General features: G+C 40.0%; 1 protein-coding gene across 1 annotated transcript; it reads left to right on the forward strand.

The window, feature by feature from the left end:
- Positions 1-30,791: 30,791 nt before the first annotated feature.
- Positions 30,792-47,423, forward strand: LOC100487362 (SLAM family member 9). Its single transcript, XM_018096687.2, has 7 exons — positions 30,792-30,952; positions 36,731-37,045; positions 40,404-40,676; positions 43,331-43,440; positions 43,553-43,609; positions 45,063-45,144; positions 46,650-47,423. The coding sequence occupies exons 1-6, from the start codon at positions 30,901-30,903 to the stop codon at positions 45,138-45,140; spliced, it is 885 nt and encodes a 294-aa protein (XP_017952176.2). The 5' UTR covers positions 30,792-30,900; the 3' UTR covers positions 45,141-45,144; positions 46,650-47,423.
- The last annotated feature ends 13,525 nt before the right edge of the window (positions 47,424-60,948 follow it).

A 60,948-nucleotide genomic window follows, 5' to 3' on the forward strand; every position in this document is an offset into this window, starting at 1 on the left:
GAAGATATGCCTTGGGCACCAATACTACTTGGCCCAGCTTGAAGATGACATTTGCTAGAAGATGCCATGCTCAAAAAATAAGTCATATATGAATCCTCAGAATTATTTATCGTTTTAACTTTTAATAATTAGAACCGGTCATTACAAGTACCTAACATTTATTAATTGTCCTGTAAGACTACAGCATCACTGTAAACCAATTCAAGATATTTGTGTTTGCAAACATGGAATCATGTTTGGTTCTGTAGTGAATCGTTTATATATATAGAACTATAATAAAAGTCATAAATAATTACATATGGAGGCTGTATGTCAGGATCAGCCAGGTTTCAAACACCACTTGTGGTGTTCCTGGCGGCATGCATTAGCCTCTGTAGCCACTGGAGGCATTTCGGTCTGTCTGTTTGTTCTCTTGTCTCCTACTTTCTGTTTGCTCTCTTTCCTCCGCCCACCTCATTAACCTCATGTGTTTCCCATCTCCTAATCTTCACCCTTTATAAGCCTTTCCCTGACCATTGCCCCTTGCTTGGTCATTAATTGTCTTTTGTGACCCTGCCGTCCTGTTCCTGTGTCTGTGTCCTTGTTCTCGCTGGTTCCAAGCTCCTGTTCCGTGTCCTGATCCTGCCTTCTGCCTTGTTCCGAGCCCTTCCTAGTTCTACCTTGATTTCCCGGTTTTGACCTTGGCCTGCCCTGACTACGTTTGACTGCCGCTTGCCCTGACCTTTTGCCTGCTTTTGGATTCTGCCTCTGCCTGCCGTTTTACATTCAGTTTGTATGTTCATTGTATGTTCGGTTACATCACTAGTTTATTAAAGTTCTTCACCTTCAACATGGCCTCTGGCACCAGTTCTGTGACTTATGGTTACACTCCGGGTTACCCAGTCTTCAGGCTCCCACCTTCCTGGTACTCCACAGCGTCTCCACAGGGAGACCGTGACACTGTATATGGAAATGGCTATATTGAGATCCAGAAAAAATTTATCTTCCTGCTCTGTATCTCATTTAATTGATTTCTTTTCTTTACGTTGTCTGGATTCACACAGAGCTGGGACTTGTGTCTTTTATTTTCAAACTACAGTACAGAAACCAATGGGCTGATATTCTTCTCTTCTAACACAGAACCTGTTCCTGAGCCAAATCTACATACAGAAGTGGAGAAAGTCAAAACAACGTGGTGTAACATTACTCTGCATTGCTCTGTGCCAACTAATGTGTCCCTGGGGTTCTTCAGCTGGATGTACAGGAATGGGAGCTCTGGGTACCAGCAATATGCCAATGGTACCACTATCCATCTATCACTAATGGATATTCCCCAAAATATGGAATTCCTCTGTTTGGTACAGAATCCTGCAGAGCAAAAAAATGTATCTGCTCGGGTACAAGAAATGTGTAAATATGAGCAAAATTCGGGTAAGCACTGCTGAACTGGATTTACTATATATAATGCAGATATAAAATGTGTATAAAAATGCAATTGACACTGAAGGATGTCCGTGTAGGTGCAGAGGCAGGTTGCACCCTCTACAACAGGGTTCCCCAAGCTTTTCTACCCGTCAGCCATCTTCAAATGTAAAAAGAGTTAGGGAGCAATTCAGGGATGAAAATGTACCTGGGTGTACCAAATAAGGGTGTGATTGGCTATTTGGTAGCCCCTATGGGGACTGGCAGCCTACAGGAGGCTCTGGTTGGCACAACACCTGTCTTTTATGCAACCAAAACTTGCCTCCAAGTTAGAAATTCAAAAGGCCACTGGAAGCAACATCCAAAAGGGTAGATGAGCAACATGTTGCTCCTGAGTCACTGGTTGGGGATCACTGCTCTACAACATGTCAACAATATCAGTAAATTAGATGCACCTACTGCTGCAGATCAAGACAGGAGAGGGAGGTGACAGCATCATCAAACAAACGAAAAAATAATACTGTGGCCAATACCGTCTTTTATGTTGACATATTTTGTACATTTAAGGAGCATGTAATACATTACGGAACTCAATAGGTAACACAAGTCACAAAGTCTAGTTTGGCTTGGGGTATAGACAAGTAAATGTCAGTTAGTGGTGTTAAAGGAGAAGGAAAGGCTAGTAAAGAGTTAATCTCAAGCAGGCATACCTTCTGTTCTCTCAATAGTGCCCTTAAGTCTCCCCATATTTCTCCCATTCAGATGATCAGAAGCCTCATAGAAAAAAACGCTGAGCTCTGTAAAGAAAGTTCCCATAATGCCTCACTCCTGCACTGAGACTGAGACCAAGACCAGTGTACATGCTCAGTTTGTAAGACTATGAGGAAGCTTCCTTCTGATTGGCTCAGATCACACATTCCTAAGGGGGGGGGAGGGAGTTCTTAGCATTCTTGAGGGAGGGGGGAGCAGGAGAGAGGAGAGAGCTGCGTGTCTCTGGCACAGGAAAACAAAGAGACAACAAATCCTGTTTCTTTTGACAAAGAAGTCAGTGCAGCATTTCTGTGCTTATGGCTGTATTTACATAGACCTTTCTGATAAAGCTTACTGAGTTTTTGCCTTTCCTTCTCCTTTACTACTCCTAGTACAGGTATAGGACCAATTATCCAGAATGCCCGGGACCAAGGGTATTCCGGATAAGGGGTCTTTCCATAATTTGGATCTTCATACCTTAAGTCTATTAAAAAATCAATAAAACATTAATTAACTCAATAAGATTATTTTGCATCCAGTAAGTATTAATTATATCTTTGTTTGGATCAAATACAAAGCACTGTTTTATTTTTACAGAGAAAAAAGGAAATCAATTTTTAAAATCTGAATTATTTGCTTATAATGGAGTCTATGGGAGACAGGCTTTCTGTAATTCGGAGCTTTCTGGATATCGGGTTTCCGGATAAGGGATCCCATACCTGTATAGCTGATCAATTGACATATTGATGCACATACAGTATAAAGCATGAAGAAATTCTTAGAAATGTTTGAGAAACATGGATAAAACTTTTTCCTTTCTCGCAGTCAATGTTATTGGTCAAATGTTAAAAAGCGGTGGAAGTGTGTCTTATTTTCATCCTTACCTATCAGATGTAATACTCAAATATCAGTATAAGTTCATCCTAATACTTATGTTCATTCTTAAGTTAGGGTGAAGGCACCCACAGGACTAACACTAATTCCTGTTTTCCTTTTCTTCTGTTACAGACGGAACTTGTTGGATTAAGCTTTATATCTTTCTTCCAGTCCTTGCCATGCTCTCTGCTATTCTACTAATTGTTTCAAAGTAGAAAGACACAAGAAATGGCCATGGCCCCTAATTGCCAGGCTATGATGCTCTGCTACACTAAACCAAACCCCATACAATCACTATGATATCCAACCCTTCCTTGAACTGTTACTGTCCCATCTAAATAAGGACACTGGGGAGGTAGCAACTTACAAGGACAGCTGGAATTTATCTTATATGTGACTTCTTTAAGAATAAGAGCCACATATCCCTGGGTTGTGAGTTAGCAGAACATTCATTTGAGGTTTCAAGGTACGTCGATGATATCACAACAGGCAAAAGAGAACTTGCTCTGTGAAATAACGATGGCAGAATGTGGGACTGGTGTAAAGGATCTCAGGGAGTAATGGCCCCAGAAGTTTGATGCACCAAAGGTCTCTGCTTCCCTGCCCAAATGTGAATATCAGAGGCTGAATAGCAAGGCCGGCAGAACATTTAATGTCAGCAAGATCTCCAATTAGGGAGATAAAGCTATTAGGAATATATTGAATATATTGCATAAAAGTACTGGATAATGTATTTTTACTAAATGTATATATAATTAAATATTGCATATATTCTATAGCTTGTAAGCTCTAATGGACTGTGCCTCCAGTATTAGTCAGTATTGGTATATTTGATGTCTATTGTACAGCACCGCAGAATAGGGTGATACTTAATAAATACGTCTTAATATATAATAAAGTTGTGGCTTAATTGTGGTTAATTCCATTTCCAACAATATTATCAGAGGTGGAGTCATGAATGGACAAAGGCAAATGGTGGGATTTATTCCTTAAAGCCAATCAACCAAACTCAGTATAGACATGCAAAAACAATTACATCATTTCCCATCTGGTCCCCCTCAAACCCACCCTAAAACACCAGCTTATATGTGGTGGGCCAAGGCCTGAGCACGCCAACCTCAAAAATTTTTTGCAGGATGATCTTCAACCAACTACAACCACAGGCGATACTCTTATGACATATAAGGGAGTGTGTGTGAGAGATCACCAGTTCTATTGTGTGTAGGGGTCCTTCTGGTTTTTTCTAAGAACCCCATGTCAAGTGGAAGCCACCACTTCTAATAAAGGTGACCAAGAAGGACAGAAGACTGAAATCCCGACGTGCTACACTGTAATCAAATTTTAATCCTGCCCTAAAGCCAAGAAAGGTGCATTTTCTGTACCAATTATGGGCAAAGGATTCTAGGTTATTTATGGTATCACCATTGCAGATGGACTTTTTGAATGAAACCAAAGTGCAAATCATTGTTTTTACAGCACCAATGCTGTAGTAAAATCTGCACTATCCTTTATTAAAAAAAAGTGCAAACCCAGGTCTGATACCCCTTGCTCAGCTCTGAACCCTGTGATATATTTCATTTATATTTGCCATAGAGCAAGAGATACCACAGCAAGTAGATCTGTACCCAAAGTGGCCAGAGTGGGAAAGGGGGAAATGATCCTCAAGCTTACAGCAACCCTATTGCAAATGAGCACCAATAAACCAGCATTGCTTCAGAAATACCGATATTTTTTTCCCTCCCAATGATTAGGCAGAAAGAAAAGAATTTGGAGTTTATCAAATGTTTTCTCAACATGGACACAGTCCCGGACTGAGACTCAAAAAAGGCCCTGACAGCATTTCCCGGATCTATGGATTATTAGTCCAGGCCTGATGGATGGGACTTACTGTACATGGTCTTTATGTTTTAGTAATGCTCTGAGATATGATCCTACTTACAGATGTAGTTCTTAAAATGTACAGTAGGTGTGGGCATGATATGGCATAATGTGCATTTATCAGACTTTTTAAAGTTGACTGATATACTCAACATTATAAAGGGCTCCACTGGGGTTCTGTTACGTGTGATTTCTATATATCTTTGAGAAACAGGAAAACAATGAATGTTCGAGCCCTATCATCCTGAGCACTGCAAGGCACTGGACAGATCTCTTCTCATCCATACTACAAATACAGGGCTCATGGTGTTCCGACTGTACAAATACAGAGCTCACAGTGTTCCGACTGTACAAATACAGGGCTCACAGTGTTCCGACTGTACAAATGCGAGGCTCACAGAGTTCCGACTGTACAAATATGGGGCTCACAGGGTTCCGACTGCACAAATGCGGGGCTCACAGGGTTTCGACTGTACAAATACGGGGCTTACAGTGTTCCCACTGTACAAATGCAGGGCTCACAGTGTTCCAACTGTACAAATGCAGGGCCCACAGGATTCTGACTGTACAAATGCAGGGACCCCAGGGTTCAAACTGTACAAATGCAGGGCTCACAGGGTTACGACTGAACCAATGCAGGGCTCACAGGGTTACGACTGTACAAATACAGGGCTAACAGTGTCCGACTGTACAAATGCAGGGCTAACAGGGTTCTGACTGTACAAATGCAGGGCCAACGGGGTTCTGACTGTACAAATGCAGGGCTAAAAGGGTTCTGACTGTACAAATGTAGGGATAACAGGGTTCTGACTGTACAAATGCAGGGCTCACTGTGTTCCAACTGTACAAATACAGGGCTCACAGTGTTCCGACTGTACAAATACGGGGCTTACAGTGTTCCCACTGTACAAATGCGGGGCTCACAGTGTTCCGACTGTATAAATACAGGGCTCACAGTGTTCCGACTGTACAAATACAGGGCTCACAGTGTTCCGACTGTACAAATACAGGGCTCACAGTGTTCTGAATGTACAAATGCAGAGCTCACAGTGTTCCGACTGTACAAATACAGGGCTCACAGTGTTCCGACTGTGCAAATGCAGGGCTCGCAGTGTTTTCCGACTGTACAAATACAGGGCTCAGTGTTCCGACTGTATAAATACAGGGCTCACAGTGTCCGACTGTACAAATGCAGGGCTCACGGAGTTCCGACTGTACAAATGCAGGGCTCACAGTGTTCCGACTGTATAAATACAGGGCTCACAGTGTTCCGACTGTACAAATACAGGGCTCAGTGTTCCGACTGTACAAATGCAGGGCTTACAGGGTTACGACTGTACAAATACAGGGCTCACGGTGTTCCGACTGTACAAATACAGGGCTCACGGTGTTCCGACTGTATAAATACAGGGCTCACAGTGTCCGACTGTACAAATGCAGGGCTCACGGAGTTCCGACTGTACAAATGCAGGGCTTACAGGGTTACGACTGAACCAATGCAGGGCTCACAGTGTTCCGACTGTACAAATACAGGGCTAACAGTGTCCGACTGTACAAATGCAGGGCTAACAGGGTTCTGACTGTACAAATGCAGGGCCAACAGGGTTCTGACTGTACAAATGCAAGGCTAACAGGGTTCTGACTGTACAAATGCAGGGCTCTCCGTGTTCTGACTGTACAAATGGGGGGCTCACAGTGTTCCAACTGTACAAATACAGGGCTAACAGTGTTCCGAGTGTGCAAATGCAGGGCTCAGTGTTTTCCGACTGTACAAAATGCAGGGCTCACAGTGTTCTGACTGTACAAATACGAGGCTCACAGAGTTCCGACTGTACAAATATGGGGCTCAGTGTTCCGACTGTACAAATGCAGGGCCCACAGGGTTCCGACTGTACAAATGCAGGGCTCACTGTGTTCCGACTGTACAAATGCAGGGCTCAGTGTTCCGACTGTACAAATGGGGGGCTCACAGTGTTCCAACTGTACGAATACAGGGCTCACAGTGTTCCGACTGTACAAATGCAGGGCTAACAGGGTTCCGACTGTACAAATGCAGGGCTAACAGGGTTCCGACTGTACAAATGCAGGGCTAACAGGGTTCCGACTGTACAAATGCAGGGCTAACAGGGTTCTGACTTTACAAATGCAGGGCTCACAGTGTTCCAACTGTACGAATACAGGGATCGCAGTGTTCCGACTGTACAAATACAGGGCTCACAGTGATCCGACTGTACAAATACAGGGCTCACAGTGTTCTGAATGTACAAATGCAGAGCTCAGTGTTCCGACTGTACAAATACAGGGCTCACAGTGTTCCGACTGTGCAAATGCAGGGCTCACAGTGTTTTCCGACTGTACAAATACAGGGCTCACAGTGTTCCGACTGTACAAATACAGGGCTCAGTGTTCCGACTGTACAAATGCAGGGCTTACAGGGTTACAACTGTATAAATACAGGGCTCATGGTTTTCCGACTGTATAAATACAGGGCTCACAGTGTCCGACTGTACAAATGCAGGGCTCACGGAGTTCCGACTGTACAAATGCAGGGCTCACAGTGTTTTCCGACTGTAAAACTACAGGGCTCACAGGGTTCCGACTGTACAAATGCAGGGCTCACAGGGTTCCGACTGAACCAATGCAGGACTCACAGTGTTCCGACTGTACAAATACAGGGCTAACAGTGTCCGACTGTACAAATGCAGGGCTAACAGGGTTCTGACTGTACAAATGCAGGGCCAACAGGGTTCTGACTGTACAAATGTAGGAATAACAGGGTTCTGACTGTACAAATGTAGGGATAACAGGGTTCTGACTGTACAAATGCAGGGCTCACTGTGTTCCAACTGTACAAATACAGGGCTCACAGTGTTCCGACTGTACAAATACGAGGCTCACAGAGTTCCGACTGTACAAATATGGGGCTCACAGGGTTCCGACTGCACAAATGCGGGGCTCACAGGGTTCCGACTGTACAAATACGGGGCTTACAGTGTTCCCACTGTACAAATGCAGGGCTCACAGTGTTCAAACTGTACAAACGCAGGGCCCACAGGATTCTGACTGTACAAATGCAGGGACCCCAGGGTTCCAACTGTACAAATGCAGGGCTCACAGGGTTACGACTGAACCAATGCAGGGCTCACAGTGTTCCGACTGTACAAATACAGGGCTAACAGTGTCCGACTGTACAAATGCAGGGCTAACAGGGTTCTGACTGTACAAATGCAGGGCCAACGGGGTTCTGACTGTACAAATGCAGGGCTAACAGGGTTCTGACTGTACAAATGTAGGGATAACAGGGTTCTGACTGTACAAATGCAGGGCTCACTGTGTTCCAACTGTACAAATACAGGGCTCACAGTGTTTCGACTGTACAAATACAGGGCTTACAGTGTTCCCACTGTACAAATGCGGGGCTCACAGTGTTCCGACTGTACAAATACAGGGCTCACAGTGTTCCGACTGTACAAATACAGGGCTCACAGTGTTCCGACTGTACAAATACAGGGCTCACAGTGTTCTGAATGTACAAATGCAGAGCTCACAGTGTTCCGACTGTACAAATACAGGGCTCACAGTGTTCCGACTGTGCAAATGCAGGGCTCACAGTGTTTTCCGACTGTACAAATACAGGGCTCAGTGTTCCGACTGTATAAATACAGGGCTCACAGTGTCCGACTGTACAAATGCAGGGCTCACGGAGTTCCGACTGTACAAATACAGGGCTCACAGTGTTCCGACTGTATAAATACAGGGCTCACAGTGTTCCGACTGTACAAATACAGGGCTCAGTGTTCCGACTGTACAAATGCAGGGCTTACAGGGTTACGACTGTACAAATACAGGGCTCACGGTGTTCCGACTGTACAAATACAGGGCTCACGGTGTTCCGACTGTATAAATACAGGGCTCACAGTGTCCGACTGTACAAATGCAGGGCTCACGGAGTTCCGACTGTACAAATGCAGGGCTTACAGGGTTACGACTGAACCAATGCAGGGCTCACAGTGTTCCGACTGTACAAATACAGGGCTAACAGTGTCCGACTGTACAAATGCAGGGCTAACAGGGATCTGACTGTACAAATGCAGGGCCAACAGGGTTCTGACTGTACAAATGCAAGGCTAACAGGGTTCTGACTGTACAAATGCAGGGCTCTCCGTGTTCTGACTGTACAAATGGGGGGCTCACAGTGTTCCAACTGTACAAATACAGGGCTAACAGTGTTCCGAGTGTGCAAATGCAGGGCTCAGTGTTTTCCGACTGTACAAATGCAGGGCTCACAGTGTTCTGACTGTACAAATACGAGGCTCACAGAGTTCCGACTGTACAAATATGGGGCTCAGTGTTCCGACTGTACAAATGCAGGGCCCACAGGGTTCCGACTGTACAAATGCAGGGCTCACTGTGTTCCGACTGTACAAATGCAGGGCTCAGTGTTCCGACTGTACAAATGGGGGGCTCACAGTGTTCCAACTGTACGAATACAGGGCTCACAGTGTTCCGACTGTACAAATGCAGGGCTAACAGGGTTCCGACTGTACAAATGCAGGGCTAACAGGGTTCCGACTGTACAAATGCAGGGCTAACAGGGTTCCGACTGTACAAATGCAGGGCTAACAGGGTTCCGACTGTACAAATGCAGGGCTCACAGTGTTCCAACTGTACGAATACAGGGATCGCAGTGTTCCGACTGTACAAATACAGGGCTCACAGTGATCCGACTGTACAAATACAGGGCTCACAGTGTTCTGAATGTACAAATGCAGAGCTCACAGTGTTCCGACTGTACAAATACAGGGCTCACAGTGTTCCGACTGTGCAAATGCAGGGCTCACAGTGTTTTCCGACTGTACAAATACAGGGCTCACAGTGTTCCGACTGTATAAATACAGGGCTCACAGTGTTCCGACTGTACAAATGCAGGGCTCACGGAGTTCCGACTGTACAAATGCAGGGCTCACAGTGTTCCGACTGTACAAATACAGGACTAACAGTGTCCGACTGTACAAATGCAGGGCTAACAGGGTTCTGACTGTACAAATGCAGGGCCAACAGGGTTCTGACTGTACAAATGCAGGGCTAACAGGGTTTTGACTGTACAAATGTAGGAATAACAGGGTTCTGACTGTACAAATGTAGGGATAACAGGGTTCTGACTGTACAAATGCAGGGCTCACTGTGTTCCAACTGTACAAATACAGGGCTCACAGTGTTCCGACTGTACAAATACGTGGCTTACAGTGTTCCCACTGTACAAATGCGGGGCTCACAGTGTTCCGACTGTACAAATACAGGGCTCAAAGTGTTCCGACTGTACAAATACAGGGCTCAAAGTGTTCTGAATGTACAAATGCAGAGCTCACAGTGTTCCGACTGTACAAATACAGGGCTCACAGTGTTCCCACTGTGCAAATGCAGGGCTCACAGTGTTTTCCGACTGTACAAATACAGGGCTCAGTGTTCCGACTGTACAAATGCAGGGCTTACAGGGTTACGACTGTACAAATACAGGGCTCACGGTGTTCCGACTGTATAAATACAGGGCTCACAGTGTCCGACTGTACAAATGCAGGGCTCACGGAGTTCCGACTGTACAAATACAGGGCTCACAGTGTTCCGACTGTACAAATGCAGGGCCAACAGGATTCTGACTGTACAAATGCAGGGCTAACAGGGTTCTGATTGTTCAAATGCAGGGCGAACAGGGTTCTGACTGTACAAATGCAGGGCTCACAGTGTTCCCACTGTAGAAATGCAGGGCTCACAGTGTTCTGACTGTACAAATGCAGGGCTCACTGTGTTCCGACTGTAGAAATGCAGGGCTAACAGGGTTCTGACAGTACAAATGCAGGGCTCACAGTGTTCCGACTGTACAAATACAGGGCTCACAGAGTTCTGACTGTACAAATGCAGGGCTCACTGTGTTCCGACTGTAGAAATGCAGGGCCCACAGGATTCTGACTGTACAAATGCAGGGCTCACAGTGTTCCGACTGTACAAATGCGGGGCTCACAGTGTTCCGACTGTAAAAATGAGGGGCTCACAGTGTTCCGACTGTACAAATGCGGGGCTAACAGTGTTCCGACTGTACAAATACGGGGCTCACAGAGTTCCGACTGTACAAATGCAGGGCTCAGTGTTCCGACTGTGCAAATGCAGGGCTCACAGTGTTTTCCGACTGTACAAATGCAGGGCCCACAGGGTTCCGACTGTACAAATAAAGAGCTCACAGTGTTCCGACTGTACAAATGCGGGGCTCACATTGTTCCGACTGTACAAAAACAGGGCTAACAGTGTTCCGATTATACAAATACAGGGCTCACAGTGTTCCAACTGTAGAAATGCAGGGCCCACAGGGTTCTGACTGTACAAATGCAGGGCCAACAGGGTTCTGACTGTACAAATGCAGGGCTAACAGGATTCTGACTGTACAAATGCAGGGCCAACAGGGTTCTGACTGTGCAAATGCAGGGCCAACAGGGTTCTGACTGTACAAATGCAGGGCTCACAGTGTTCGGACTGTAGAAATGCAGGGCTCACTGTGTTCCGACTGTAGAAATGCAGGGCCAACAGGATTCTGACTGTACAAATGCAGGGCCCACAAGGTTCTGACTGTACAAATGCAGGGCTCACAGTATTCCGACTGTAGAAATGCAGGCCTCACAGTGTTCCAACTGTACAAATGCAGGGCTCACAATGTTCAACTGTAAAAATGCAGGGCCAACAGGGTTCCGACTGTACAAATGCAGGGCTCACAGGGTTACTTCCTTTTCTTGTTGGGCTGGATATTGCTCAGAAATTGGAGTCCTGTGAGCATGACCGGTGAGTTAATTGGCAGTAAGTCCAGGCAATTACATGGAGTGTATGAGTAAGCTAGTACTTGTGGAACAGCAAAATGCTGGTAGACTCCCCACATTTCCTTGCACTGCCTGGGTTTAGCTGGAGCAAGTTTGGCTACAAACATAGGGTGCCCATACAGGCACAGACCTAGCCAGGCTGCCGGATCTTAGTAAGCAGCTGTTACAACTGTGCAGAAGCACAAGTATAATAGCGAGCTGACCCCCCACTGTCTGTGAAAATGGGAAAGGGACCTTAGCGTTTAAGCTCCAGTGGGACAGGGATTTAAAAACAATCTCAACCTATATATATATCAAGGGCCCCTAACCTTTCTTATTCGTGAGCCACAGTCAAATGTAAAAAGACTTGGGGAGCAACACAAGCACCATAAAAGTTCATGGAGGTGCCAAATAAGGGCTGTGATTGGCTATTAGGCAGCCTCTATGCACCCTATCAGCTTACAGGGGCTTTATTTGGTAGGAAATCTTGTTTTTATTCAACCAAAACTTGCCTCCAAGTCAGGAATTCAAAAATAACTCCCTGGTTTGGGGGCACTGAGAGCAACATCCAAGGGGTTGGGGAGCAACATGTTGCCCTGAGCCACTGGTTGGGGATCACTGTTGTATATAAGCAAAGGCTAATTCTTGGATTTGTTAAGTGACATACAACTTCTGTCAGACTTAATACAGATTTGGATACCATGTTTTGACATACTTTAGAAAACCATGCCAGAAAGAGGAACTCCACCCAAAAACTAATTTTTGCCTGATAAAAAAATGCAATTCAAATATTCATTCATTCAAAAAAAAAAACAAAAGAAAACATTTTTTAATGTTATTTGTAAATGTAACTTCTATTGAAAGCAGTATATGTCTGGTTGTTTCTATTTACTGCATTGCTGGTTGTGACTGCTGAAACAATGTAGTAGAAGCCAGCTGATTACCAGGCCTGGAGGAGAACTGACTAGAGGACTAGAAATGGACAGACACTGGTATCAATAGCAATTACATTTACCCATAACTTTAACACCAATGGAAAATGCAAAAGTTTTGAATGCAGCCTCCCTTTAAATATAATAAAAAAACAGGAAACTTTAGCACTAGCAAGGAATTCAGCAGCTTAGTTCCCATCAAGTTTTAATCACTAATATATATAATTAATATATAATAATTAATATACAGAAAAAACTAACCATAAGAAATGAAGAACTGCTTGTTTAAATACTACAATGGCTATCTGGATAAGAGGTCCCTAACCGTATTTATCTGTAGCACTACTATCATAAATACAATAGCATAGTATTTTTTTGAAGAGTATTTTTTTTGCTAGAGTAATTAACACTGTGTTTGGGTGCTGCGTACTGAATATGTTTGGCATAGTTGTTTTTGGTGCGGAATGTAATAACACCATTAATCTAATAAGTCAGATTTTGCCTTTCCTTATTGTGAGTTCACTGGACCAGTGGAGGCCAATTGCTGCAATGGCACCTTTTACAAGATTCTTTCTATATATGTGAGGAAGCAGCAACAACATATAGGAAGATTTCCCCTTTGTTCCCCTATACCCAGATCATAGGTCAATTAGTGTGAGATTTGTGGTGAACAATTATCTGCTCCCCTAGATATCCTTGGAACTATGGCTGAATGGCTGCTTTACCAATATTTTTCTATATCTGTTACCCTGATATTAACTAAGTGGGGGCCTGACCAAAGGTTGGACCTTTGAGAAGGGCTTGAATATTGTCTTACAATTACTGCTGTTGACATAGAATGTAACTGCATTATTGCTTTAGAGTCAATATGAAATAAGATGCCTAATGTAATTATTTAGGCCAGATCTGACTCATCAGATGTAGTCACTGCTGGAATGGAGCAGCCCATTATTCATGTTGGAAAACAGCATTCAGCCCCTTTTGAGCTTTGCAAGTATGTGAAACAGAAAATCTAATCTCCAAGTACCGCCCAGTATGTGCATTAATAGACACTGGCAGAGACAGTTGCATCTCCTTCCCCCAGTCCATACATATACAGAATTTGGCCCTTATTAGGAAAATCATTGTTACATGGTCACACATATATATCGCTAATCAGATTGTAAGCTCTTCTTTTAGATTATAAAATCTTTTGGACAGGGCCCTCTTTACTTCTTGTATTGATTGATTTTTGTATGTTATCAGTGTGTCCAATGTATTCACCCATATAATGAACAGCATTGGGGAATATGTTGGTGCTTTATAAATACATGTTAAAAAATAATCAGATAACAGATTCAATTATTCAGATGTGAGCCAGTCAGTCTTGCATAACGCTCATATGTCATTTAATGGGACATTGCCAGATGAGGTGTAAGCTGCATGGTGGAGCATTCTGGGTGGTTAAGAGCTGGCATGGATAAATCAGTAGCCAAGCTGATGATATTATAGGGACTCATTAATAAGGCTCAGTATGTGAAATACAGTGTATTGGTGAATATTTGTCATTGAGCTATTTTCTATTTGTCTCTTAAGCTTGGCAATGAAACTGGTAACTCTGCACTAGTCTAGTACCAAAGAATATTGCTGGGAAATCCAACCTATTCATGAGAAGACATTCATCACGCACGAATGCCACCTATCTGGCCCCAAATCAGAAATTAGTGGAGACCTGGACAGAAACCAAACTCCTTTTCATTATATTACTTACTAGTGAATGCCATGTCCAAGTAGGAATTACATCTTAATAATTCCAGAAGGCACAGAATAAAGAAATGAACAAGACACCCCCTTATCTTGTTCAGTATTCAAAATATTCAAATGTTGACAGTATCATGTTGAGACATTCACCTTTTTTGTTCTTGAGAAACAACAACTGTTTCTTTGGCCTTGTGTTTCAGATTTTTGTCCTAATAACAATTTCCCAAGCTTTAGTTTATTAGCAACTTGAAACAGGTCGGCTTGCAGCATTTTCCCCCAATCTGTATTCCCTTTATTATAAGAGGCCCATTCCCTGTCAATGAAAACTGCATAACAATTGCTTTTAAGCTTTAGTGACATTTGTTGTGGTGATTAAATATAAACAACATCTACCATACGTTTGTTTAGCTATATAGTACCCTACTAAAATAAACTATATATACTCAGTTTCTATGGAAAGTTATGCTACTCTGGTCGAGCTGAATGGTCTCTTAAATCATTCTATCCACATGTCAAACTATTTGAAAGAGCTGGATCCAGTTGAAGACGTTGTCTGGCATCATGAATTCAATGGAAGAAGATTCAAGATTGCAAGTTTTGAGCACTCAAAGATAGAAGATAGTGGAACCTACCATGCAACTATTACTTTCAGAAACCAAGAGTCCATTAAAATCTAATTTCATCTCACTGTCTATCTAAGGCATTATTAACCTTTATGGCTTAAGTGAGGATCCAGGGACTGGTCCGATTGCCATCTTGGAGTCAGGAAGGATTTTTTCCCCTCTGCGGCAAATTAGAGAGGCTTCAAATGGATCAACTAGCAGCTAGGCAGGTTATACATAGACATTATGGTTGAACTTGATGGACGTATGTCTTTTTTCAACCTAACTTACTCTGTGACTATGTCTGAAGTGGTGTAGTAGAGTGGTATCAGATATGTCTCACTGAGGGTGTCCCCGAAATGTAACTGTGTGATGTAGTAAATGTGCAGGGGGCACCCCCACTTCACTCGCCTTTCCATGCAGGTTTGATCCTTGCATTCATTTGCATTAATAATTAAACTAATTACAAGGCATGTCTTTGTAGGGAGAATGGGGAACAAGTTTTTGGACTCTATTTAAGCCACACCGATTATTGCTGAATGATACGTTATACAATTATATACCATGCATTCTACATTGCGGCAACAGATGGGGAAAACCCTTTGCTGTTTAAGCACCATAATGTACCTATGTACAAATGAGGTCCATAGAATTGCTTTTCTGTTATAGAATATGTCTGATCTACACAGAGTTCTTATCTCAACCCAGCTGAACACTTGTGAAATTAATTCGAGACAGGTCTGACCACCCAACATCAAGTGCCAACCTCCTATATATAAATGAAAGCAAATCTCATTCCATATGTTCTAGTGAAAAACCTTCTGAGAAGAGTAGAGGCTGGTTTAGAAGCAAAGATAAGACCAACTTTATATTAATTCTCTTGGTTTTGGAATTAGATATTGGACAGCCAGATGTCCACAGACTTTTGGCAATACAGTGTAATGTAAAAGGTTATTCTGGTTCCATGATACATATACCTAGGATAACATTCAGCAGATAAACATTGTCTACTGACAATTCCCACCTTTAATCTGAAGGTAAAGCTATAGTAGGTAGTATTGTTCCATACGTGTAAAACTGAACATTTTAAATATCTGTCTTCTACAGTAAATGTTTTGTCTCCTAACAGAGCCCGTCCCAGTGCCGAGCATATTAAAGTCTATAAAGGGAACCTCATCTGAATGGTGCAATCTAACCCTGTGGTGCTTTGTTCCAATAAACTCTTCACTGCATGTTGAATAAAGATCTTGGATTCATTGTCTCTAAAAGTGGGAGCACAATCAAACTCGCTCTACAACCTGAATGGTGGGATACAGAGTATCTGTATGTTTGGTGAGGAACACGGTGCCTCATAGCAATGCCTCATTAGTAATACAGGAATGTGTGACTTTGGGTGAGTTGCCAGTGTCTCTAAGAGTGTTGTAATATAATCACAAGAGCTGTATTAGAATATGGTAAAGAAAATTGTCCTTAGTGGTAGAATCCAGATTTTTCTTTTTTTTTTAGGATATATTACAGTATTTTTATCTGCTAGATATCCATCTTAGAGAACTAGTAACCCATAGCCACAACTCCCCTGCCTCTATCCACTGAAGCTAATAAGGTTCTATTTATTGCCTTTCATTTCAAAATCAAGGGAAACTTGACAAAGAATGACCCTTGGATGTTTTGGGCTTTTCTTACTCTATTCATTTATTGATGTTTTTTGTGTCTTTCCTTGGCATAGGAAATCAACATTCCATTGCATGATGGTCTGGAATGAATTAACTATTTTGATCCCTAGTTAATTAATGAGAAGTATTATGTATGTGCAGCATTAGGAACCCCAGTTTTCTTCTGATGTATGATGAGATAGAATTGCTTGGTAAAATCTGAGCTGTATTGGGATATTTACTACAAACAATTTAGTTAACAGTTTCTTAATCAAATTAGTAATACAGCTTAGAAAATGCACAGAATATGTAGCCATACTCACAAAAGGGGCATGTAGTAATGCTTGATTTTTTTGATTCAGGTTTTTTTACATCAAAATACGATTTTGTTGTGGGGGGGGGGGGGGGAAACAAGATTTTTACAAGATTTAACAAATTCGCATTTACTAATGCTTGATTTTTTTCAATTTAGGTTTTTTGGCACCAACATGATTTTGTTGCTGAAAACATTTTTTTTCATGCAACTTATTATGTGACAAAACTGCAACAAATCCCAAAGAAAAAATACACCACCTAAAAACTGCCAAGAGCATGTAGAAGTCAATGGCAGATGTCCCCTTGACAACTGGCAGATCTTTCTTTGCTCGTGGTTTTAGAGGCTTTTATTGGCATATCATTTGTGCTTTTTCAATATGTATCTTATGATAGAGGCCTGGCATTTGTGTAAATGAGTTTAGTTGCAGTTTCAAAAAAAAAAAAACTCAAACCACGAAAACCAGAATGTTAATAAATGCCCCGCAAAGATCCACTCACTAAAGAAGTGCTCCCTGCCCAGAATGGCCACCCATATGGTGAGCTCAGTGGATTACAATAGTGGCCTACTGTACCCAAATGTATTAGGAGAGTCTATGTCAGGCCATAGGATTATCAAACCAGAACAGAATCGATTTAAATAAAAAATACAAAGCCTAAATTGCAACACACTAAAATGTGTGTTTGTATAAATTATGACCTTTTGCAATTTTTAGAATATGGTGCTCATCGAACACTTCTATATTTTGCTGTTGGCAGCTGTTGTCATGATCTCACTCGCAGTATTAACTGCAGGTATAATAATTATCAGAAGGAAGAAAATGATAAAAGGTAATCAGTTATTATTATCCTATGTTCTCTACAGCTATTAAATAATTACTGCACCCCTTGCAGATAATCTGCTTATGTTTGCTTATTATTAGTTTTATGGTATCTCTCTGTACAGGTTATGAGCAAACTTAGGGGGCTGTTCCTGCTGAATTGTGCTTAGTACAGGGGAATCCCTATGTGCCATAGTTTTATGGTATCTCTCTGTACAGGCTATGAGCAAACTTAGGGGGCTGTTCCTGCTGAATTGTGCTTAGTACAAGGGAATCCCTATGCTGCAATAGTTTTATGGTATCTCTCTGTACAGGCTATGAGCAAACTTAGGGGGCTGTTCCTGCTGAATTGTGCTTAGTACAGGGAAATCCCTATGCTGCCATAGTTTTATGGTATCTCTCTGTACAGGCTATGAGCAAACTTAGGGGGCTGTTCCTGCTGAATTGTGCTTAGTACAGGGGAATCCCTATGCTGCCATAGTTTTATGATATCTCTTTGTACAGCACATGAGCAAACTTAGGGGGCTGTTCCTGCTGAATTGTGCTTAGTACAGGGGAATCTCTATGCTGCCATAGTTTTATGGTATCTCTCTGTACAAGCTATGAGCAAACTTAGAGGGCTGTTCCTGCTGAATTGTGCTTAGTACAGGGGAATCCCTATGTGCCATAGTTTTATGGTATCTCTCTGTACAGGCTATGAGCAAACTTAGGGGGCTGTTTCTGCTGAATTGTGCTTAGTACAGGGAAATCCTATGCTGCCATAGTTTTATAGCTACCATGGGATAAACCTGAATGTCTCTCAGCTGTCTCTAGTACAAAATAAAAAGCAATCCTAGAAATTGTAGACTGGAATTGGTTTAGGAAATGGATGGGGACAGAAAGTTTTAAATTAGAGATCCTGGGAATGAGGGCATCAATCTTACTTATGACCACATAAGTCGGTGACAGATGAAGAACAGTTAATGGGGGGAGAGGGGTGATTACTGTTAAGAACAAGGGAGCACATAGCATATTGTCCACTTTCCGCCACCTACGTTTTGTACAAAGGTGGATCTGCGTTTATACTCACATCCCCATAGCACTATTAACAGGCCCAAGTGTGTGAACGTTGTGTGAAAGTTGGCACTGGAGACGCCTGCAAGAATGGAACCCAAATTTCCCTCATAAAGGTCCTGAGGTAAAGAACAGGATATTTTCTTAAGAGACATATTGGATAAAAGGAATAAACCCCTAATTTTGTAGGCAATTATGAATAATATCCGGTGCTGGTTTCACTTTGGGCTAAACATTAATCCTATCTGTAACAATGGCCCCTTTATTGGAGCTCCCTATAGATCCTATCAGTTCTCAGTCCTTGTTTCAAATGAGGGGTGGGCGTGTCCCTATCAGGTCAGCCTAGCTGCTGATTGGTTCCTCTCCTACAGTGCCGTGTACTGAGTGCCGCCGGCCCCCCTGCACATCCAGAGAATTCAGCCAGCAGGAAGTGGAACAGATGGACGGGGCTTTTTTTTTTGGTGGAATTTCTCAATAAATCAGTAGGAAACAACTTTTTTAAGTACAATCCTTCTATATTTAAGAGTACAATTCACTGGTACATTCTTAATTTTTATATGCCTCCTTTGATAGTGGGAGCATGGTTTTAACTACACGTGGTCTGGGTAAATCTGGGCTGCAGTCTACATTATCCTGATTTTCTACTGACAAGTCGGAATGCTTGTTGCTGGTACTATGTATCTTTAGTCACCCACATGATATAATAATGATTTTAATACTTTAAAATTTAACTTGTGTAGGGACCCATAGGGTTAAGCTCCCTATGGTGTTATCCCTTATCTAATCTTATCTGTGCTGTTACAGGGCAGAGCCCTCTACACTCAGGATACAGTTATTAGGCTGCCCCCTATAGGTTTAGCCCAGGTTGACCACTCCCCTTGTGCAGACTATATAGTGTCTTGCACAAGGAAGTGTCTTCCTCTCTGGCTGCTGTTGTCTCAAGGCTTCACGTCATTGAGCCTGAGGCAATTAGGCCCCAGTAAAGAGAACCAGCCATTTTGTAAGTCGGGGACAGGGCCCCGTGAATAAGAACAAGCCAGCACAGTCAGATTTATATAATAGCACCCTCTAGAAGTGGTGAGAACAGTCAGCTTATCTAGAAAGGGCAGTTAATAGGAGTTGTAAAAGGGTTTAGCCTACCCCGGCTCTGTAGTCGTTCTTTAGGGACCGGTTTTATTAGACGCCAGGTACCAGTGTTAGGAGCTCTCCCCTGGACCACAGTCGGCCGGAACACTCCCTTCTGAAAGGACTTCACCTCGGGTAGTAACTAATCCTCTGTGCATCCTCCAAGTGGGGTATTCTGTGCCTAAACTGTCACATCTGCATTCTCCATTGTGACCAAGTCATAATCCTATACTGCTGTGTCTGTGAGTATAATCCCTGCTGCACTATTAAGTTGTGCCTTGTCCAAATAAACTGTACTATAGTTCATGAGCAAGAACCTTTCTGGCGTCCATTATTCTATCTGCACCACACAAGCTCTATATAGTTGTAGTTTAACTACACCCTCAGCTCTATTATTACCTCCCATTTAGCGGAGGCCCACTCCTGTGCATTAAGGTCGCATGTAACACATGCTCTATACCAATCACTAGTCTGGGTTTTGCCATATCTAAGCCAAACAAGCATTACACTTGGGATACTGATTTCCTTGTTTTCTGCAAAATAAGTCCCACTAAAGTCGAATAACGCCAATTAATATACATTCACCAGGGCTCAATACCCTAATCTCTATAGTGAACGTCTTTAATATAACTTTTAATTAGGGTAAAGGAGATATATCGGCCAAACGAAAAAGCTCTAATGCTTAGGCAATTATGAATATAATGTGCTGTTTACACTTTTGTACAAAAATTAATATGTTAAAATGGCCCCTTAATTGGAACTCGCTATAGATCCTCTCAGGTCTTTTGTATTTAGATAGCTATATATAATTGGGACAATATTGTTTTTCCATACGTCCCCTTTAAAGTAAAATAACGATTAGGCGCACACTTCAAACCAATGAGGGTTGCTACCCCTTTAATACCTAAGCACTGTCTACCCTATTGTGTAGATATCAGCTTGTTTTGCAATTGGTTAGTACTAAGTGGGCATTTGATTCACTTACTATAAAATGGTTTCTCCATGAGCAGATTGGTATTTATCAGTCACACTGAGCAGGATTACCCGTGAGCAGCTCAGGCCCTAGCCCCAATTCGCTGCCCTACAGCTTTCTAACCCACCCCCCAGCTGCAGTCACCAAGCTCCGCTCAGTGTAGTCTGATATCAGTTCATTGACTCTTTAAAACGATGTTTAAAGCGCATCAAGCTCAAAAATACATGTGGAGGTATGTGCGCACTAGCGCTGCAACACACTCCTCTCCACACACAGTGCAGCGCGAATGAGACAGACAGAGCCCGGGAAGGCAGCGTACGTCTGTACCTAGCTCCACCCTACGTACTACGTCACGGGGCTCAGGAGGCGGGCCCCACTCGCAACGCCTTCTCATGTGGGACGTAGCGGTTGTCATAGTTACGCCAGCGTTCACTCAACTTCGCGCGTCTTTTTTATTCTGTTGTTGTTATTCAACATATCACTAACCAGCAATATATAGTGTAACTCACTACACAAAGTTATTAAAAATACGCTTACTGCTATGGGGAAAATGTTACAACGGGCATACAAAAATAGGAGCTGATACTGCGTGAATGTGACGTATTTTAATAGGGAAATAATAGTCCTCATATCAATAGAAGTAAGCGGATGGAGCTTCGTTGTATTTTTATGAAGGAACTTATATCCCTCCGCCTTGAACACATATTAATATAATAGTGCCAGGTTATACTAATTTGAGAACTTTAAATAATAGTTCTGTATAAATCCGCAGGTTGAGCATAAGGCACATTATAACATTAGTTCAGTATAGAGGGACAGAAACCTAGGGGACTTTTTGGTACAAAGGGACCTTGTACCTAGCAAGAAAATACATTAAAGACAGGCTTTTTAAATCATTTAAAAAAAATATGGGCTTTCCTTGTAATATTTAACACTTGTAATAGGGGTTCGACCTCGTACTCTGGCAATCAATTCCTTTTTCATTCACTATAAACTGACCTTGGATTGTGTGATCTGCTTAGCTTGGGGCCTGTGTTGATCAACTGACACTGGCAAAACTACAACCATTTTAATAAGTTGACATTTGCCTAGAGCCCACAATCAGGCATTAAATCTGCTGTCATTCTTGCATCCCCCAGAAATGGCAAACCCCTCATTTTAACCCACTGCGATAGAGGGTTGTTTTTGCCTTAACTTTCTATTGGAACAAATGTTCTGAGCCTCCTTTATTGCCTTCCTTATTGTATTCGAGATCACCTGCCTGAGGGTATAAGGCTACATGAAAGGATCTGCAACCCCACCATTAGGAAATCCCTCAATACAAGAAGTTCAGAGTTATCTATTCCAAAATATTTCATAGCATTTAATCTGCTGTATGATTATTGACAATGTACCTGACCAAGAGGAAGCAACTGAGACCTAATCTTGAGACCAAATAGATATATAGGACTGTATCTGGCCCCAAGGGGCATACCTGGTCTTTATTTCTAGCCATAATGCTCTTACGGATTAACCTGTGGTTTAACTATCTATTGATTTCACTGGGAGCCTAGTGGGCATAAATGAGTGAACCTTTCCTGTGGCCCTCCCTAGCCCATATTGCCTATGCTTTCACCAATTAAGTTTAGAGCACCATATCACAATTACACCACTTCCAGACGCACTTGACCTTAAAGGAGAAGGAAAGGCTAGTAAAAAGTTAATCTCAAGCTGCAGGCATAACTTCAGTTGTCTCAATAGTGCCCTTAAGTCTCCCCATATTTCACCTGTTCAGAAGATCTGAAGCCAAACAGGAATAAAAAACGCTGAGCTGGATAGAGGATTCCCATAATGCATCACTCCTGCACTGACTATGTGACCAGGACACTGTAGGTGGCGCATGCGCATTGCTCGATTTTAGTGAGAGAAGGTGGCGCGCTCCTCTCCCCTCCCCTCTGCGACACATAGCGAAGCAGACAAGGAGCAGGCAAGCGGAGAGCGGGTGTTGCAGGGGGGGTTCCTCGCCACGTGGGGGGGGTGCAAGCGTCGGAATCCAGGAATCCAAGATGGCGGCCGTGACAGGCTGCAAATACACTTAAGTTACAAGCAAATTTTTGGGAGATGAGACCATTATTTTAAAAAACAAATTTGGTGATTTACTTTGGGAAAGGGAGCTCTACACTATATTAAGGGCTACAGAAGTAGCCTTTCCTTGCTCTTTAAGGTTTGACTATAGGGATCACATCCTCAGTCTCTCACACCCTGCATGCAGGTTAGACTTAGCATCACAGCACCCCAAAGAGCAACCAACACCACAAAACGCACACAAAACTCCTATTTGTGTCTGTAAGTTACCCTCCCATCTAGATTGTAAGCTCTACGGGGCAGGGACCTCCACCCTCTTGTGTCTTTGACTCTTAACTTATTGCAACTGTACCTTGTATTTATTTGTATTTTTTGTTATACTTTGTATTTATCTATTACATGTATGGGACCTGTTATCCAGAATGCTCGGGACCTGGGGTTTTTTCCGGGTAAGGGATCTTTCCATAATTTAGATCTCCATAACTTAACTCTACTAAAAATCATTTAAATATTGAATAAACCCAAATTGTTTTGGTTGCAATAAGGGGTAATTATAGCTTAGTTGGGATCAAGTACAGGTACTGTTTTATTATTACAGAGAAAAGGGAATCATTTAACCATTAAATAAACCCAATAGGGCTGTTCTGCCCCAATATGGGGTAATTATATCTTAGTTGGGATCAAGTACAGGTACTGTTTTATTATTACAGAGAAAAGGGAATCATTTAAACATGAAATAAACCCAATAGGACTGTTCTGCCCCCAATAAGGGGTAATTATATCTTAGTTTGGATCAAGTACAGGCACTGTTTTATTATTACAGAGAAAAGGGAATCATTTAACCATGAAATAAACCCAATAGGACTGTTCTGCCCCCAATAAGGGGTAATTATATCTTAGTTGGGATCAAGTACAAGGTACTGTTTTATAATTACAGAGAATAAATTAGAACTATTTGCTTATAATGGAGTCTACGGGAGATCGCCTTTACGTAATTCAGATCCCATACCAGTATTATCTTAATAACCCCCTTTTTGTATTAATCTATTCTGCTGAACAGCGCTGTGTACATAAGTAGCGCTTTATAAATAAAGATATACATACATACATACAAAACTTGCTGCCACCACTCTGATACTTCACTCTGGCGATGAGAGATGCCAAGCACTATAGTAGTGAAGGGGTTAATGTAATGACACACACTTACACACTTCCTACCAGCAGTCAAATGATTAATCAGCATACAGCATGCAGAGGGCTAAGGCACACAGTTACACACTAGGGCTGAGGTTCTCTTAGACTAGAGCATCAAAGACAAAACTTCTTACGTATTTCTTGAGTGTGAGAGGGCGACCATTGGGCTTTGTGGGTAACACCTCTGTACCGAGCTGTAGGGCAGCACGTATTGGAGGAAACAAGCAGATGGCCAAATACATACAGCAGGCTGTGTATCAGCTCATCTCTAAAGGAAATGGTCAGACCACACACTAGTTTTCCATGTGGTAGGGGTTCTGACATATCCAAAGATCTACTGAATGCCTATGAGGTCAGAATGATTGGCAGATCATTTAAATTCAATATATTTTAGATAAAAAAAAGTATATATATTTTTTTTACTTACAATGTGGAATGATTGTATTTTTTTTACAATTATATACACATTGATTCATGTTAATTGTTGCAACAAGCACTGCAGTGTGGTTGTTATTTAGAGGGGTATGTTAGGCACTGTGCTTTAAATGATATATTTTCTAACAAAAAAAACCCAGGCCTCGAGCATAATAAAAATGTATTCCATACATGTATATTTATTATTATGCCAGGAAAAACTTTTCTATATGTTAAAAAATATAGTTCCTACCAAATGCAGAACTGTTCCTGCTGGTAATGTATGGGCACTCTACCCCTATCCTTACACTGACTCATTAACTACCATACCATCTTGATAACAGCCAGATCATCCATCCGTAATATCTTTATATCCGTATAAAACTATAAGTTCCATGCAGGATGTTGCCACTTTGCAGAGCGATATGACTAAACTGGAAAATGAGGTTCAATGTGGTAAAAATAATATAAACGCTATAAACTATCTACTGAATGGTAGTGTGTTGGGGGGATCCTTAATGGAGAAGGATCTGGGGTTTTTTGTAGATAAGTTGTCTAATTCCAGGCAGTGTCATTCTGTGGCTATTAAAGCAAATAAAGTGCTGTCTTGTATAAAAAGGGCATTGACTCAAGGGATGAAACATCATTTTGCCTCCTCATAGGTCCCTGGTAAGGCCTCACCTTGAGTATGGGGGGCAGTTTTGGGCTCCAGTCCTTCAGAAGGGTATTAATGAGCTGGAGAGAGTGCAGAGCCTGCAACTAAACTGGTAAAGGGGATGGAAGGGTTAAACTATGAGGTTAGACTGTCAGGGTTGGGGTTGTTTTCTCTGGAAAAGAGGCGCTTGCGAGGGGACATGATTACTCTTTATAAGTACATTAGAGGGGATTATAGGCAGTTGGGGGGTGTTCTTTTTTCCCATAAAAACGATCAACGCACCAGAGGCCCCCCTTTAGATTAGAGGAAAGGAGCTTCCATTTGAAGCAGCGTAGGGGGTTCCTCACAGTGAGGGCAGTGAGGTTGGGGAATGCCCTGCCGGGGGATGTTGGGTAGGGGGTTCCTCACGGTGAGGGCAGTGAGGGGGTTGGGGAATGCCCTGCCGGGGGATGTTGGGTAGGGGGTTCCTCACGGTGAGGGCAGTGAGGGGGTTGGGGAATGCCCTGCCGGGGGATGTTGGGTAGGGGGTTCCTCACGGTGAGGGCAGTGAGGAGGTTGGGGAATGCCCTGCCGGGGGATGTTGGGTAGGGGGTTCCTCACGGTGAGGGCAGTGAGGGGGTTGGGGAATGCCCTGCCGGGGGATGTTGGGTAGGGGGTTCCTCACGGTGAGGGCAGTGAGGGGGTTGGGGAATGCCCTGCCGGGGGATGTTGGGTATGGGGTTCCTCACGGTGAGGGCAGTGAGGTTGAGGAATGCCCTGCCGGGGGATGTTGGGTAGGGGGTTCCTCACGGTGAGGGCAGTGAGGTTGGGGAATGCCCTGCCGGGGGATGTTGGGTAGGGGGTTCCTCACGGTGAGGGCAGTGAGGCTGTGGAATGCCCTTCCTAGTGATGGGGTAATGGCAGATTCTGTTAGTGCCTATAAGAGGGGCCTGGATGAGTTCTTGAACAAGCATAGTATCCAAGGCTATTGTGATACTAATATCTATAGTTAGTATTAGTGGTTGTATATATAGTTTATGTATGTGAGTGTATAGATTGGTAGGTGTGGGTTGTGTGCTGGGTTTACTTGGAAGGTTTGAACTTGATGGACTCTGGTCTTTTTTCAACCCTATGTAACTATCTGCTCATCCCTAACAGAGACAGCTATAAATCTTACTAGCACACCTGGGCCATAGAATCTAGAATCTAGCTGGGCCCCATAGGAACAAACAAATTGAATGTTCACCTCAGAAGAAAAATAAAATGTATTCTAATGGAGTATATTCACATTCTCTAATTAATGGCTAATGGATATGGATTGATAGAAGTGATGTCTTCAGTTCTGCTTGACACTGAAATGCTAATAATGTTCAAATAAAACACAATCAGGCTGGAACTTTTGTGAATATCTGGTGTTTGGTTAACACTGCTATACTGGACTGTATTGTGAAACTTTCCACTAAGGGGGAGTAATACCAAACCTCACATGTTGGTATTGGATCCCCAACCTGTAACGGATATGGTCAGGCCCTGAGTGTCATTTCTTATGAATAGGTCAGAATGTTCTTTTTGCAATGTCACCTACGTGTGTGGGAGTACTTACTCTAATCAAACAAACATACAGAAAAATACTTAATAAGTTTCACTTTTTTCTTCTAACAATATTTATTATTTGCATTTTTAAATTATTTAGCTTTCTGTTCAGCAGCTCTAAACTATTAGGAAGTTGGTAAGAATAAGCCATTTTATAACATTCTAAAAGTTAACGTTAAGGTTTTTTTTACTGTTCTAGCACTTTACCCCCATACCTCTGCGTGTTTTGCCAGTACAAAAATATATATTTTTTTCTATGCTGAACACTGCTGTAAATTACACAACTGGTATAGGTATAGGACCCATTATCCGGAATGTTGGGGACCAAGGGTATTCCGGATAAGGGGTCTTTCCATAATTTGGATCTCCATACCTTAAGTCTACTAAACAATCAATAAACCATTAATTAAACCAAATAGGATTGTTTTGCATCCAATAAGGATTATTTATATCTTAGTTGGGATCAAGTACAGGTACTGTTTTATTATTACAGAGAAAAGGGAATCATTTAACCATTAAATAAACCCAATAGGGCTGTTCTGCCCCCAATAAGGGGTAATTATATCTTAGTTGGGATCAAGTACAGGTACTGTTTTATTATTACAGAGAAAAGGGAATCATTTAACCATGAAATAAACCCAATAGGGCTGTTCTGCCCCCCAATAAGGGGTAATTATATCTTAGTTGGGATCAAGTACAGGTACTGTTTTATTATTACAGAGAAAATGGAATCATTTAACCATTAAATAAACCCAATAGGACTGTTCTGCCCCCAATAAGGGGTAATTATATCTTAGTTGGGATCAAGTACAAGGTACTGTTTTATTATTACAGAGAAAAAGGAAATCAGTTTTAAAATTCTGAATTATTTGATTAAAATGCAGTCTATGGGAGATAGGCTTTCCGTAATTCGGAGCTTTCTGGATAATGGGTTTCCGGATAAGGGATCCCATACCTGTACTAAGCAGAAACCTCCGGCTATGTACAGTACATGTCAGCAAACAGTTATGCTAACACCCCCAAAACTGCTCACAAACTGGAATATCTACATTTCAAGTTATTGCCCCTATGTGTTTATGAAGCTGATACAGAAAGAGCAGGATTATATATTATAACTCCTTTGAAAGGTTTCTGCCTTATTACAGTCTAAGCTGTGGCACCCTGAAGGATTCTGACCTGGCCAAAGTTCATATTTATTATAACACTTACTAGGCAGTCTAGAAGGCGAGCTTAAATGGAATGGTATATTTCTCAAAGCCATTTGGCATTTTTAATGTGCCAGTTCATCAGAATTTATTTGACTGCTTTGAGTCAACCCTACAGGCAACAAAGTGAAATACCTAACAGTATACTCAATCTACAGTATATGCTATCATCTATCTATCTATCTATCTATCTATCTACCTTTTGACTATCTATCTATCTATCTATCTGTCTGTCTGTCTGTCTGTCTGTCTGTCTGTCTGTCTGTCTATCTATCTGTCTGTCTGTCTGTCTGTCTGTCTGTCTGTCTATCTATCTATCTATCTATCTATCTATCTATCATCTATCTATCTATCTATCATCATCTATCTATCTATCTATCTATCTATCATCATCATCTATCTATCATCTCTATCTATCTATCTATCTATCTATCTATCTATCTATCTATCTATCTATCATCTATCTATCTATCTATCTATCTATCTATCTACCTTTTGACTATCTATCTATCTATCTATCTGTCTGTCTGTCTGTCTGTCTGTCTGTCTGTCTGTCTATCTATCTGTCTGTCTGTCTGTCTGTCTGTCTGTCTGTCTGTCTATCTATCTATCTATCTATCTATCTATCTATCATCTATCTATCTATCTATCATCATCTATCTATCTATCTATCTATCTATCATCATCATCTATCTATCATCTCTATCTATCTATCTATCTATCTATCTATCTATCTATCTATCTATCATCTATCTATCGATCATGTAACCCTTAATATTATGATTGTGCAAGAAGGTATCCAAGCCACTCTTAAAGGCCTGGATGGTGGTTTACTTAGCAATGTAAAATTTAATTTTATTCTATGCAGGGGACCTTTGGCAAGTCCTGCTATAACAGACAGGTACAACTTTTTGCTATCCAACCTACAATAAGTGGAATAAGTTGTTCTTTTGAGTAGTGATGAGCAATTTTTTTCACAAGGCAAGGAGTCACAGTGAAATTCCACATTTGTTTTGCAAAACTTGCAGTCGCATCAAAAAAAGCTGCGGTCACATCAAAAAGGGCACAGTCTCATGAAAATTAGGGCATGGCTGTGTCAAAAAAGTTGTACGTGTTAAAAAATGATGCAGATTTTCCAGCAAAGCTACATGTTATTTGCCCCATATGGAGCCCTATAGGGCCTGATTCACTAAAGTGCGATAAAAATTATCGCACGCTTTTTTGCGTTAAAAAACGCAAAATAATTTGCGCGCGATTCACCATAGTATTATCGCGTGTGAAAAATCGCCATTTTCGCATGGGTTATTTCTCGCACTAGTTTTACCGCATGCGTTAATTTCCGCGCTGAAAAGAATACAATCGCATGATTCACTATAACTTTTGCGCGCTAAATATCGCATTCGGTTATGCGAAAATTACCACCTATTACAGGCAGGCGAAAAATTATACAAAAGTACAGTAAATGATTTTTTGCAATAAAATATGGACTTACAGTGTTATTTATTCAAGTATGTGTTTCCCCTAGAGTGACGCAGCCGCCAGTTTGCAGCGAAATGTTCATTTTTAATACAGTAATTTTCCGCAAGTATTGGCGTGTATGGCTAACATGGCGTGCGTTCATTTGCGCGACTATTTATATTTGGCTACAAGTGATGAAATGTTTCGCCAGGCATGGATTCGCAGCAAATTTTTGGACGTGCGTTGAATTTTTTTGCGGCGGATTTTTTCATGCGTTTTTTCGCAAAACAATCCGCCAATGGCAAAAAGCATTAAAAAATCCCCACGCAAAAATTCACTGCACATCCAAAAATTGATACAAGTGTCAAAAAATAATAGTCACGGGCAACAATTTTTTTGCCCGCACAACATTTTTGCCGTTTCGTGGATCTTTCGAAAGATTTGCTAATTTTTCACTAAAGATAACCAGAACACATTTGCTCATCACTAGTGGCTACTATTTATAAGCATCTACTATTTATATGTGGCTAATATTTATATACACCATTTATATGCTACCATTTATATGTGGCTAATATTTATATACACCATTTATATGCTACCATTTATATGTGGCTAATATTTATATACACCATTTATATGCGGCAACAATTTTTATACACTATTTCTAAGCTACCATTCATATGTGGCGACTATTCGCGGGCGTAATTTAGCACATGTACCAGCAAATACCGCATTGAAATAGTCTTTCGCGAGTTAAATAACGCATGCAATATTGCGCGTAAAAAAGCGCGAGTATGCTTATAGTGAATCGTGCGAAAAATCGCCAAAATTAAGCCGCGGTAAAAATTTTAGCGCACAATAAAAATAGCGCACGTTTTATCGCCCTTTAGTGAATCAGGCCCATTGTTTTGTTAAATGAGAATGCACTGGCTAAATTACAGATACTTCATTTTAAACATTTCTGCCAAGTTCCCAGTAATAGGAGAATGTTCTTTTACTCAAAAGTTAATACTAATACGCTACAAAACTGATAAAAGAAAGGGATTTTCTTTTTGTTAGGTTTAAGTACATTATGGACAATTCTCTATTGCTAGTTTAATCAATAAGGCTTGATAAATGTAGGGCAGTCTCTTTATACTGCCTTATTTCCTTAGTGTGTTTCTATTCCTTGCAAACCCTGCCCACTCTGTGGAATTCACATTGTAAACCATACGTATGCTTTCAGTTTCATTTCTCTGATATTCACTCACATGTTGCCAGCCCAGTGGGTGTGTATTTCAAGCTACACATTTTCAGGACCTTTCTCCAATATACCATTATTCTGAATTCTCTTTAACATCCTGTCTCCTGTCTGACAGTTCAGCAATCTGAAAGGAAGATGGAACACATTGAAGTTATGCTGATTCTGTTACTGCTCTATATTTGCTATGGTAAGTGCTGAGAATTCACTTGCAAATCTTTCAAAAGATTTGTGTATTTTTTGGGAAAACGAAATGGGACAGATTCGCTTATCACTAGACATTAGCCTTACTTGTATTTCATTTTTTAAATACATATAATACCTCTCTAATCTGGCCCCCTGGGATTCCAGCTGGCTTCTAAGAATATTATAATATGCAGTTTGGTCATTGCCCTGTGAGACCAAACTGTAAATTATATCCTTATAAATGGTGCTTAGTGATGTCATTAGTTATAATTGGTGCTTAGTGATGTCACTTCTGTCACATGGCTAAAAATTGTATATTATATCAATATTATATAAATAAATAACGTACAAAAAAATGGTTTCCACCAAACCAGAGTGTACGCTCTATATTAGTCTGCACCTCTGGCAGAGGAGTGGGGGGGAAACAATTTTGAGGTGACAGGTTCATGTTAAGGTGTTTTGCACTCTACAATGGAATATACATTACCCTACATTGTTAGAGAAGCTCCTTTCTACTACGCTACAACAAACGGCTCCTATGTTGGCAATTTCTTCTAAACACAGCAACCAAACAGCTACTAAGACTGGTTAATATGAAAGGGCCTGGCAAACCCACAATCATCTTGCCATGAAACTGTACCAGTACAAAAAGTTTGCTCATCCCTAGTATCCTAGTATAAATAAACCATAACATAGATTTAGCTCTATAAATACCCCCAGGCATCTTCTGTATTATGTACTTAGTATACAAAATATTCACAATGGATCTCTTATTAGCAATATGTTACAGGTATAGGACCCATTATCCAGAATGCTCGGGACAAAGGGTATTTCGGATAAGGGGTCTTTTTGTAATTTGGATCTCCATACCTTAATTCTACTAAAAAATCAATAAAACATTAATTAAACCTAATAGAATTGTTTAGCATCCAGTCAAGAGATAATTATATCTTAGTTGGGATCAAGTACAGGTACTGTTTTATTATTACAGAGAAAAGGGAATCATTTAACCATGAAATAAACCCAATAGGGCCGTTCTGCCCCCAATAAGGGGTAATTATATCTTAGTTGGGATCAAGTACAGGTACTGTTTTATTATTACAGAGAAAAGGGAATCATTTAACCATTAAATAAACCCAATAGGGCTGTTCTGCCCCCAATAAGGGGTAATTATATCTTAGTTGGGATCAAGTACAAGTACTGTTTTATTATTACAGAGAAAAAGGAAATCAGTTTTAAAATTCTGAATTATTTGATTAAAATGGAGTCTATGGGAGACGGGCTTTCCGTAATTCGGAGCTTTCTGGATAACGGGTTTCCGAATAAGGGGTCCCATACCTGTATTTCAAGTAAATGCATCTTTTCCTGTTCTATGGCAACTACGCTTGATCTTTCTACTACAGTAATACATAGTTATATAGTAGATGTAATTAAAAAAATATGGATATCATAATCAAACTTTTCTGGCCAAGTAATTAAATGTATAGCTAACTGAGAGTGAGGCAAAAAAACATTTCCAGTTCAAGTCAAAAAGGGAAAAATTTCCACTCAGACCCATCTTTAGATTAGCTTTAGCTTTAGTAACCCTGTATTTACTCACTTGCTAAAAAGCCACCCAATACATTCTTAAAGCTGTCTAATGTATCTCTCTCTTCACCTCTTGTATCGGTTATTGATTGCTTTATATGTTACTCTGTATGTCCAGTGTATGAAACCCACTTATTGTACAGCGCTGCGGGATATGTTGGCGCTTTACAAATAAATGTTAATAATAGTAATGTATCTACCAGTATAACCACTTCAGGGAGAGAGAAGCACCTTAGCACCTTAATATAAAGCCTCCTTTCTTCTTATCTCAAGGAATAACTTTGTATTCAGAGAGTTTAATAAATGGACCCATGTATATCCATATATATGTAGGGGATCAGAGAACCCTGTCCTCTGTTTCTCAGTCTGTGACATCATCCCACCCAGCTACAGACTTGGGAGGGACCCGATTGGCTGGATGCCCCAGTGCACTTCTGGGAGGAGGTGTGCTTAAGGTTTGGAGCCAAAAATCTGGGGGCGGGCCCAGCAGTTGATAGAGGGAGCCCCTGTTGTTTTTGCCAGTTGTTGGAAGAGAGATACAGAGTGAGTAGCCAGTACCACTGTTGTGAGTTCAGACTGAAAGGAAAAGAGTCTGCTGGGCTGCCAGGGAGTACAAAGTCCTCTGTGTGTGTCCCCTGGTGAGAACAGATATTGCCCGTTTGCCTGCTACGTGGGAGCAGCCACCCTTTTCAACAGGGAAGGTACTCTGGGGCAGGTAGCGCTACCTGGGGGGACTTAAGAGCTCTTGGGGAAGGGACTGAACTGATTAAAGGGTTGGGGGTCTATCCGGATCCAAGTTGGGACTGGGCACCTACAGAGACTGTGCCAGGAGTGGATAGACTGCACAAGTTCCTCAGGGCGGCGAAATTTTTCTTGACCACGCCCACTATATGGCCACACCCCCAGATGTCCCATTTTTGCACACCGTCCCGCTGTCCCAGATATTTACTGAAATGTCCTGCTGTGTCTTTAAGTGTCCTGCTCGTCTTCAGGTCTTTTTGGCTTCCTTTGGGTTTCCTTGGCTCCTTCTGTCACTGCTGTCTTTGGATCTTCACAGCTTCTTCCTGCACATTTTTTTTTTTGTTGTGGGTGCTGGTGCTGCTCAGGCCATGGGTCACAAAAGTTACGCTGGTGCTGCTGTGCCTTTATCTACTACTGTACAAGCTCTACTTACTGCTCCTTTTTTTAAAAAAAATAAGCTTGGTGAGTCCCTGACTGTAACAATATTAATTATTAATAAACACCTTTGTTACAGTCAGGGACTCACCAAGCTTATTTTTTTAAAAAAAGGAGCAGTAAGTAGAGTTTGTACAGTAGTAGATAAAGGCACAGCAGCACCAGCGTAACTTTTGTGACCCACAGCCTGAGCAGCACTAGCACCCACCCTGTTCGTTCTGAATTTTAAGTGAAATGGCTTGGTCTGCCATACTCACATCTCGCGAGACTTGCAGACAACAACAAAAAGGACCGAGATGCCGAAGCACCTGAAGGAGCCGGAAAGAGCCGAAGACAAACGCGCGGAAGAAGCCGTGAAGATCCGAAGATAGCGGTGACGGAATGAGCCGAGAAAACCCGAGAAGACCTGCAGACGAGCGGGACTCTTAAAGGCACCGCAGGACATTTTGATAAGTATCCGGGACAGCAGGCCAAAACTGGGACTGTCCCGCGTAAAGCGGGACAGTTGGGACCTATGCTAAAGCTGTTTTACATTCTATTTCAACAGTTATATAAAGTTTGATATTGCTGCAAACTGTGGGGCACATTTACTTACTCACGAACGGGCCGAATGCGTCCAATTGCGTTTTTTTCGTAATGATTGGTATTTTGCGATTTTTCGGAAAATTGTTGCGACTTTTTCGTAGCCATTCCGAAAGTTGCGCAAAATCTGGCGATTTTTTCGTAGCGTTAAAACTTGCGCGAAAAGTCGCGCCTTTTTCATAGCCATTCCGAAAGTTGCGCAAAATCTGGCGATTTTTTTCGTAGCGTTAAAACTTGCGCGAAAAGTCGCGACTTTTTTGCAGCTTTCGCGCCGAGTACGAAACATTCGGATTCATTCAAGCTTCAGTATGGTGACTTTTCTTGGGCCAGGTTGGAGCTGCAGGGTGCCATTGAGTCCTATGGGAGGCTTCCAAAATCATGCTAAGTCTGAAAGTTTCGCCCGCCGCTTACGAGTGCTCAATACGAAAAAGTCGCGACAAGATACGAGCGAATCGTAATGGCTAAAAAAAACTCACGTTTTTTCGCGCAAGTCGTAATGGCTACGAAAAACTTGCGTTTTTTTGCGCAAATCGTATTGGTAACGAATAAGTCGCGACAATTTCCGAAAAGTCGTAAAGGCGCCGAAAAAATCGCAAAAAATACGAAAAAGTCGCAAAATGTTCGTTTTCCAATCGGAATTTTTCCAATTCGGATTCGGATTTGTGGGTTAGTAAATTTGCCCCTGTGTTTGATTATTCCTAGTGGAAAGTCCCTTGAGGTGTGTTCCTCTGTGTCCACTAGGAGGAGGCACTGCGCTAAAATCCGAGTTCCCAGTATCTTTATAATTCAAAGAGAACAAAGTCTCCTGCTAAAACAAGTAAACAGCACAGCAGAAGTGAGTGTGCCAAGAAAGGGTTACATATATATGGGTATGTGGCAAAGATTTTTTTCTTTATTTAATTCTAACTATTCAAGGTTTGGAGAAAAAAAAGCTCAAGTGTATATGCAGTCACGTTTTTTGGCAGTGTTTTTATTTTTCTTCTCGAATCAAGAAAAAACTCAATTTTTTATAAATCTTCCATCTAATAATTATAAGCTGCTGAGCTGCGCTAATTTCAAACTAGCTGGATTTAAACGAATAAAGTGCAGTCTTTAAATATATATGCAGTTTTTGATTAGTCCAGTCCATGCTTTACCTGCCTGTAACAAGGCCTGGTTAACCTGCTCCTTTGTTAATCGAATCCTAACAGTAGGAGATGTCCTCAAAAGAGTATTTATAAATCCCTTTTAGTAAAGGAGCAGAAAATTATCACCTTTAAGTCAGTGATCGCCAGTCAGTGGCTCAGGAGGAACATGTTGCTCGCCAACCTTTTGGATGTTGCTCCCAGTTCCAGTTCCCACTCAAACAGGTGCTTATTTTGGAATTCCTGGCTTGGAGGCAAGTTTTGGTTCCATAAAAACCAGGTGTACTGCCAAACAGAGCCTCCTGTAGGCTGCCAGTCCCCATAGGGGCTACCAAATAACTAATCCCTATTTGGCACCCTAAGTACACTTTATTTTACCTGTGTTGCTCCCTAACATTTTTCCATTTGAATGTAGCTCACAAGTAAAAAAGGTTGGGAATCCCTGCCTTCAAGTTGTATCTGAAATCTAGTCTAGAACTAGATTTTAGACTTGCCGGACTTATGAGAAAAATAGTTACTCTGCGTAATAATAAAAAATTTCCACTGTCAAAGAGCCCAAGGGTAAATCCTTAAGTCTGGCCTTGGGTGCCAATGAACCATGTGATTGTTTTCATAGCATATAGATCAGTCAATACAACATGTTATAGGAACAAGGAAACAATAGTTAAACACTGAGGAATCCTGCCTAACCTGGTTGAGTGTGCACTGAAAGGTTGAATAATGTTTTAAACCATACTACTACTACTCCTCTGGGCTCTGAGGAAATGCTTTGACACAAAACGCGTCAGTTCTCAGATGCATTAATAAAGATGGCCCTTTTTAAATGCTTACTGCTGTGGCCCCTGAATGATTCTGGTGTGTGCCGCTTAATTTGAATGTTCGTTGGTGTTGTTTCCGTTAGCAACTGACTTGGGGCCAAAGCACCCGGGCCACAGAATCAACCGGGTAAGCGCATTTGATGTTTTTGCTGAATGCTGCTCTCTCTTTTGAATAAACAGTTCTCAATTTAATAGCAGGTTTGGGGTGGGATGCACCCGAACCACAATGTTTAAACGGTGAACTGTTTTGTGAACTAGTGTCTAAAGATATATAGGTTATATGGTATCTGAACTAATTATTGTTTATTTTTAAACAAACTTTTCATATGCTAAATAATTAACTTTCAAGTGAACCCTTTAGATGTGCAGTTTATAATAATTTATAGTGTTTTTGTCCATCCTGTTTACAAACCTAAATTTAACTTAAGTTTATGGGTAAAAAGGTGCTATATAACTTCTAATCATTTCCTATTCTTCTCTGTGTTGTGTGACCAGTAACAGGGAATGGGCCTGTCCCAGTGATTGGCCGTGTAGAAGGTTCTGTCCTACTGCCATACTGTCAGCCAGTTTCAGTCGTTGAAGTAACTTGGGATTTTCCATGCAATGGACACAGAGTAAAAGTGGCCGAATTCAGAAACCAAAAGTTTAGTATCACCGGGGAGGAGTTCCGCAGCCGCATGGATTGCTGTGATAATGGAACCTCAGTAATGATAAGAAATCTGACAGTGAACGACAGTGGGATCTACACAGCACTCATTTATGACACTGAACACAGAAGACATGAAATATCTTATAATCTCACAGTATTCGGTAAGTATAAAATAGTTGGCTCCTATGCAAATTTAACAAACATGTTAAATACAAAAAAATTACTGAAGAAGCTGCTTGGATGAGTAAAAAACTGAAGAACTGCTCGGATGAGTAGTGAAACATCTTCAATGATTACCAAACAAGTCCAGTTGCTTTAAATTTATTTATACCAGATATACCATGACCTGGATGAATGAAAATCTTCATAGACACAAAAAAAATAGTTTATTAGAGGGGACCTGTCACCCTAATAAATAATTCAAAATCCTATTTTATAGCGCTAGCTGGGCAAAATAAACTATAATTACATTATATACATTATTTAAATACTGTTTCCTTTCTTCTTTTGGAATCCACAATCACAACAAGCGGGGGCAGACATTTTTGTGGAAGCTGTTATCAAAGCAAACTTTGCAACAACCCAAAATCATGTTTATGCACCAAAAAGGAGGACCTGATGCCCAAGCTCATTCACAGGTTACAGAATCATAGACAATGAGAAGGTGGTGGGATATGAGGAGGGCAGTGAAATCTAGGAAGTGCAGAAATGAAAGGGAAAGTGATTGCTGTGTCTGAGGCATAGAGGAGGGAAAGGCAATATACGATTGACAGCTGAGATTTTTAAATGTGTTTATAATAGGTATGGATGTTTTAATACAAAAAACGATTTGGGTTTCATGTAACTTATGAAAGCTTTTAATTTTCATGAGACAGGTCCCCATTAAACTTCACAGGGTTGGAAGAATCAGTGATATGTTTTCTCTCTAGTACAATAATAGAATAATTTTTAAAAAAAGTAAAACGGAGATGTACTATAACTTTGCTTCCTAGGAAACTTGATAAAGTAACAAAAACTCTATAAAGACCTCCTTATTGTCATTGCTATTATATGTACAAAAAAATATGCACAAATACAGGTATACTAACAAATTTCCTCAGTGTCTTATAGTATACAGTATATGCTGCTCAAAATCTTGTGAGGGCAGTTATATTTCATATTAACTTTTACTTCAAGGTGGGGAAACCCCGGGTTCATTAATGCTGAAATTGCAATGAATACATTGTATACCTCAGTAATAACTTGTGCAGCCAGGCGTTATCTCAGCAGTGCACCTTATACGATGGACTTGCAAACGTGATAATATCATTTGGTTCAGGTACTGGAGACTAGATATTGGAAGCCTGCATGCTCTATCTGGTATCAGAGAGTTTTCTGTAGCATTTAATCAAGAATTTTTTCTGGAATGACATTGGTAGAAAAGGCTCTGTGATACTTTGCAGCCTGGGATTGTTATGGCCGAACCAATCTACAGTATCCAACAGCTTTTGTATTAACAGAGAGATTTTCTCCTCCAGCACTGACTTAAGGTGGCTATAAACGTGTCGATTCAGTCCCTTAGACAGATTCGGCAGCTAATCGGCCTGTGTATGGGCACTAACGACAGGCCTGCCCGACCACATCTGGCCTGAAATTGGGCAGATCTCGATTGGGCAGATTTAAAAATCAGTCAGATCGGTGACTACATTGGGGGGAATTCACAAAAGTGGTGATATTGAGACAAAATAAAAGTGGAGATAGATTTGTCGCATTTTCCACCTAATTCACAAACCTCTATCTCTACTTTTGTGAATTTGTCTTTTAAACTGACAGTTTTCAGATTTATTTTTTATTATTTATGAATTTGCCTTTAGCTCTTAGTAAATGTGTAAATCAAACCCAGTCCCACAGCTACAGGAGCCTTGGGGTAAGGATTTTACCAGCAGGATTTTGCATTTCATTTGCCAGTTGTCATTTCACTTTGGGGCATTTCCTGAGGGGTAATTTTAGTTTGCCCAGGGAAACTATACATCATTTGTTTCAGGCCAATCTGTGTAATTCCACTCCTGTAACAAGATTTAAGGGTCTAAATACCTTCTTCTCTAGCCCCTACTCATTACTGGGCAGCAGCAATCCGGCCCCCACACCAACATGCCCGGTGACTAGAGCTCCAACAGGACTAGGGCCCACCAGGTTTTTATCCAGCGCCCTGTTGGGCCGTCCAACCCTGTACCCCAATATCCCAGTTTGGGTGCCAGTGTGTATGTGCTGTTTGCTGATCACCAAGATGGCTGCTGGGAACAGGTGGGGGGCAATGCTGCCAGGCAGTTCTAGACATGCTATGGGGACACAGATACTGTAAGTTGGGGCAAATGTCAGTGAAGTGATTAAAGAGGGGGCACTGCTGCTAAAACTAAAAAGTTGCCTGGGAGGCTTTACTTTTCCTTTTAATAAAAATGTTTACAATATATTCACACAAAATGTTATTATTGCCTCACTGATTAAGCTAACACTAGCATAATCATGCAAATGTGAGGTAAAAACTTTTTATATATAAGATATAAATTAAACTTTTTTTGATCAGTGTTTTACTTGTTTATAAAATGTTAATGAAGCTTTTTGCACCTATTGTTCTAGGGTCAGACAGAAACTTGTCCCCTCACAATAGGCTGCTAATCCCCATTAATATGTTAATGATCCCCCAATGGGGCCCCTACCTTAGGTGTGAAATGGAGACTGGGTGAAAGCAAACAAAAGAGAAGAGCTTAGAACTGGTCTGACAGAGTTACACTGAGCTTTACTCCATTTTGAAAATGTTGGGAAAAAATGTTGTTTAAACGTCGTATAAATGTCGTTTAAATGACAAATTCATAAAAGTGTCTGTAAACTGTCTTTCTTTCACCAAAAATGGAAAAGTGGCGGTTGAGTCGGAATTTAGGCGGATTTCTGTTTGTGAATCTGGAGAAAGTGTTTTCCACCAGTTCCTCCACCACTTTTACTCCAAAAAAGGGCTATCTCCACTTTTGTGAATTCCCCGCATTAAAGGACATGTCAACCCCAAGAATAATTTTTGCCTTATAAAAGAAAACATAATTCTAAGCAACTTTTGCAAAATTTGCTATTGAAAGCAGCATTTGCGGAACTCCTAGTGGTTACTTTTTAAACAATTTTGAAAATGCCAGTCTCCTCCACCACTACAGGTCTGTCAGGCTGCTGCCTTGTGTTACATTGTTTCAAACCCCAGAGAAGGGAATAGAGAAGGACAGACAAACACTGCTTTAAACAGCAATTATACATACAAATAATTCAAGAAACCCATTGCAAATGTGTAATGACTGTATATTGCAAAGTTGCTTAGCATTACATTTTCTTTTATTAGGCAAAAAAAAAAATACTTTTGGGCTTGACTTGTCCTATAAGTTAGGGAGATTTTATAATAAGTGAAAAATAAAGGAAGAATTTGTTTTATATAAAATGATGTACAGTATATGCATTTCTGAATATGAATGTTTGGAATAAATGATCTGTTTCTAATCACAGAGCTGGTTCCCAAGCCAGAAATAAAGTGGGAAAAGAAGTGGAATGAAGATGGCCAGTGTTATTATACACTGAACTGTTCTGTCCAATCAGACTCCCCAGCGCTGTCCTACAGTTGGATGTACAGATATAATAACTCTGAGTATCAACACTATGCAAATGGGAGCACAATCCAAATCTCAGCACACAAGAACACACGGGAATTTCTCTGCTTGGTACAAAATCCTGTGAACGAGGAAAATACCGCTTTTGTTGTATCAACCTGTCCAGAGAAAGGTATGTATGATAGAACCCCAGTACCAAATAATATTTAGTCTATATAAAGTAAAAGCATTAAAGGAGAAGGAAAGGTAAAAACTAAGTAAGCTTTATCAGAAAGGTCTATGTAAATACAGCCATAAGCACTCACAGTAATGCTGCACTGAGTCCTCTATCAAAAGAAACACAGGGTTTCTTGTCTGTTTTTGTAAACATGATGTTCCAGTGTCTGACTTCCTCTCTCAGAAACATCCTTAATTCCCTGGGCCAGAGTCTGCGCAGTACTCTCCCCTCTCCTGCTCCCCCTCCCACCAGAATGCTAAGAACTCCCTCCCCCCTCCCTTAGGAATGTGTGATCTCAGCTATAACGGCTATAGCTGCAGGCAGGAAGCTACCTAAAATGGCAGCTGCTCTCTTAAGCAAACAGAGAAAGCTTCTAAAGCTCTTTACTCAGGTATGGTAATGGTTTCTACAGAATAAATATATTGTTCTAGGTGGCAAATCTATTGGCAGTAAAATGCCAAAATGACTTTCCTTCTCCTTTAAGGAGTAAAGTCACAGCAGGTGCAGTAAATGCAGTTTTGCAATTACTACATTTAGAGACAGGAACAAGCTGTAAAATGATTACAGTTTTAAAGAAGAGAAAAAAAAATACACAGGAGGCATCATTTACCATTAGTACAGTATATACACTAGTGCTGCATTATCAAGGGATACAAAAAGTGACATTGGTTTTGCCTTTGGCACCTTACACCCCCCCTTCCCAGTTGAAAATAAGCCCCACATAGTATTCTTGTACATGATTATAGTAACATGTAAGATGTGTAAGAATATAAAATAACACCAAGGCCTGTCATGAGGGCGCAGTGGTGATGTTTTTAATAGTAATAAAGATTCCTGGAATAGTACGTGTGTTGGAAAACCACAGACATATTAATATTAGGGTAAGGCATACCTCCCAACATTTTAAAGATGGAAAGAGGGATAAAAAGAAATGACCACACCCATTTTTGCAACCACACCCCCCTAAATACCACTCCCATTTGACTAAATTTGGCAGGTTATTTAAAGTTTGAACACATTTCTGGGGGTTTTGGGATCTTGTTTTATGTGTTATTATAGTTTTGTTAAAAAAGGTGAAATTGCCCTTTAGGCTGTGAGTCTCAGTTCCCCAAGAGACCTGTTTAGCTTATTAGTTACAGTTGTAAGGTGGGGCTTGTTAACTTTCTGGGCTCTCTGCCAAAAGCCCACTTATTTAATTAAATGTGAGAAACACTGTATCTACAGTAAGTACAGGTGAAGCTTGCTTAACTTTCTGGGCTCTCTGCCAAAAGCTGCTTTTTAAATAAATATGTATCTTTTTTTAGCATTCAGTGCAGGAGATCAAAGTGACATGAGGGACCTTTAAGTAAGAATCGGGGACTGGGGGTTGAGCTGTGGCTGGGAGTCAGTGATGCTTGGCAACCAAAAATCAGATCCATTCTGACACTATGGGGGCCATTTACTGATGGTCAGATTTTTTTTCCAATTCGGATTCTTTAACGCCAAAACTCGAAAAGTTTTTTGAGATTTACTATGTATCAAAAATCCAAATCTGACAATTCCCAGCTAAAACTTGCCAATGGCAGATGTCCCTTCCTTGGAGGATCCTCCTTTTGCTTCAAAACTTTGGAGGATTTGGATTTTTGATGCTTGATTTTTGTGCAATAGTTCAAAAAAGTCATATTTTAGGTTCGACAATTTGTGACTTTTCAGGGACCTTTTCCCACACAGATTTTTTAGTTCAGAAAAATAAATAGCAGGAGCGCATTTATGTAAAATAAAAACACAAAAACAACTAATAGTGCAAAACGTTTGAAATGTAAGATTCCTAAGTGAAAACCAACAACCAAATTACAAGCGTAGAACTTGATTAATAAGCTGATACACCCAGTGCAGTAATGCAAACCGCTCACCAGATGGCGATAAAAACGAGTCAAATGTTTACGATGTCTCCGAAAACGAATGGCAGCCGTATCTTCAATATAGGCACAAGGAGAGAGAAAAGCGGCAAATAGTGCAATATTATTTATTAAATAGAACTGCTAAAAAGACTTCTACTTACAAGATGCAGAAGATAAACAGGTACTGATAAAAACTCAACGCGTTTCACGTATTTCCGGTATGCTTCCTCAGGAGTCCAATAACACAGTGATAAACATTCAGCAGTCATATTTTTTAGTAAATGTCACACCGAAACCTCAACTTTTTTGACTTGAGCAAAGAAGGATCCTTCAGGGAAGGGAAGAGACATCTGCCATTGACTTGTACACGATCTCAACAAGTTTTAAGTGGCGTATTTTTAGCTGTTTGGATGCATAGTAAATCTCGAAAAAGTAGCAATTTTTTTCCTGTGATTTTTTTGAGTTTTGGCGCAAAAAACCTGAATCTTTAAAAGAAAAAAAATTAGTCTTTCAAACCACTTTATTGCTAGGGTCGAGACAAAGTCTGCTCTATCTGTAGCTCAAACAATAATAATAATAGTAGTAAATAATAAAAACCCATTATAATTACAAGGTGTACACTTGACTAATATCATCTTTAAATAAAAGTAATTTTTTTCTCAAACATTGTACTTAAATCTATTTTAACTTTATATTTGCTTTGTTGTTATTTATTCTAACTTAATGCAGGAAATAAAAGAATAGAAGAAGTGCTGATTCTCAGTGTAATTACAAGTGTGTGTTTCCTTGCTGCTGTATTTGGGTTTCTGATTCTAAGAAAAAGTCGGCTTGTCAAAAAGGTAATTCAGTTGTGTCCACGGCTTTATAAATCTGCCTAACATTTATTTATTATATGGAAAACTAGCTATTTAACACGGAAGCAAAATAATAAAATCTTGTTTTATTTTACAGAATCATGATATTATATATACTGGTATTGGAGGTTTTCCACTGAAAAGTACCAATCAGGTGAGAAGTGACCTCTGCTCTACAGATGCTCTTCCTTTGTTATCCTGGAACCTCTCTAACTGAAAATTATTTAAAATGTATAATAAGGGTTGCCCAGGTGCAGTAACCCATAGCAACAAATAAGATGTTAGCTTTTAAACCAGTAAATGCTACCTGCTGATTGGTTGCTATGGGTTACTGCTCCTGGGCAAACATAATGCCTTTTATAGCACCTATAGTGCCATGTATAGCACCTAATATATTTTTTTTGTTTAAATACTGTACATTTAATTTAAGTAATCAAAATGTGTGTGGTTAATGTATTTACATGGTAAATAATATTTGTATTTCATTTTTGCTTTGCAAGTAGTATCCTTATTATTTTAGTTACATTAATTTGAAATGTAATTGCTATGGAAAGCAAGTCTGCGGTTTTTAAATTTTCTATGGAATACTTTCTTAATGACACTGTTCCATAGCAAATAATTCCCTCTGCCATTTAACCTTTTATTCTTGAACCAACAAATGTATTTGTAGCTGTAATATTGGTGTGTAGGCGCCATCTCAGTGCATTGTGCCTGAGTCTGAGCTTTCAGCCAGCGCTACACATTAGAACTGCTTTCAGCTAACCTATTGTTTCTCCTACTCCCATGTAACTGGAGGAGTCCCAAGCCGGACTTGGATTTCTTACTATTGAGTGCTATTCTGATACCTACTGGGAGCTGCTATCTTGCTCCCTTCCCATTGTTCTGCTGATTAGCTGCTGGGGGGGATATCACTCCAACTTGCAGCGCAGCAGTAAAGTGTGACTGAAGTTTATCAGAGCACAGGTCACATGGCTGTGGCACCCCAGGAAATGAAGAATATGGCTAGCCCCATGTGTAATTTCAAAATTAAATATAAAAAAATCTGTTTGTGTTTTTGAAAAACAGATTACAATGCAGGATTCTGCTGGGGAAGCTCTATTAACTGGTGGGTTTAAAAAAAACAAAACATGTTTTCCCATGACAGTATTCCTTTAAGAACTTTAGATGCAGCTCTTTAGAGCAGTCCTTGTGTCTAAAGCCACTGTTTACACTTCCACAACAGCAGCATTTGGCACTGCTGCATTATTCCCCTCCCTGTGGTGTTGGTGGAACCCATCAGGTGCTTTAGTGCCTTTGGCAGCACTTACACTGGAATTGTGGGAAAATGCTGCAATGTGGGTATACAATGGCCACTTGCACCCAAAATTGCACTTTGGACACTGCACTTGCCCTCTTAAATCAGCCCTCCTGAGGGAAACCGACTCAGTTTACATCATTTAAGAATTCAGACCCAGAAAACAGAAATGGATGAATAGAATGATAGAATTTTTTTTTTTAATCGTCTTTTCTTACTTTATATCACACTGCTAGTAATACATCTGCCACTTGGAATTTCCCAAGGTGCAGTAGTTGCTTTTTGAGTTTGTAACACTCATTTATTTTTACAGAACGTGTGTAATCAAAATGGAACCAACAGAAAACCTTTGCTATACCCAGAAACAACCTATGTTGATGTCAAGCGATAGCTGGGTGAGTAACCTCTATGAGAATCCTTTGTTATAATGGCATATTGGGCATGTAACTAATATCCAATACCAAGGGGATAAAGTCATGCCAATCCAATTTTGCCACAGCAACGGTGAATGCAGGCTGTCGGTACAAGGACCACTTTAATAAGGCTGTGTGGTCCTCACCCTGATGGGATTTTTAAATCTGCCTGATCAATATCTGTCCAATTTTGGGGCAGATATCAGTTGGGAAAGCCCTTCAGAGGGCCCCATAAACTCCATGCATCCTGAAGGATCAGCAATGTGAGGCCATCTTTGCTGTGAGAGAATAATAGAGGTACCATTAGGATGGCTCCATTTTATCCTTAGAAAAAGATATACATGTATGGGATCCCTTATCCGGAAACCAGTTATCCAGAAAGTTCTGAATTACGGAAAGACCATCTCCCATAGACTCCATTATAAACAAATAATTCTAATTTTTAAAATTTATTTTCTTTTTCTCTGTAATAATAAAACAGTACCTTGTACTTGATCCCAACTAAGATATAATTACCCCTTATTGGGGGCAGAACAGCCCTATTGGGTTTATTTAATGGTTAAATGATTCCCTTTTCTCTGTAATAATAAAACAGTACCTGTACTTGATCCCAACTAAGATATAATTACCCCTTATTGGGGGCAGAACAGCCCTATTGGGTTTATTTCATGGTTAAATGATTCCCTTTTCTCTGTAATAATAAAACAGTACCTGTACTTGATCCAAACTAAGATATAATTACCCCTTATTGGGGGCAGAACAGCCCTTTTGGGTTTATTTAATGGTTAAATGATTCCCTTTTCTCTGTAATAATAAAACAGTACCTGTACTTGATCCCAACTAAGATATAATTACCCCTTATTGGGGGCAGAACAGCCCTATTGGGTTTATTTCATGGTTAAATGATTCCCTTTTCTCTGTAATAATAAAACAGTACCTGTACTTGATCCCAACTAAGATATAATTACCCCTTATTGGGGCAGAACAGCCCTATTGGGTTTATTTCATGGTTAAATGATTCCCTTTTCTCTGTAATAATAAAACAGTACCTGTACTTGATCCCAACTAAGATATAATTACCCCTTATTGGGGGCAGAACAGTCCTATTTGCTTATAATGGAGTCTATGGGAGATGGTCTTTCTGTAATTTGGAGATTTCTGGATAACGTGTTTCCGGATAATGGATCCGATACTTCTACAACTTTCTTTTATATTTGGAACAGGAAAGCTAATGTTAGCAGTTCACTTGTAATGCATTAAACACCCCCTGCTGAGCTGATGAAAAATGAAATCCCTTATGATTGCAAACAGGTTTCGGTGCATCCCAGGTCAAACACTAATTTTGCCATACTCCTGTTTTAAAATTTGGTTCATCTGTAAGTTAATATTTAGTAACCTATGAATGACGTATATTTACCAACTTTTGCTCATTATTTTTATATTTTAGAGTTTTTGAATTTGTATTTTTCTCTTCTGCCTTGTTCCAGCTCTCAAATGGGAGTCACTGACCCTGAAAAACAAAACATGTATTTCTACAGTTTTATTGCCACTTATCGTTCTATTAAGGCCCACTCCTCTTCATCTTCCTGCCTCTCATTCAAACCAAGGCCTGGTTGCTAGGGTTAATTAGACCGGGAAGCTGCATTCTCTAAGCTGAATGGGAGACCCTGTGGCTGGTTGGGTTTCGGTCTTGAATGTTGGCTAAAGTGGTGGAGCGGTGGATACATCGACTGCCCTGATTCATTTGAATAGCCCCATACAGCAAGCAAGAACTGAAATGGAGATGGACTTTTGGGGAACATTTATCATAACCCACAATAAACAGCACAACTGACTTTCTATATAGCACAGAAAAGCCACAAGTTAATATATAAACGCAATACAAACTGCATTAATCTGTCAAATGCTGCTTTATCTAATGGTCTCAGGTATGTGTATAGATTTTAAAGGTCAAATGAAACTGTGCCAGAGAATACCAGCCACACCTAAAAGGAGGTAATTACCCAATAACCGCTTTTTAATCATTTTTTCATGTTTAATGAATTGGCATTTTGGTATACTTAATTGGTACAAATTGGTGTATGTATATTGTATTGTATTGTATATTGGTCTATGTATGTATATTCCTGTACTATAAAATGTAGGATTGTAATGCATTCGGAATGTGCAATAAGATTTAATACATTTTATTATATTTATTGGCGATATAATTAAATGTATCCATGATATTAAGCAATAAAGTCAATATTTGTTAGCGAAAATTACTATTTTGAATTAGTTAACCAGGTAGAACGTAATGTGTGAGACAGAAGTAAGTGAAAAGCCATTCTCCAAAAAAGTATTTGATAAGATCCAGATTACTTTAATTTATGGGTATAAAATTACAATTTCAATAATACCATTAGGATCAAAATATGTCCAAATCCCCTGCTGAAATCCATGATTAATAAAAATTGGCTAGTGTCTATGTATGTAACCTACTTAAGCACTGCTGCATCCTCTTGACACTAATGGGGGAATATAATAAAAGGCAATAACACTGCCCGGGAGCAGTAACCCATAGAAACCAATAACATGGTCGCTTTTAAAGAGGTGACCAGTAAATGCTACCTGCTGATTGGTTACTATGGGTAACTGCTCCTGGGCAATGTTATTGCCTTTTATTATATTCCCCCATTAGTGTCAAAAGGACACCCACCCCCTACCCCAAAAAAAAGTAGGGCCATGTCTATACTAAGGGGGCCATTTATTAATAGGTGGATCTGTTTTCTTCAATTGGAACTTTTAGTTCTAAAAGTCAATTGGACAGGTTAGAAAATGTTCGTCGAATAACGATAAAATCTAACAATATCCTTGTATTTCCAGGAAGTCACTTTAATCATTTAAACATGAAATAAACCCAATAGGGCTGTTCTGCCCCCAATAAGGGGTGATTATATCTTAGTTGGGATCAAGTACAGCTACTGTTTTATTATTACAGAGAAAAGGGAATCATTTAACCATTAAAAAAAACCCAATAGGGCTGTTCTGCCCCCAATAAGGGGTAATTATATCTTAGTTGGGATCAAGTACAGGTACTGTTTTATTATTACAGAGAAAAGGGAATCATTTAACCATTAAAAAAACCCAATAGGGCTGTTCTGCCCCCAATAAGGGGCAATTATATCTTAGTTGGGATCAAGTACAGGTACTGTTTTATTATTACAGAGAAAAGGGAATCATTTAACCATGAAATAAACCCAATAGGACTGTTCTGCCCCCAATAAGGGGTAATTATATCTTAGTTGGGATCAAGAAAAGGTATTGTTTTATTATTACAGAGAAAAGGGAATCATTTAACAATTAAATAAACCCAATAGGACTGTTCTGCCCCCAATAAGGGGTAATTATATCTTAGTTGGGATCAAGTACAGGTACTGTTTTATTATTACAGAGAAAAGGGAATCATTTAACCATGAAATAAACCCAATAGGGCTGTTCTGCCCCCAATAAGGGGTAATTATATCTTAGTTTGGATCAAGTACAGGTACTGTTTTATTATTACAGAGAAAAGGGAATCATTTAACCATGAAATAAATCCAATAGGGCTGTTCTGCCTCCAATAAGGGGTAATTATATCTTAGTTTGGATCAAGTACAGGTACTGTTTTATTATTACAGAGAAAAGGGAATCATTTAACCATGAAATAAACCCAATAGGGCTGTTCTGCCCCCAATAAGGGGTAATTATATCTTAGTTGGGATCAAGTACAGGTACTGTTTTATTATTACAGAGAAAAGGGAATCATTTAACCATGAAATAAACCCAATAGGGCTGTTCTGCCCCCAATAAGGGGTAATTATAGCTTAGTTGGGATCAAGTACAGGTACTGTTTTATTATTACAGAGAAAAAGGAAACAATTTTTAAAAATGTGAATTATTTGATTAAAATGGAGTCTATGGGAGATGACCTTTCCGTAATTCTGAACTTTCTGGGTAATGGGTTTCCGGATAAGGGGTCTGATACCTGTACCAGAGCCCTAGGTTACTTTCACACATAGCAATGCAGCAGTGGCGCAGCAGTATATCTGTACGTTTTTTATCATCCGACGACATTGTTCTGTCTATGTGGCAGGAGGAACCATTCAGTGAGAGCAGTTTGAGTTTATTGACTTAGGGACATTGGCAGATGAGATTTGTTGCACTTGGAAAATTTTTGCTTACATTTAGATCACAGCATATAAATCACTTCACTTGTTCTGATCCAGCATAATTACTGAAAAATGTTAAAGAAGCAAGAGGTATTTTGGAGGAATTTGTTGCCCACAGTAGCACAGAATTCACACAGGTGACAAGTCTCCTTGTTTACCAAAAATACCCGGGGCCTACACTGATCCAAAAAATGTTGGGGACCAATGGAAAAAGAGAGTGTGGGGAAAAGTCAGGGTTACAGCAGCAGTTTCTTGGAGAGAGGGGGAGAGGCAGGCACTATTGGCCGACCCAGCCCTGGTACCCTGTGCCAGCCAGAAACACATCTGGAAGGCCCCTCCAAAATGGTCCCAATTAGTCCCCACAGTTGATAAAACTGGGCCTAATATCTACAATAAATCAACACATACAATATAGGTTCTTAAAAAGTGCAGTATCCTAAAACACCTTTAGGACAATAGGACAATTTGTTGAGCCTTTAAACAAACAAACCCCTCCTTCCACTAAGCTGCAGCCTTTGAGTGGCTCATTGTCAAGGGCTTCTCAGTGGGCCGGTAAATAGTTTTATCAGCTTCTCTGAAATGAGAGGCAGTACTAAAGTGAAACTGGCTTCATATTCATTTTTTAGTGCCAAAAATAACAAAAACCATAGATGTTTCTTAATTAAAACAATGGGCAAAAAGTATGTTCAGCACATGCCCTAGTCATTAAGATCATGTTGAAAAGGGGTGTATACTGTCATTTTATGAACCTTTTTCTTGAGAGAAATAGACACAGAAGTTTCCATATGCATCTTGAGGGCTGTAGCAATAAGGTAGAGCCCAAGTAATTTGAAGATAAAAAGCACTGTCTATTACATAACTAATCTGCCTTTCATGTAAAGTAATTTAAAAGCTGTGTAATGGCTATAGAACATTATACACAAGGCAACTTTCTGCTACATATTTAGACAACTAATTTTACCCTAGGTCAAGAATGCTAATACCTACAGTATAGTATATTATATTCTGCTAGAAGGGCTTTAAAGCTTTGTAAAAAAAAAAAAAAAAACAGATTGGCTTCCGGGTCTCAGATACAGGCAAGAGAGTCATTATTTTTCATTTTTAGGGTTTAGCATCATCATTTTTACTTACATTCTCTGCCTACCTGCTGGCAACTGGACACAACCTTGGCGCCCTCCTTTGCTTTGGTGGGAGAGACTGGGAAACCTGGACAGTGCCTCCACCTAGAGGGCACTACAGGATACACCTCTGGGAATTTGTAATTATCTGGGCTTACTCTTATATTGCTTTTCTGCTTGATTATCTTGTTCTAGAACCTCCAGCCTGGATCTGGCTGTACTGATTGCTGCCAACCCTGACCATTGCATGTATAGTTACTAGAAGACTGCTTAACGTTGCTAAGTCATGTGTTCCACTGCAAAGGCTGACCTGCTCTGAAATGTTCTATCAAGAAAAGAGGTGCTTGCGAGGGGACATGATTACTCTGTACAAGTACATTAGAGGGGATTATTATAGGCAGATGGGGGGGTTCTTTTTTCCCATAAAAAGGATCAGCGCACCAGAGGCCCCGCCTTTAGATTTTGAAACATGAATTTAAAAAAATATATATATATTTTTTTTAAGCAAATAATTATACATATGCATGCAATATATACTTAGCAGAACAAAGAACAGCACTCATCTGAATTATGTGCAACAATTTATTAACAAAACAAAAACTTCAGTGCTTCAATCATTACATCTTTCTTATCTAACAGAAAACTGCCTGGTACCAGTGTATAAATACTCTCATTCCAGAATGGCAACAATACTTGATGCTAATAACTGCAGCGACAACTGTAAACACTGAGAGACCACAGAAATAAGGTAAGAAAATATACTAAGCAGGTATGTAAAACTGGATAAAATACATGGTGCCCTGACCAGGCCCAGTCATAACACATAAACCAACATGTTTTCTTGTATTATCTGTAAATCTAAATCATAGACTGTACAGTGCTGACATGTACATGTATGAGTATTGCATTAACCCCAGACATGCTGGTTTTAGGCAACTTTCAATCCAAGAAGCACAGGTGGGAGGAGGCACAAAGGCATCCCTCCTCTTGCCCCTGTACAGAAAGTCATTTAGATGTGCAAGTTAGGGGGCAGCAGGAGGTGCAGGCTGCAACAGGGCATTGTTCCTACTGCCCACCCTAAGGCAGACTGTAAAGACAGGACTCAGCTGTGCCTCCTGGTGTTCACTCTGGTCCTTGCCCGGATTTTCAGATGGCTCAAGAAGCGCAGCTTTCCTGGGGGTGCAAGATGAGCACTAAGAAGTATTAATTCACATATAAAATTCTTTGAGTACGTTACCTTGATTCTATCTCTATAACTCTATTACTACAGGCACCGGGACTTTCTCATCTAATGTGAGAGCTGCTATTGCTATTAAAGAAAACAAAACTATAAGCATGGTTCCCAAGAGAGTGGGACTAGGGCCTATGTTCTCCTCGATGGAGGCTCCTCAGATGAAGGTGGAGCCTATTGTAGGGACTTTTTCCCGCTATTCAGTTGTAGTCATTAACCTGTAAATAAAATATAAAAAAAAATATACAATAAGATAGAATTCCATTCTTTTATGCTTTTTGATTAGACCTAAAGTTACCTGACACATGTAAAACTGTAGAATTGTTCTCATTATCGGTTGTACTGGCAGATACTGCAGGGCCCAACTTAAAGCTAAATAGGAAATTTAAAAGGAAAATTCTAGTCTTAACATCTGTGTCTTTTTTTTTCCATTTCAGTTTCTACTTAAAGTGCCTCATATATTAGTAGATAAACTACCAACGTGGCAATATTAGGCAACCTAGCCAAATCAATGTAAGAGAAGAAATGTATTTTCCATTGACATAAATGACATTCTGTCTGCACTGTGCACAGATAGAGGCATTTTATATTGCATAAACTATTATTACTATTATAACTGTTTTGCAGAATATTTATTTAGACGTGAATTTCTACTACATAAATAAGAATCCCCCCCCTTGACATGCCTCTCTTTAAGAATTTTATTGAGGGGATATGCCAGCGAGTGACATGAGAGTAAGAGACCTGTACAACTTCTGTCAAGCAATTCTGATTGCAAAAAAAAAAAAAATTGCCATGTTGGTCTTTTTGGGAATGTTTTCTCAACCCCCAATGCAGCGTACCTGCACTACAACCAGTTGTTCCTGCTCCGCTGGGCCCACAGGCTGAGACACCAGAGACGAGGGATTATTTACTGGACTCAGTCTATTATCAGTGGAGTTGACCATTGACGCAGGGGTAGACAGGACTTCCTGGAGCGGTATCTGTTCATCTGCACCATCTTTGATATCAGCCTGGTGTTCCGGGGCAGCTGGTCTCTAAAGGAACACGGACATGGTGGTTAGTTGATAGCGGTTCCTTTGTCAACTTATAGATTACTGTTCCAAGCCAATAAAGTTTAACCCTTTTTAATGTTTTATTGTTCTCCGCCTATGCTTTCCTTTAGTCCACTATGTATTATAAGAATAGCATGCCATCAGTTACACTTCACATGCCCTTTGCAAAGAAGAAAAACAACTTTACTAAATGATGATACATGTATTATAATCATGAAACAGTAAGGGGCAGATTTATCAAAATGTGAGTTTAGAGCTTAATACATAAAAACTTCCATGTTCTATTTCTTCATTCTAAAAATTCCACAGGAATGAATAGAACGTGGGTGAGTTTTTATGTATTAAGCTCTAAACTCACATTTTGATAAATCTGCCCCTAAGAGTTCGACAAACTGTTGTTTAGACGTATGATTAGACGTATGATGCGAGGTTATGGTAAATGCCTCTGCTGCGAAACTCCGCATTTCGCCATGAGCTAATTTTATTCGTCAAACTGCCACAAAAATTTAGCACAAGAAAAATTCACAGAGTGAGAAAAAAAAGTTGCGGTTGCATCAAATAAGTAGGCGCACATCTGCCTATTTGTTATATTGACCATCGGTCTGTGAGTAAGCATTTTTTACCAATTAAGGATTGGTGAATCTGGTAACACCAGAGAGTGTGAACCGTATATACCATCAGGATCTCCATCCAATCAAACTCTCAGGAATTTTATACCACAAGTTCTTCCTTTATTTAGCCACAGCTCCCCCCAAGGGTTATGTGCTCACTTTTTTTAACCAGTTTTAGTGTATTTAAATCACCTTTAGTCACATAGCCAAATCTTCTTAATTATACTGGGTTAGACACGAAAGAGTTAAATGGTATCTAAGCTAGCATTAGCAAAAACTTTGCCAAAAAGCTTTGTAAAATAGTATCTCAGGGATCATTTTTCCGCTTTTGGTCACTAACATGATACTTTCTAAATAAAGAAATATAATGAGACCCTCACCGTTATGCCATGCTCACATGAGTGGTTCTCTCACTATTATTTTGAGGAGAAATAATATATAAAGTCTGCACCGGTTCGGTCTCAAATACGGCTCCGCACTGGGAGAGATTGAATTACCGATTACACATGAATCCGCTTGAGCGGACAGTAAGTATCACGTGAGGAAACCTAAAAGTACACCGCACTAATCCGTTTATCCTGTGGAGTTTGTTATCAGCACTCTGGGCTGCCGGATATATTCCTGTTCTTACACAGTGACTCTCTATCATGCCCGAAAATTATGCCACGTAAGCTGTACGGGATTCGAACTCCCAATTCTACTTTTATCTTAACAGAAGTATCGGTATCCTATATATCATCTTAGTATACAGGGTGCGGGGCCAGAAATCTTTAGCGGGCTAGTTACCAGTGCTACAAATCAACAGGCGCATCTTTGTGAGCTAGTCCGGCACTATTAAAGTTGCTAATAACTAGACTGAAAAGTGTCCGGTTTTGTTCAATACTGCACAACCTACCCGGGAATCACTTATTAACATAATGTACCGCTAGTTCCCTCCGGTAGACTGCCTATATCGAGCGTTGTCTAAAGGTACTTCTGTACTCACAATACTAATCACAATTACATCTCTTAAGCTAGAGCTACAAAAGCGGCTATTTATGTCCCTTGGCAACCATAAGCTGGTGCCATCAACATTAACTATCCCTATTCTCTCTTAGTGCCGATCGTTACTATTAATGTAACATTATTTCACGAGTCAACGAACACATGGCTTAAAACGCCGACGCGCGTTTCGCATGTACTGCTTTCTCAAGGCGAACATCTGAGCCTCCGTGGGAGTTGTTTAAATACTCGCCCCCACCAATCACAAGCATTGGCTATTTACACGTAGGTTACCATTACTCTCAAAGTTTTTCTTGCTGTAACGGAGAGGAGCCTGACATTAGCATGGCTACTATATATAAATCTTTTATAGTGTCTATCCCTCTGGGTCTAAAGTTTATAATTCGTTATTGGCTCCCTTATGTTATGAACTTCCGTGATTGATTGATTTTATATTTTTGTTATTTTTCAAACTATTTTTATCTTTTATCTATTTATGTGTCTGAGAACTGATAATCTATTACAGAAAAATTGAATGAACTGTAGGGGTCAAGTAAATAAAGATTAATTGTCTCATAGATTCCCCAATTTTGTGATTACTCAAAATCATCATATAAAAGAGATTAAAATGAATATGCGAGAAGCAAAAAAAATTTGATAAAACTAAACAGAGAAGGAAATATCAATTCTACATAATTACTAAGTGTTTCTGATGTGTGACATACCTCCAACTGGTATAATGGTGACAGTAATGTGTACTTGTGCAATTACAAATATAGTAGTAAGAACTACAATAAAAGTGTTGTAAATGAAATTGTGTGAATAAAATAGAGATTATTTGAACACAAAGAATGTGTAGACAGACTATAATTATTCATTTGTCTGTATAAGTTTAGATTAGGGGAATGTGTAAGTTGAAACAACGTGAGTCAAGGTGACTGTTTTGTGAAGATGCGAGGACAGTACGAGGTGAGTATTTACCGATTTCTAATGGGTATTATATAAATCTTGTGAAATTGTGAATAAAAGTTTTTTTACATAATCTTAGTGGTTTCGAGATCAGGACAAGATATCATCTCAAAAACGTGGAAAATTCAATCTTCTCATTTAGTCCAACTGGGGCTAGGGTATTCAACGTGAAAATCCATTTGCTTTCACGTTTTAAGAGGAGTTCAGATATATTGCCTCCTCTTATACCCAAAGACACATGTTCAATTCCCCAGAACTTTAATTTTTCTGGGTTCGCGTTATGATGTGTTAGAAAATGACTGGCTACAGTACTTAGAATTTTATTCTTTTTCTGATCTTCCTTAGCCATATTAATGGTGCTTACGTGTTTTTGAATTCTCTTATTGAGTTTCTGTGTGGTCATACCAACGTATTTTCTATCACAAGGACATTCAATACAGTATATAACGTTTGGAGTTCTACAATTAATGTAGTCATTTACATATTGTAAGTTGCCAAACCGGTCAGTGAAAGAGTTCTGGTTTTTAACCATACCACAAGAGATACAACTTCCACATCTAAAGGTCCCTTTGGCTGGGGGATGACGTCTCCTTCCTGCATAATGACTCCTAGTGAGATGATCCCCTAAGTTTTGACATCTTTTGTAACAAAATGAAACTTTTTCAGGCAGTATAGACCGTAGATCCGGATCTCGACGTATAATTGGCCACAGTTCCTGAATTATCTGTTGTACCTTATATGATTGTGGACCATATGTTGTTATAAATCTTACTTGTTGTTCGTCTTGAGTTTTTGCCGGTTTGATTTTTAATAGGGTGTCTCTCTTAGTGGTAAGCGCTCTATGATATGCTTGCTTCAAGATTTTGTTAGGGTAGCCTCTTTCTTTCAATCTAGTTTTTAATTGTTTTGACCTTAGGCGGAAGATTTCCAGGGATGTGCAGTTGCGTTTAAGTCTTAGAAATTCTCCCGTTGGTACTGATCTTTTTACCGTGTTCTTGTGATAACTTTCAAAATGTAGGATCGTATTGGTGGCCGTTTCCTTTCTATATAGGTCAGTAGTAATATTCAGTTTGTCATCTATACCTATAGTTAAATCCAGGAAGGAAACCTTATTTTGGGAAATATTTTGGGTAAGTCGGATATTCAGATTATTAGTATTCAGAATAGTAATGAAATCATTCAATAAATTTTGTGGTCCCTCCCATAGGAACAGGATATCGTCAATGTAACGAATCCACAGGGGAATGAAGTTAGTATAGAAGGTGAGATCATCACCAAAGACGATATCCTGTTCCCATTTTCCTAAGAATAAGTTGGCGTATGTTGGGGCGCAGGAGGTGCCCATCGCGGTTCCTTGTGTTTGGAGATAGAATACGTTATTGAACACAAAGTAGTTATGATGTAGTATGAAACTTAACATTTTTATAATGAAATAGCCAAAATCTGGGTTGACTGTTGAGTCCATATCTAAGAAATATTTGACAGCCTGGATACCGTCTTTGTGTCTAATTGAAGTGTAAAGTGCTTCCACGTCTAGTGTGACAAGATATGTATCTTTGATTACATGAATGCCGTTGAGTCTAGCTAACACTTCCATAGTGTCTCTAACATATGATGGTAAAGAAGTCACATATTTTCTAAGTAGGCAGTCAATATATTTACTCGTATTTTCGGTTAGGTTACCGTTACCAGACACTATAGGCCGTCCTGGGGGTTTCTCTTTATTTTTATGGATCTTTGGCAGTAAATAAAAGGTAGCTATCCTGGGATTATCCACTAATAGGAAACCTTTTTCTTGTTCAGAGATGATAAGATCTCTGAAAGAGTCATTTATCAGGTGATTATGCATTGTCACAAAATCTGTAGTGGGATTACCATATAATCTTTTATATGTTTGTGAATGAAGCTGTCTTTTTGCTTCCAGGATGTACATTTCATTATCCCAAATCACGACATTACCACCCTTGTCTGATGGTTTTATCTGGACATCTTCCCAAGATTTTAGCTCTTTTAGTGCTTGTCTTTCTGCTTTACTTAAATTATCGGATTGTCGCTTATGGTTGAGTTTTAAGAAGGCATCTGAAGCCATGTCTCTAAACACAGAAACATGATTGCTGATGCCATACCCTGGTGTAAAGTCTGATTTTTTCTTTAATCCTGACCTGTTCACCTTTTGATATCTATTCTCCGACTCATTTTCTTCGAGTAGACTCTCTAATACCCCTAGGATTTCTTGATCCCTATCCCCATCATCAGGTTCTCTTAATTTTTCTTTTTTAAAATGTTTTTTCAAAAGGATTTTTCTGCAGAACAGATTTAAGTCTTTTTCCAATTCAAAGTAATCACTTTGTGGCGTAGGGCAAAAGGAGAGGCCCCTCTTAAGTATTGTCAAATGATCATTATTGAGAGTGTGTTTTGATAGGTTTATGACTTGTAAGGCGTCACTCATTACACTCTCCGCTGTCTTTCCCGATATTTGTAATTGTAGTTCTGCCTGGTCAGGGGTCTTAGGGATTCCCTTTCTCTTTCCCTGTCCCCGCCTGATTTTACGTTTCGTGTGTATCCTGTGGTTTGTTCTACTCGATTTCTTTTTAAGCGGGGTCTGTCTTGTGATGTTGTACTCTCTAAAAAATCCGTCCTTGGTCTAACTAATCTCCTTGTTTGTGGTTCTGTGTCAGTATCAGAAGTATCTAGTTCTTTTTCTAATGTCCTAGGGATATGTGTGTTTTTATGGGGCCAGATATACACTGACCCTGTTTCAAAATCCTGTTGGTCCCTAAACAGTTTGCGTTTTTTGCGTTCGATAACTATGGATTCATATTTATCTATCTCAGTCATAAGTCTTTCATAACTCTTGTGGATTTCTGTATTTTTTACATCCAGCTCATGTTGTATATTGTCTATCTCTCTCTCTAATTTTTCAAGTTTCTCCTGTTCATTAATTATTAAAATGTTCATTAGTTCAGAGGAGCAGTTAGTTAGTGTTTCCTCCCATTTTTCTCTTAGGTCGACATTCACCAATTCAAAAGATGGGTAAGTATGTATTCTCAGCCCTCTCGGAACTAGACCTTGTTTTACATATTGTTCAAAGAAACTTTTGTTCCACCACGACTTTGTTTGCTGTAACAAAGTGTCTTTGAGATTTCGCAACAATTCTTTATTATTGGGAGACAATAGAGATAAATTAGCAGTTATTGGGTTTGCGAAGATCTGACATAAATTTTCTTTTCTCCGTTCATTACGTTCTTTTATATTGAGCGTATGGGGTTCCCCCCCTGGTTGTGTACCAATGCGCAGTGACATTTTCTAAGGATTTGGCTATGTGCAGAGGTCAAAAGAAAAAAAGGAAAGAAGAGGAATAAACCTTTTTATGTAGTGTACTCAAAGTTGGGGGTAAACCTCGCACTATAGCTGTTTTTTGAGATGATATCTTGTCCTGATCTCGAAACCACTAAGATTATGTAAAAAAACTTTTATTCACAATTTCACAAGATTTATATAATACCCATTAGAAATCGGTAAATACTCACCTCGTACTGTCCTCGCATCTTCACAAAACAGTCACCTTGACTCACGTTGTTTCAACTTACACATTCCCCTAATCTAAACTTATACAGACAAATGAATAATTATAGTCTGTCTACACATTCTTTGTGTTCAAATAATCTCTATTTTATTCACACAATTTCATTTACAACACTTTTATTGTAGTTCTTACTACTATATTTGTAATTGCACAAGTACACATTACTGTCACCATTATACCAGTTGGAGGTATGTCACACATCAGAAACACTTAGTAATTATGTAGAATTGATATTTCCTTCTCTGTTTAGTTTTATCAAATTTTTTTTGCTTCTCGCATATTCATTTTAATCTCTTTTATATGATGATTTTGAGTAATCACAAAATTGGGGAATCTATGAGACAATTAATCTTTATTTACTTGACCCCTACAGTTCATTCAATTTTTCTGTAATAGATTATCAGTTCTCAGACACATAAATAGATAAAAGATAAAAATAGTTTGAAAAATAACAAAAATATAAAATCAATCAATCACGGAAGTTCATAACATAAGGGAGCCAATAACGAATTATAAACTTTAGACCCAGAGGGATAGACACTATAAAAGATTTATATATAGTAGCCATGCTAATGTCAGGCTCCTCTCCGTTACAGCAAGAAAAACTTTGAGAGTAATGGTAACCTACGTGTAAATAGCCAATGCTTGTGATTGGTGGGGGCGAGTATTTAAACAACTCCCACGGAGGCTCAGATGTTCGCCTTGAGAAAGCAGTACATGCGAAACGCGCGTCGGCGTTTTAAGCCATGTGTTCGTTGACTCGTGAAATAATGTTACATTAATAGTAACGATCGGCACTAAGAGAGAATAGGGATAGTTAATGTTGATGGCACCAGCTTATGGTTGCCAAGGGACATAAATAGCCGCTTTTGTAGCTCTAGCTTAAGAGATGTAATTGTGATTAGTATTGTGAGTACAGAAGTACCTTTAGACAACGCTCGATATAGGCAGTCTACCGGAGGGAACTAGCGGTACATTATGTTAATAAGTGATTCCCGGGTAGGTTGTGCAGTATTGAACAAAACCGGACACTTTTCAGTCTAGTTATTAGCAACTTTAATAGTGCCGGACTAGCTCACAAAGATGCGCCTGTTGATTTGTAGCACTGGTAACTAGCCCGCTAAAGATTTCTGGCCCCGCACCCTGTATACTAAGATGATATATAGGATACCGATACTTCTGTTAAGATAAAAGTAGAATTGGGAGTTCGAATCCCGTACAGCTTACGTGGCATAATTTTCGGGCATGATAGAGAGTCACTGTGTAAGAACAGGAATATATCCGGCAGCCCAGAGTGCTGATAACAAACTCCACAGGATAAACGGATTAGTGCGGTGTACTTTTAGGTTTCCTCACGTGATACTTACTGTCCGCTCAAGCGGATTCATGTGTAATCGGTAATTCAATCTCTCCCAGTGCGGAGCCGTATTTGAAACCGAACCGGTGCAGACTTTATATATTATTTCTCCTCAAAATAATAGTGAGAGAACCACTCATGTGAGCCTGGCATAACGGTGAGGGTCTCATTATATTTCTTTATTTAGAAAGTATCATGTTAGTGACCAAAAGCGGAAAAATGATCCCTGAGATACTATTGTGAGAAACCCTCTACGCACCTCAAGAAAATCGCACTAATAGTTGTAAAAATCCTTAATAAGCTAGTTGGTGCGATCTATTTACCTCACAAACCCTGTAATAGCTCTCCTAGTAACAACTATAGTAATTACACTTCTACTTGCAACAGTGTTATAATGTTGCAATAGTAAAAGCGAAACTTTTCACATTAACAAACATATGGCTTTACCTTTTTTAACCTTTCCTGTTCCCTTTTCAGTTTATTTTAACCAATTTTAGTAGTAATTAATAAAAATTGATTTTAACTTGATACTTGGTGTGCCTTAATCAAGTGTGTGCCCTTTCGCTTACCTAAACTATTTACTACTACATTTAAGTGCACCCATTACATAAGCTATAGTGCGAGGTTTACCCCCATTTTTGAATTACTGACTTGGGGGCAAGTTTTGGTTGGATAAAAACAAGATTTC

The sequence above is a fragment of the Xenopus tropicalis genome, chromosome 8, assembly GCF_000004195.4.
Source record: "Xenopus tropicalis strain Nigerian chromosome 8, UCB_Xtro_10.0, whole genome shotgun sequence".
NCBI lineage: Eukaryota > Metazoa > Chordata > Amphibia > Anura > Pipidae > Xenopus > Xenopus tropicalis.

Bases quoted from the DNA above. Each gene is read 5' to 3' on its own strand.
- LOC100487362 (XM_018096687.2), top strand. From the start codon at position 30,901: ATGGAACACATTGAAGTTATGCTGATTCTGTTACTGCTCTATATTTGC. The intron at 30,953-36,730 runs GTAAGTGCTGAG...TTGTGTGACCAG, and splicing joins ACTGCTCTATATTTGCTATG to TAACAGGGAATGGGCCTGTC. The intron at 43,441-43,552 runs GTAATTCAGTTG...TTTATTTTACAG, and splicing joins AAAGTCGGCTTGTCAAAAAG to AATCATGATATTATATATAC.